This window comes from Parus major, chromosome 3 (genome assembly GCF_001522545.3).
Source record: "Parus major isolate Abel chromosome 3, Parus_major1.1, whole genome shotgun sequence".
In the NCBI taxonomy this organism is placed as follows: Eukaryota; Metazoa; Chordata; class Aves; order Passeriformes; family Paridae; genus Parus; species Parus major.
The window spans coordinates 9,163,079-9,225,323 of record NC_031770.1 but is presented as its reverse complement, the minus strand read 5'-3'; the positions used below and the strand labels follow the sequence as shown (position 1 = coordinate 9,225,323).

Below are 62,245 nucleotides of genomic sequence, written 5' to 3'. Positions count from 1 at the left end.
CCCTCCTCTTCCCCTCCTGAGGAAGTTGTAACTGCAGTGAGGTCTCCCCTCAGTCTCCTCCAGGCTGAACAAGAAGAGCATGGGAAGTTCACTTCAGAGAGCTGCCAGTCGAGGAGGTGCTTTGGGTGCCAAACCTTAAGATACTGGCACTCAAACCCTTCAAATCCCAGGAGAGAAATCCTGGCTTCACTTTACTGTATGGGTCTTTTGCCACTGACTTAAGTGGAATTAGGATTTTACCTCAGGGAACTGGAGAGCAGTCTTGTTGTTTCCTACCTGTTGCTGGAAGGAGTCCATTTATTCAAAGTCTAGAGAAGCACAAATGCAGCAAATAGCATTGCATTGGTAATGGCTGCTAGAATTATGCAATTAAATGTATGTGGTATTTTTACTACCTCTCCATCACATTGCAGCCCTTCAAATCTCTCTGCAAAGATCTTTCTGCAAAGACAGGGGTAAGTGTGAGGACTCTGCTCACCCTGCAGCCTCCTCCAGGCCTGTGGCATTTCTGGCCACATGTGGAAGTACAACTATGTCTCAGCCTTGTGGCAGAAACTGTATTTAAACTGTGGAACTGGCACTGTTGCAAAGGCTGCCTTGCTATGGCCAAATGGCTTGCCACAAACCCCTCCATTTCAGACAGATGAATGAATGCACAGGCTTTCCTGCTTGCTAAAATGCCCATGGTTTCCCCAGAGCCCAGTCAATGGCCCCTGAGAAACAGCATCACTGACCATCCAGCACATGACCCTTGAGCCACAGCAAAGCAGAAAACTCCTCTGAGCAGAATATATCTCTCCGCTTCACCCTACTGCTATTTTGCTTGCTATTTGGAAGCCTTCTCATTTCTGTGGCTGGCTCAACCACTTAATAAGCTTCTGGGGTTTTGCCCTAGATGAGGATGTTCACTGAGATCTATTCACTAAGCCAACAGAGAAATCCTGCAGCCATCCCCAAGACTTGGGGCCACTGCACAGAAAACCCCTTTCATTGTTGCCAAGCCACCAGGGTCAGCCTTACAGCTGGAGCTTTACCTGTTCATTTAGTTAAAGGGTAGCTATCACTTAGGCCTTTAGATCATGTTGGTAATTTCAGATTTCTGTTCCAAAAGGGTATGTATATACATATCTATATACACATTTCCAGTTTGACAGCCTGAGCCATGGTGTTGGTCTGAATGCTCTTCTTGGAGGCACATACCATCCACCCTTCCTGGCAGGAATACATGGGGGCATTCCAGCTTGAACATCAGGCCCCATACCCATACATCACTGTGACAATGGGAGCTTCCTTTTAGGTATCCCTCAAAAGAAAAGAAATAAAAAAAGAAGATTGTGTTTCTTCTTATGTTTCATATCTAGGCTGAACCATATTTCCCGAACCTGCATTCAGTCCTAACTTCTATTTCCTTTTTTGTTTTAGCTGTTCAGAGTTTTCAGAAACAAATTTATTGGGATTTGAATTTTGCAATGTTCAGGCTCCTGAACAAAACCAGCAGAGTACTGCTTATTTGGCTGCCCACACCAAAACACTCTCCGCTATAAGTTGTGGCCAGCACTTTTGCAAAATGTGGTTGAAAGTTATACTTTGTAACCTGGCTTTTATCATTGTTCTCAGGAAGCTGTAAAGAGTAAGCACTTTTAAAGTGAAATCATTTGTGTTCAGTTGTTCTGGAACTGGGCTTTTAAAGTTGGAAATTACCCTCTGGGGCACAAGGATGATAATGCTTCAAACTTTGGAAGTGTCTGAGCTTTTAGTTTCTGAATAAGGTCAGAGCTAAATGTAATCTGCATATTGGAAATCTCAGATTTGAAGATAGGGTACATTTGGAAACATATCAGACTTGATACTTCAAGGGTCTCACTGTATTGACAAGTTCCCTATCCCTGATCTTTTTTACAACTAAAATGCAACATCAAGAGCTCTATCAGTTAATAAGATAACACTGGCACAACACTGAAGTGGGGAAATTCAGTGTGAAAATCAGCAAAGTGCTTGCTCAAAGCAGTAAGCCTGATAGTAGTCCTGTCAGTTGCCTTAAAACAGATGTTGGCCAATTCAGTAGCTCATCGTGACATAAGCTCAGAAAATGCAAAAAACAGGAATGCCAGTTCATGCGACATTTTCTATATAATTAATAATAATTAAGTAATATAGATAAGAATTAAGTTTAAGGCTGTGTATGACTTGGCAATGTCTTATCCATCCTGAAGTATGCATTAATTCTCGCTCCCTGAGGCAGTGATACTTACTGCTAACATCAGTGAGTCCTTAGGTGATTACATGAATTATATTAAGTCTGAAAATCACTTTGTACTTTCCTTGCCACCTCGGAGAATGGAGCTGTGAAGGCTCATGTGGGCAGATGGGATGCATTACAGTCCTCACAAACCTTTCTCCTTACACCCACCCAGAGTGCTACCCTGAGATCCTGTCTCACATGACCTTAGGCAGCAGGCTTGGAATCTAACAGAGGCCAAACCAAAGCCTGTGAACTCTTCCTAAATGAATTTACAAGTGGCAAATGAGGGAATGAGATGAATGGCATGAGATGGTTGTGCATTACTGCAGAAAAGCAACTAAAAATATTTGTGGGGATCCAAGTATACGACCCCAAAAATACACACATACTTTCCACCATTTAAATATCTTGTCTCTGGGTGGGAGCCAAACATTTTTCTATTTATTTCCACATATGTCATCAAGATTCTTAGGAATTTAATTGCCTAAATAGATCCTGGAGAAGGACAAGGTGTTAGGAGGATGTTAACTCACCTAACATTGTGTGCTGAAGAAAGGGAAGCGTCTCCTCGTTGCTCTCACAGAAAAAGACTGCATTTCTTTTATTAAAAGAAGACAAGTTGTGTCTGTGGCAAGTACTGAGAACACATGCAATGATACCTCTTGTTTCCAGGCATCTCGACAGCTACTTCAAATTTGCATTCTTAAGTGGAATTAGCAGAGAAAGGAGATTTACACACCCCTTGCTGGCAGCTTGGTTTATGCTTCATGCAGCAAGGCTCCTGCAAACAAAGCCCAAACTTCCCAATTAATCTCCAGGATGAAAGGAGAAATGACCTTTGAATGAAGATGGTGGTGAACTTGTGCTCAGGATACTCCAGGCCAGACTGTGCCACAAAACCTCCATATGACTTTATGGAAGTCATTCAAACTCTTGGGACTTGTTTTCCTAACAGGGTAAGTCTGTTCTGCCCATTTAAACTATAACCTCTCCCAGCAGAGTGAGAAAAACTTCCTACCCAGTGATTAAAGGAGGCCAGATGAACTCCCCTCATGCATCCTGCCCCTGAAGGCAATGCCAGGCAGCTGCATTCCTGAGAAATGCTCATTAGCTTGGTCCCTTAGAGAAGAACAGAGATGGAGAGAGCCACACTGGTTATCCCTTGCAGTTGCCCTCCACTCACTCTTGCCATTCCTGACCTGATGCTGCTTCTATGAGGAAAGGCTTCTGCTCAGAAGCATTTGTAGGCTGAGGGAGTAGTCAAGAAAATCCTCTTCTTACCCTCTGACTCTTTAGTTTCACAGGCTAGGAGGTGAACAATTCACACAGGTGGAACTGTGTTTGTCTGAAACCAAGGATGCCTCCCCATGGGAAAAGCCTGGGTCAGCACAGTTGCTGCTTAAGTAGGGAAAAGAGGCACCTGGAGAGCCACTCTGACCCAGGCAATGGTAGCTGCACATTGTCAAGTCACACGTGTCAAGTCCCTGCTAGAAAATGCCAAGCTGCATTTGTCAGACCCTAAAACTCAGCCTGGGTGAAGATATTATTCTAAAATGTATTTTGTATTACATTTACTAGTGAACTAGATTTTTTTTTTTTAAACCATAAAATATTCAACATGTGGTTTCATATGGTTGCAAGCTTACAGTATCTGTGTCCTCTCCAATCTCAGTCTCTCTGATTGCATCCTGCCAAGAGGATGTTGTCCCAGATGGACAACAGGAGTAAATTATGCTGCAGGAAGTTGGATGACAGTACCAACCTACCTTGGTACCTCCTATCTTGATAACACATTTTCCACAGATTCAGTGCCCAAATGTAACATTTTCTGGTTCAATTTAGAAATCTCCAAGCATAAGCAACACCTTTGATTTATGGATGAAAGCAAGAGAACATTGCAGGCTGCAAGAAACATGGTTTAGCCAGGCATTTTGTGGGATGAGCTGAATCTAAATGGCCAGGGAATAGGGTTGGAGTTCTTCATTAGTTAAGAGAGCATGATGGACTGTGAGTAATACCTTGCAGCTTTGCTGTGGATGGAGCCAAACACCAACACAACCTGAATAATTTTGTGAGACCTGAACACAACACCTGACCCACAGAAAGCATTTCCCATGAGGGCTGCAAGTCATTTAAAAAAAAACATGTAACATATACATACCATTAGTTGTATAATAAATGTACACAGAAATCTTTGTTTATATGAGCGTATCATGTTTCTAGGAATATGTAAACAAATATAAATGAATAAGTGTGCTCTTTGCCTCCTCTCTTACATACTGTTTCAGGTAGCTTTGTTGTTCAGCAGCAAAACAACCAGCAGTGCATAAAAAAGGAGCAACAGTTTGGTTATTACTTACCTATGGCAAAATAAACTCAGGCTCTGCAGATGTGGTGTGTTGGCCTGACCAAGCTGTTGGAAATAATTACAAAAATTCAAATATACTCACTGGCTTCTCCCTGGTTTTCCCCGTTGATTGGTGGCAGCCTGGCTTCCATTTAAATTGGTTTATTCTCTTTCCATGCTAAACCTCTCTGAGAAGGGATGGCAGTGCTGGGCACATCTCCTTCCCAGCGGCTGCAAACCGGCTCCGTGTGCCCTCAGCAAGCAGGATGGCCCCTGCTCGGCAGCCACATCAGCGGCCTCTCCCTGCTCCCCCCTTCTCCTCAGAGCCTTGCTGAGATGAAACACAAAGTAAAATAACAACAGCCCTGCAGCATCTCTAACTGAGCCCAAAGCCCTGTGTGGGGTGAGACCTCAGGGGAGAAGAGCAGGGAGAGCAAGAGGGAGCTTTGGCCGCTGCTGCCATGGCTGCCAAGGCCTACTGGGGCCTGGTGCCAACAGGCCACGTCCTCCCGCCAAATATCTGAAAAACACCCAAAAACCACCCAACAGTCCTCATCCTCCCTTGCTGCATCTTGATGAGAATGGCCTGTGCCCAAGGCTTAGGCAGCCTTTACCACCCAAAACTAAAATAAAGCTGGTTTTTTTCCTCAGAAACCCTGAGCTCTGGAGATGCTCCCATTCTGTTTCCCCCTCACTCCCCAGCCACCTCAGCAACAATAAACAGCATAATTTTGACAATAAACGGCATCGTTTTGATATGATGTATTTGTATTTACATGGTACATTTTAAAGCAATAGCTACACTGATCATACATATTAGAAACAATAAAAAAAGAAGTTAAGAACTAAAATGTACATCATACACTTGTATATATATTTTTTTTTTACACAGAGGTAAAAAGGCTTATAAAAATCAATACAACAGGGTTTTAACTTTTAGTATATAGATACATAATGATGAGGCTTCAGGCACTTTAATTTGTTAACGTGAGCAATAGCTTGGAAAAAAACAAACATAAAACCAAAACCTTTCCACAACAGGAAAAAAAAAATTGGTTAATGTTTTTGTTACCACAGATACAAAAATAAAATCTGAATAATTTCTCTCAAATGATTGATGTCAGTATTGCAAAGCTGACTGGGAGAATGCTACACACTGTTCAGCAGCAGTGTGGAAATTAAGGAGAAATATTTACAAAAAAACCACCCATTTCTATCCTTGTGCCCTTACACCACTGCCATCACGAACCAAATAACGTACGCAGCAAAATCTACAAGTATTACAAAAACCCAAGAGAAGAGGGAGGAAAGAGGAGGGAAAGAAAACAAAATAAAAAAAGAGGGACTTTTTTTTTTTATAACTTTTATTTTCAGACATACAGAAAGGCTTGGAGTATGTCTTCCTTACTTAAATAAATAGGGGCACTTCAAGACCGGACAAAAAACTGTAAGATCTTTTTGTAGTGTTGTGCTTTAAAGAGAGAAGATCTTACAGATGTTTGTTTACATGAAACAACTTTTGAGAACAGAAATAAAAGGAAAAGGTTGTTTCATTAATTATTTTTACGAGGCTGGCTTGATGTTTACTAGACACCATTGAGAGATTTGTCAACTGCTATTAGGCACAAAATATTTGTATTCCATTCAGCAAACCCAGACACATCACCCAGAGTGTAACACTCCATCCCTTTTCCACTATCATTCAATTTTTTTTCTCCAACCGAAAAAATCCCCAGTTACTGCTATGAATTAAACCTACCCAACTCTATAGTGTATAATAAGCACATTGCATACTTAATGGTTGACTAAAAAGCTGTGATTAACTCTCAGAGGAACCGTTGGGACATTCCACCAAGAAAGAATGGCAAGCGCTCCTTTTACATTTATTTGGCAAATTAATTCTTACAAAAAAAAAAAATCCTCTTTTAAGACTGATGTCAATGTGCAATAGAGGGAGGGAAAGGACATGCGCCCACTGGCAATTTACTGCAGAAAGAAATTATGGCAGGAACAGCAGTGCCAGCTTTGACAAGCCAATCCCTAGCTGCCTCAAAGTATTCAGATTGTACTATGCTAGTTAGAGCTCACTGCGCTAAATCATTTTTTTTTATTTTTTAATAAAAATTATTTGGCTATTCCTTGTAATATATTAGAAAAATACTCTTTTTCCAAGCTAATTACAAGCCTTGTACACAAGACAACATGACATTAAAAAAAATAATTAAAAAAAAAATTTAAAGTAATATTATCCTGCTGTATGCACCTTATGCATCCACTTGATAAACCTGGGTGGTGAACTGGGGAGGGGGAAAGCCAGGCAGACGCCTCAGTCTGGCTCCTGCAAAGACTCACATGCTCCATCCCACACATGGGCTCACAGCAATGCTCTGAGACACGTGGAAGTATCTGGCGGATTGGGACCGCAGGTCACAGACTGGAAGTGGTAGTTAACATCCTGGCTTTGGATTTTTAAATACCTGCTTAGATTGCTAAATGTTGTTACTACAGTGGACGCAAATGTTCTCATGCTCATGTATACAGAAAACAAACACACACGATTTTCGATATAATCCACCACTTAATGCAGCATTTCCCCAGAATTGCCATAATAGTGCTTTTGACATTGCATTGTTAGTAATTCTTTGCATATCAACAATTTTCCTCATCTGTAACCTTAGTGTTTTATTCACAGATCTCTACGTTGCTGGCTAATGAAGAAGTTCCCTTTCTTTTTTGGGCAGAGCTCTGAAAACACATTTTTCCAATGTTATTTAGGGAAAAGAGAAAAGCCTAAAATTTAAGTTTCCCTTTCAAGTAGTGGTCTGAAATGATTACAGGTAAGGAGGACTATCAGATTCTCAACGGTTATGTGACTATGGTAACTGAACCTTACTTTCTGTTCACAGAGCTGTATGAACAGAGGAATAATTTAAGATGTTTGCTGAAGGAAATGACGATGGACCCTAGAAGAGAAACTGCAGCTTAGATGGCTATTTTAGCTTCGGAAAACAGAACAAAAAACCCAAAGAAAACCAGTGACAGAAATACTGTGTTGTGGTACAAGTTTGTTACTAGCACACCTTCTATACACGCACAATAGCTTGACGGTAAGTTAAAATATCTTCCAAGTGAGATCTCATTCACTACACCGCCCCATTTCTAGAAATGCCAAAGCTTGCTAACACGCTGATGGTACCACACAAGCAGAGGCAAGACAGACACAACCTGGAGATGTTCTACAATCCACCACCATTTAAAGCAGTTCTTCTCTCAAACTCATTTTAAATGAAAACAAAAATATAAACATGTACAAGACAGTCTGTTTTGATTACAGATTAATAATACAAAAGTCTATGCTGTAGGTTAGTTAGTTAGAACAGTTGATGAGCAAATCAATGCAGTGTGAGCCCCAGACGACCCAATGTAAAGTGATCCAAACTGGTGGTTTCCGGATGCTGTCGGGCACAGTGGCTGCATTAAAGTGAGTGACCTCAGTGCTCCAAAACCAACGTGTTCCTTGAACTACAGGAAAAACCTAACGCTTCGAATACATCTGTAGTCATCCAGCAGCTTTGTGTTTTCCACCACAGCACCTGCACATGACCCCACAGTGGTAACAAGCCCGAAGCGGCAAGTAACAACACATACATGGAGCAATGAAAGACAAGGCGATAAGGGCCATCCACCGGAGGCAAAACATTTCATCACTGGTGTCGCACGAGCAAGGATCTGTATAGTCTCCTTCTGGGTCGGACATACAGTGATAGAGCATAGTGTCTGCGCACCACATACAGCTCACTCGATGGATGCAAGTCTTGACGCGGTCTGGAGCATCCTGGCACTGACCCCGCTTGTTCTCCTCGTGGTTGAACATGTCCCTGCAGTACACGCACCGCGACCTCTCACCATCTTCCTTCCGCCTGGGCTTGAATTTGACAGGTTGAGTCTTTATCACAGCACCCTTGGTATCCTCACCCAGGTCAAAGTCCGAGTTGTCTACGTAAGGGTAAGTGTATTCGTGTTTCGAGGCCTCGCTTTTGGCAAAACGTACGTAGGAGTCCATGTCATCAGGATCAAAGTTCTTTCCTCGAGCTGGGGCATGGCGATAATCCTCATATCCAGTCATCCAAATCTTTTCCCGAGGATTGATGCGCACTATCTCCTCATCATCATCTGGAAAGTTGACGTGCCGGTAGGATCGTGGTACTGACTGTGGAAGTAGGAAGAAGATGGAGAGAGAGAAAATATAAATAAGCTCATTTTGCTACTGGTAATCACTATCTCCTTGCTTCCTGAAGAGCCATTATTTAACAACTGTGTCTCTCCTTCTTTATATGCCCTTCACCATGATCCATCAGTCTTTCAGCCTTTGGCTCAGGAGGGAGTACAACTGTCACAGTCCTACAATGGCCTGTGTGCATGTGGTACAACATAACATGCTAAACCCTAGTGCTACCTGCCCCACCCCCCTCTTTTTTTTTTTTTTTAAAGAACAGGAAGCCATTTAAAGCTAATTGAGAAGGAAATGGGGAGAGCAGAAGGAGGGAACTGTCTCTCAGGCATGTGGAGGAAAACCAAACACTGGCAAACTCTGGCAGACACAGAGGCAGCAACACTGGGAAGAAACCTTACTTGTTCTAGATGGTAGTGGTCAGAGCTGTAATGGTCGTGAAGGTGTCCACGAGTGCAAATTCTTCGATGTTCGCAGGATGCAGGAGAAGCCAGAGTTCGCACAGGCTGTTCCCTTTTCTGAGAGGAGTTGGAGGAGCTATCTGTAGCATTCTGTTTTAAATGGAAAGGGGGAAAAAAACCCGTCATACATTCAGCTGTTACCACACAGGGCATTAAGAGATGTTTTGCCACTCACTGACTTCGTGCACACCTGCAATATTGGCAACACCTGACTGCTGGAGGCTTCACGAAGTTTCACATAAAATACTTGAAAGAGGCAGATCTGTTGCCAGGCCGTAAAAGCTGTCACCACACACATGGAAAACTAATATGCCATAGACTGCCCGTGACATATTCACCAACACCACTTGTATTCGCTTGGCATGGTATTTGTTATCCTGGGCATGGCGGGATGATGAGTGTTCACCAGGAACTACCTCTGAAGAGCGAAGTTAAATGCCCAGCAAATGACGCAATCCTGTAGGTCCTGAGGGTTCAGACAGAGCATCTGTGTGCCCAGGCTGTACCCCCACCAGTTACCCAGGCTACAAAAATACTGGCAATTTTGTTAACCTTTACACATTCTCCAAACATTTACTGTACTCCAATTCATCACTAGCTACTTGAATAATCAGCTTTCCCTTAAAAACTTCAGGATTTTTTTTTCTTGTTTTGTTACTTTTTTGCCACTCACGATTACTGTGTAATGAAGGTTACTTGTGTTTTTATACACTCCTGGCTCCCTGTGAGCACTTTCTTTAGGGTAATTAGTTACATCACCATGCAGCAATGATCACAAAAGGGTGAAACATCACACAGTAACATGCTATTGCCAATACCTACTGCTTTTTAACAATCATATTTCTCTTCCTGCAGAAACACACAGTGAGGTAATAATGTCAGCCATCATCTCTCCATAGCCCTTCCTTGACTAAAACAGTTGCTATATATTATTAAGGAATTTTCCCATTCGTTCTATTTATAGGTTTTGGGCTTTTTCATATTACCATGAATATCAATGGATAGTTGTTAAATGCACCAGGAAACCAAGAGCAGGTAGAAGACATGCACAACAAACAGAACAGCTGTAGCACTGCATGTGCCTGAAACATTGGTGCCTGAAATAAAAGAAATCTCCACCCCACCCCCTCTCAACTAACAAGATATGCTGCAGCTACAAGTCCACAGAAAAGGATTGCCACTGCAGCCAGCTGAGACACAACCTCAAGAGCAGAGAAGAATCCTAATGGTAGTAGCAGAAGACTGGTTTTACCTGAAAAACCTTCTCTCCTTGTCAAGAATGCACTCTCCAAATACTTTTTTCCAATGAATCGCACCAGATGCATTTCTTGCTCCAAGAATACAAGAACCCTCATTGTGAATATTTGTTTATTCTGAAAACAACACTCTGAAAGACTCTGTCCAAAGGTGAGAACACCTTGAAGCATTACAACACAAAAATAGGTGTTGGTTCTCTTTAACTCTTACAGCACCTTAGAAGTACCGAACTCCCAACTTATTTTCTTGAAAGCAAATACACAGTTGTTTGCAGTGTGATGTAAAGCCAGGCTGGGTTATCTGAGAGGTACAACAGGGAGAATGAGTTTTGATTGGCTGACACCCATTAAGAACAGACTTTTAACACGTGTGTTTGTTTTAGTTTGTTTTTTTTTTTTTTTAACAAGTACATAGAAGCAGATCAACTCTTAACATAGTTAACAACAGCTCTAAAGTGGAACTGCACCAATATTCAGGCTCTTTCAAAAAAGAGGTTTCATCAGCCCAGTCTTCATAACTTAGTAGACAAAGGCATTTCAAATCTGGAGTTTAAACCTCTCAAAGCCAATTCTTGTGCACTTTACTTCAGGCCCTACAATATCTAGCACATTTTGGAGACATTAACAAAATGGAAAAAAAAAAATTAGCAGCTTCTACAAGTGTTTTGTAGTAACATTAAGCTTAAATCCTGTTTGAAAACCCAGAGAAGAGTCAGGATTTAGTTACAACAGTCATGTTGGTATTCACACAAGTACCTTTCCTGCACAGCTGTATGTGGTGCAGACCAAGATGTTGAGCTGTGATTTAAGCTTCTAAGGAAGTCACACAATACACCCCATAGCCCAGGCAGCCCCCAGCCTGCTCTCACAAAGCTAAACTTTGACTGGCATGAAGCAAAAAAGAGACAGGGCTTTAAAATGGTACCATGGCAGCCAGCAGGAACCTACACCTTCAGTGGATCCACAGCTGAGCCCTGCTGGGACAAGACTTTTGTGGATACACTTTGAAAACACGATGGGTGTTCATGGTCCGAACAATGCAGCCTGGGGAAACAACCCAGTGGGAGGTCACAGCACATACTGTCCTGCAACTGCCTCCCTGTCCTGGATGAAAATAAAAATCCCACCCAAACTGGATATAACTCCTTGATAATCTCAGCAGGGCAGCTGGGAGCTATAACTAGCCCTCCAAGCATTGTGCTATTTGCTGCCTCTCTGGGAAGGCAGCATTTTTGCAATAGGCAACTGGAAAAGAGCTTGTAGTGATTTTTATCTTGCCTGATTTGTATCTACCTTTGCTTTCCTCCACACCTTCTTCTCCCTTTAGACCCGTCAGGGCAACCGAGCCTCTCCTCCACATGTGTTGACATGGCTACAAAACCTGTTTGCAGCATACCAGAGTCTGCGGCGCTGCCCTCCGCTTTCACCTTATTAAAAATCGCTGTATTTCCACATTCAATGTCCTCAGATCAGACAGGCAGTTAGCCAACACAAACACTTACTCTATGCACCCAGGAAGGGGAAATCAAGCTGTCCAAGACTGGGTCTCTGCTCACTCGTCCATAGAGAAGCTCATGCTGACCCCTGGTTGGTGACACTAAAGGCAGTAGCTGGGTGACAAATGCTGTGTCTGCAGAGTTACCTTGCTGAATATCACCTGAGATAAGCACTGGTGCTTTCCACCAAGGTCCCTCACTGATTCAAACTCACTTAAGGGGAGAGAGTGCCCTTAACATACATGAAAGAGTGGTCTGAGGATTGAAGGAAACAAAAGAGGTAGAAAACTCCTGCCTCCCAAGCAGAAGGTCACCAATGAACCCCACAGGCTCCTCACCTGTGCTGGTGGGCACACATCAATGACATGAGGAGAGAAATGAACAAGACAATGACAGAGTTTCTGGATGAAACTATTCATGAGACTCAAAAGCTGACCCTGAAAACTTGCTCAAGAATCTCATAATACTGAGAGACTTTTAACATGCTGGATGTTAAAAAACCCCCAAACATAATTGAAATTAAAGAGCAACCTGACATCAACACCTTGATCTGACACAGAGAATGATGTCTTCTGAGCCACTTACTGCTGTTCAGGAAAGAGGTCCTGGGATTAAAATAGGCAGCTCTGTGACAGTGTCCACTTGGGGGCTCAGAAACAGGTTAGAAAGAACCAGTGGCAGCAAACACCAAGGCACTGCATCTATCTGCTGTGCTGCTCCAAGCTGTCTGTGGTGCTGGTCCTCCTCCACCCTGGCCCAATAAGGGTATTTCCACCATGGCAAACCCACAGAGCCATGGCCAGGACCACAGCAGACGTGAGATGGCTTCTCAACAACAGCTGTGTCCCTCCAGCCTGGGAAAGAGATCATGGAAGGGACCAAGAAGATGAGAAGTCTACTGAATTGTGAATCCCATAGGAATGTGAGCAGGAAGGGGTAATTCTTCTAGTATCCTTCAGAAAGGAAGATTACAAGGCATTCACTGGAACAGGCTGAAATAAATTCAGGCAGAATGAGGTACTTCTGATGGTGGCCATGGCTAAAATGCGGTTCAAGAAGCCAGAGGGAAACCCTCAGAAGAAAGTAAGTGACCAAGGATTAGAGGCATGATGATGGCTCAGGCCTCTGAAAGTGTGCTGCTCTCTCAATGCCCCTCCACTGGGACTGAATCTGGACTTGGTGACCGGTGAAAATCAGACATATTCTCAAAGAAAAGACACACTCATTTCAGACAAGTGCCACTAAGAACAAATGATGGCAAGATTTTGTCAGTGAAAGAAGAGGGGAACAACTTCCATCCCCCACAAGAAGACTGGGACTTGGCTGGGATTATCTACCATCAGCATAGCAGGGAAAATTTTGGTGAAGGGTGGAGACATGAGATGTTTGCTGTAAGTCTTCCAAATACAACATACTCACCTGCAAATACACATCTAGAAAGGACATGGCCTCCAGAGCCAGGCTATTTCACAGATGGAAAATCAGGTCCCAAACCACTGGTCTCTCAAAGAAGCACCATCTTCTTCTCAAACCTGTTAAAACCAAGCCAGCTCCAGCATACGGCTTTGAGGGGAAACTACTGAATACATGCCTGGTAGTCACAAAGAGAAAAGAGCCCAAAACTAAAGTTGTTGGAACAGGGAGTCTGATAACAAACTCTGTTTTAACATGCCCTCAAATGCTCAATTATGAGACATTTGTGCTGCTTGTACCAGAACCTTCTGACTGCTACAGCGGTCACAAACTCTTGTGGTTTCACTGCTTGGATAACAAAATCATTAATCACGACCATAAGGGTAATTTTATAAAACCTGTGCAACACATTTCCTGTTGCAAGAGAGCTGGATGTATCTGAGCAAGCACACGTACTGCAAGTGTGGTATGGCTGCTTAAAGAAACAGCACCAGGCTTCTACAGGCAAATGATGGCACTGTGGTAATTTAAAAAAACAGAAAAGCAGGTCCTTGTTTCCCCCTCAGACTTTCAGAAGTGACTCATTAAATTAAAAAACCCCAGTCATTAGTAAAGAAGATTATGTTAATCATTTACTGCAGTTTATTTCTCATTGAAATGGATTTGTTACACAAGAAGGCTAATCAGATACCTAAGCAATAAGCATAGATGAGCATCTGTGAAAAAAACACACGAGAAAAAGAAGTCTTCTCCTACTTCTGAACTGGACTGATCACCTTGCCTCTAATGACTTCACAGAATAGGTTCACTCTGTGTGATGCAACATGCAAGGCTGACTACAAAAAAGAAGAAAGATTCCTCTCAGAATTATGAAGCAATGCAATCTGTGGCAGCTTGTCAGAAATCGGTTGCCAGAGGGAAATTTTAAGAGTTCTGTCACTTAGAACTTCCAGAAGTGCTCTCTGCCAGATGAAGGATTTGCAAGTTTGCTGTAAAAAATAATTGTGGGTCAAGCAAGACAAGATTTTTTTTTCCTCTCTAGAATTTTAATGGTTGCATGAAGCAGGGGGGAACAGATGTATCATGATGTCGAACAATTAGCTTTGCAAGAAATGGTCCTGAGGGAATCAAAACCCCAGTGCCAGCCTGGCCTTTGCAAAGCACAAGCCAACCTGCTCTCTACTGCCCTGCTCCACTTTTCCCCATCTCCCACTGCCATGCAAGCCCACACACCACAACATCCAGATCCAAGGGGGCCTCTTGACATGCAGCACAGAAAACCAAAACTTGGTGGGGCTCGCAGTCTCATCTTTCCCAAAGGCATCCTTCTGCAACAGCCAGAGCTCCTTGCAGCAGCTCCTGGGTTCATCTGAGGAGGCCTGAACAAGTTGAAGAAGGGCCCAGCACCAGCTCATCTTTTGAGAAAGCATCCCCACCATTCCCAGGACAAGAAACTCAGCTCTTCTTGGGTTGAGGATGAGCCTAGAAAAGTGACAGTCAGAGGGCTGCATCCCAACCAGATGTTGTGCCACAGCCCAACCACCAGCAGCCAACACGTCTGCAATGGGCTCCCCACTGGCAGCCAGAGCCCTTGGTGTGCTCTGCCCAGGTGCAATCCCTTGGGAGCCCCAGCACATTTTCACTTGACCCTTTGCTTTCACTGGAATACAGGGAGGCACAGCTGTGCTATCAGCACGGAAAGGAAGAATGATAAAGCCAGCAAAACAGCGCAGCAAGTGAGTGATACCGAGCTCTGCGCCGGCCCGGGCCTTATCTACGGAGCCGCTGTTTAGGAACTTCACAAAGAGGAAGTCTGAGAGTTATTTCGAATGCATGGCAGAGAAACTTCCACCTTTCCAAAGAAATTAAGATAAAATATAGTCTCCCAGAACTCCCTCAGCTTAATCTTGCCAGACCACAACAAGTCCTTCCGTTCTCCTCCAGCTTTTTTTTTTATTTTTAAAGCCTAAAGAGATACAGCACTTCTGAGTTTCACAGATAGTAGAACAGCACAAATCCTAAATTTTGTCTCAAAACACCTTTTTCTCTCTATTCAAGAAATTTAGAAAAGGGAACAGCTGACATTTTCCATCAACCCCTAAGTGTGCCCGATATACTCAAGACAGCCCATTTCAAAGACAGCTTAGACTATCCAAGTATTAAGAAAGAGATTCAGTGTGAAAAATCTTTTAAGATTTGAGACTCCTGTCTCCTAAGCACAAGCTTTTAATTTGTCATGGCAAGACAAAGCCACAGAAGAGAATGCTTTTGTCAAATTTCTGTTTGTTTCCCATCACTGAAGACAAGATAGAAATTGTATTGAAGAAAATTGCTTCCACACATTTTTGAAATATTTTGCCACTCTCATCCAGTGGGAATGGCTGGAGCTGAATGTAGGTCTACTCTGCTGAATGTCTGACGGATAAGTTTCACGTTAGATCATATTCCAGTTCAGTTCAAAGACAAATTTGCCATACACAACCATTACAATGGTCATTACAATTACATGTCCAATACCAGAACAGGAGTAGAATTTCTCAAATGTCTGGACTGTTTTCTAGTCATCCCTGAAACAGACACCTACGTAAAGTGCAGAAGGTTAACTATTTTTTACTGCTATCTTCTCTTATTTTAAGTTTTTGTGGTTATAGCTTTTAGTGCCAGAAAGATGCTGGTGGCTGTGCTGGCTGAAGTCAGCAAAACTTAAGGAACATTTACAAGAATTCAGCGCACAAGATCCTCTCCATTAAACCCCTGCTAAACCCGACTCTGGCATCATCAGGCAGCTCTGCATGGGCCACAGATGTGGCTTAACAGCTCACTTCAAGAAGTGAAAAGAATATATGCGACCCAGACATGATTAAATGACATGACAAACACTCAGATGTGGTAAGGGGGAAACCTCAGGGAGATTTTCCTGTTTCACTACTTGCCTTGTACAAGGCATCAGACATGACTGCAAAAGCAGGCATTGAAAGAGATAGAAAGAGAAACCTTGTCTGCAAAAGTCAGAGGAGGACTGAAGTGAGTACCCCATTTTGCTCAGACTCAGACCTGGACCAGAGGCTCTGAGCAGGTCTATTCAGCATTTCCCTCCCAGGATACCCCTCCCCGTTACTCCACCACTGGGCTAGAGCACCACTTTGGTGGAAAGTCTTTGCATCAGGTACTTATAAGGGAAAACCAGAATGTTCTAAGAGGGAAAAAAACCCCAAACCACAAGCCCAGTTTCTAGGGCTGCTCCCCCAGGCAGCACAGCAATCCTGCAGTACAGTGGTGAGAGCAGGGTGGCTCTGTCTACCCACAAGGTGCTTGTGTCCTCATCCATGTGGAGAGCCTCTCCTTACCAGGACTCCCACGCTTTCTTCCTCATTCCTGCAACTCCTCCGTGCTATGGCCTGATTGGATTTCTCCATGCTGAGACAAGCTACACTGCTCCAACTGGATCTTTTTGTTTAAACCTGGGAACTGTTTAAACTAACCAACTGCTTAATATCCCTCTATCTAGGGATAGAGGCTGGCCTTGCCCTTTTGCAGAGGCTCTGGTAATCTGTTTATACCTTGAAAATGACATCCTGGTGTGGACTATAGCATTGCTGGATGCTCCAGCATCCAACATTTGCGCTTGTACAGCTCTGCAAAGATTAGCAGAGCCTCCTTCTCTAACAAAATTATTCACATTACCACAGCTGTCCTCTGCTAAGGCCAGGAGAATGGCCACCATGGTCTGAACTGCTGAGGAGAGGTGATGGCCACCACTCTTTCCCCCACCAGTTCCATCACCTGCTCTGTGGGCATGCGTGGGTGCAGGACCACAGGAATGCAGCCCAAAATCACTTTTGTATCAGTTCCCTATCCTCAGCTGATCATCCATGTGGTGGCACAGAGGTACAGAGAGCAGAGATGGGGGAGGCTGGAATGGGAGCTCCTAATTTTCAGGTGCTGACAGGAAACTTAGCATGTCCAACACTGCCAAGAAGCATTCCTTTTGTAAGATGGGTAAGGATGCTAGTAAATAAAGGAGGGAAGTTCACAAGGGGGTGTTAAACACTGGACAGCTGAGCACAGCTGGGAACAGATGGCTCCACAAAACTCACCATGAATCTCAGCTCTTCTATATAAAAACTTTCAAGGAGGGTGGAAGGAAATAATATTAAGGGGGGAAGAAAAACACTAAAGAAAATTAAATTAGCCAAGTTAAAAGAATTTATGCACCTAAACCATCATTAATGTCTTTGATGCACTTAATCCATCATTAATGTCTTTGCCATGTATGCTGCAGCCTCTAAATTCAGCCATGTTCCTCCTATATAATACAACAGGTTACAGAGGGAGAAAAAACTAAATTAAATGCAAACTTCCCACAGCACACTGATACAATATTTTAGGAAGTCAGTTAGGGGTCATTTATTCACACAGTTATGAACACCGATGATATTTTAGCTGGAATTTATCACCAAAATAGAATCCAACAATTAGCTGATGCAAACTTTTAAAATACCCTCCTCATATGCACTGCAAATATGTCAGGCTCTGATTAAAAATGTAATGGTACTTATTTACTTCTGTCTTTCCTTCTCCTTTTGCAGAAAGAGCCAGAGACCTATGAACTGCTTCCTATAATCACTTCTGATTTAATTTTCATAAAGTATTCACAAGATACAGGGCAAGCAGACCCTTAACAGAACACATTAGACAGGTGAGGGAAGGCAGCAAACCTATTTAGATGCAGTTCTTTATAATGCATTTCTGTACTGGGCAGAGGTCCCCAGACTCTTGTGTTGTTCACTCTCAGTTACTACCAGGGGGACAGAAGGAACACCACGCTACAATACTTCCTCAATCAAAAAGTTGTGGGGTTTTTTTATGGCTTTTCTTTTTTCTTTATAGGGGTGAGAGGGGGAATCTGTCAACTTAAGGAAAAATCTTGAAGCCTGATATAAAAAAAGCATGTTTCATTGCTAAGCTTTACCAAACTACTCCTTTCTTTTCCAAATTCTCCAAAAGAAGAAAGCCAGAGTAAACAAGCAAACAAAAATCCCCCCCAAATCCAATCATTTGAGAGGATCCAAAATTCAAGGACACACTCCAGGCAGGCTCAACTCTCTGTTTGTTTTGGGTTTTTCTTTTCTACCTGTTGCAGAAGACGACAGATTCAAATCACATTTGCCAGTATTTACACAGCAGGTGAGAATTACAGGCTCCTTCAGGAAGAGGAGAGCAACCTCCTTTGCCCCACAGCTCCAACTTGGCTCCCTTCCTTCCTATCACTGCCCAGAGGGATGCTCCAAGCTCAGCACCAGGAGCCAGATGCATTTCCCCCTCTCCATCGTTCGGGCCGAGCTTTGCCTGCTCGCTCCGGACCCGCATCCCTGCGGTCCCACCGGCACTCCGGGTTATGTGCCAGGCAGCCATTCCCTAATCCTTTCTGCTGCAGTACAGGAAACTGTCAATCATCACTCTGCCCCCAGCCAAGGCTGCCTGCTTCCAACAGTGGTTACACCCTGTGCTGGATCTGCTCTGCCTGTCACCTTCAAAGGCGCTGCCTGGGGCCAGCCAAGACACCCCAAATCCAGCTGTCCCTGGTGCCTGCTCCTGCCAGTGCCCTGGGACAAGGCGTTTTGTTCCAACACAGCAGCCAGTGAGACTGCAGCTTACAAATATAGCTGTCTGCTGAAAGCCATTTCCTCAGGTTGGATATGCAAGTAATAGAAAAGGCCATTTTCTGCCTTTGTCAAATTTTCAAGCACCGTGAAGCTGAAAGAAAGGCCTGTACACTTCAAAGGCTGACTGCATAACCCAGATTAAAGAGGGAATCTAATGGAAAGCTGCAGTCATATCAACCATGTATTTTCAAGGTAAAAGCATACATTTGGTCACAACACACCCCCATCAACACCGCCTCAGCTATCCTGGCATCTCCTTCTTGTCTCAACTGAGGGATGAACTTCACAGTAGGAACATGAAGGAGGAAAATGCCACAAATCCTAAACCAGACACAAGTGCAAGAACCACCCTTCTTGTATCCCCAGCACAGGAGAGGTCTTGCAGAAGGTGCTGTATCCAGGGCCAGGGGTACACAATGAATTTCAGGTGGCACCATGAACACTGGTGGGGTGGCAGAGGTTTTTTGCCTCTTGCTCAGCCCATCAGCCAGAGTTTCCCTTGAGCCAGCAGTTCTGCTTTTCCAGCCCTACAGCGAGCTGGCTCCAGGAGCTAAACCACCGGAAAAACATTCACTTTCTTTTATAGGGCTAGTTTTTGGTTCACTTCCCTGGGTTGGCTCAGCACAGAGTCAGCTGTGCTAGGAAAAGGGGGATGGAGGAGCCCGTCTCTGCTCAGGCTAAAGATGCATCAGTCAAGTTGCATCCCTCAGCTGTGGCTTCATGTAGGTGCTAAAATAACTCCTGCAACCCTAAATCCTGCTCCCCCACATCAACTTCACTCCTGGCATGACTGTGCTGCAAAAGCAAGGTGGGGGAACTGAGCTGGCTGGAAAATAACTTGCTTTTCATAGCCATCTTAACTCAAATCAGGTCCCCCTTACATAATACCAAAGAAATGCCCTGGGAACCATGGCTGAACAAAAGCAAAAGTAAAAAAAAAACAAAAAAAACCAAAAACCCCAAAAAACCCCTTTCCCCCTCTGTTTTACTGTATGTTAAGAAAGAGAAATTCACTCTTGGTTGTATTTTGCTTCTGACACATTTGTGCCTTAAATACACAAATGCACTACAGCATTCATTTCCAGATGAATTAAAAGGGAACACGCTCGTAAACAGCTTCACACTCTAACTCATCATATTACAATATGTACAGATATCATATTACTATGATATCATAGCAAGTATATTACTACACAGCCAAATTATTTTTTCAGAAGACAAGCATGCAGCGGTGAGCCTTAGAATATCTGACAGCAATGCAGATACTTTCTGTTTATTAATTTGTCCTTCTTATTTTTAATTCACTAAGAGTGAAACAGCACCAAAGCAACTGAAATTCAGTCCATTTGGGCATTGTGCTAAAAAGCCAATTCCTGATCTGTAGTAAGAAAAGCATGCTTATCTATCAGAGAGTGACACAAAAGCAAAAAAACCCTCATGATAAATACAATAAAGCAATACCATAAATCAAACAAGACCCTTACTCCCCCTCCCTTCTTTTAAAGGAAGCAAACAAACCTTCAAACTTTTTGCTATCTGCTCCCCTGAGCTCTTCACTTACATCTTATGAATCTGTTATATACACAGGAATAAACAGATTTTATGTTCTGTGTAGCTCCACACCACAGTAATTTTTACATATCCTTCTGTCCAAATGACAGGTTATGAGCAAGGGTAAACAAGGCCAATCTATAGGCTGAAGTACATAGTAATTGCCCCTACATTTTTTGAAGGACTTAAGGAAAAGAGCAGCTGCCTTTCCAGATGATACCACTTTCAGTGACAATAGTATTAAATTATCAGTGAGTACAGCCTGCTTGTATTGGCAGAAAGAGCAAGAAAATAAATGGGTTAATTTCCAGCACCACTTGAAAGAAACAAGAGATCCTGAAAGAAAAGGAGAAATACAACACTAGAAAATAAACCTGACAGCCAGAGAAAAAACTTTCCACTTGACCTTCCCTACTGAAAAATCTCTTTCAGCACTGGTATCCATTCCCCTTGAGTGATGTGAATTTGTGCGGGCAAAGTTAACCTGAAGGCAGGAAAAAACCCCAAACAGATAAGAAGCAGACAGCCTTAAAACTGGTGGATAGTCAGGACCTTTTTAGGTTTTTGAGGGAAGGATTTGAGCCTGCTGGTTTTTCTGTGTGAATTTCTCCCTTCTTGGCAAGTACTTTTTTTTTCTCCCCTTTAAAATCTGAATTAGAATAGCTGTGGTTTACAATGCAAGCCCAAAATCCAGACATCAGAGGATGTGGCTAGCAGCAATGAACCCTTTGGCTGTTCACACAGAGCACAGCTGGCTGCTGGGCAGGAAGAAGAACAGAAGTAAGGCCATCATGTCCTGTCACTGTAACAATCCCCTTGTTGGTCTGCTCAGCCCCACAGAGCAAACAAGGTGGATTCGCTTGAGGTGACAGCCCCATCGTTCCCACAGAGAGCTGTGTGCCTCCAAAATGCATTTTCCCCTTCTGCTGCTTGAGGACAGCATTAAGAAAAAGGAAATTGCAAGCTTTTGCAGCTGCTCAATCTCTGAGCACAACTTCTGACTGAAACACATCTTGCAACTCAGTGTTGTTCTACTCTCAGCAACATCATTTTCCATAGAGGGCTGGGATGAGATGATGCTCCAGCATCCCACAGAATTTACAAATATATTCCAAAGTATTTGGACTGGGTTTCTACTGTCTACTTTAAAGAAAAAAAAGACACAGTTATTCTTTAAAAGAACCATCTGAATGTGAAAACGACCAAGCCAACAAGAAAAATTAGATTTAGTGTTTCTCTAACTAATATAAATCTTATAAATTTTAATAGCAAGGCTGTAACATGCTTGAAGCTCAGATGGGAGATGAAAGTAGACAAAACATTTCAAGGAAAAGCAGGGATAAATCTGTTTATTTAATTAGGAAGGCAGGAGAGATGCAAGGGGGACTGTAATGGAAATATCTGCCCCAATATGCACCATCATTCTGGTGGAGAAGAGGTAATTGTGTCTGTCTCTGAAATGACTGTCAGCAACAAACTTCCTAACTCAAACATCCCCGAGCACAAGAATCCATGTCTCACAAGAAAAAGGCAGAAGAGGCACAGGATTGCTCCAAACACACGACTTTTTAGTGAAAACATGAGTCTGAAGACTCCAGCTGGAAGTCCAGAAAGAAAAGCAGTGGCAGCAAGATCTGTGGATCAAGTGTGTGCACCTTGAAACACAAGTTGTTGCTCAACCATGCACCTCCAGATCACACCTGCCAAACTCTGCAGGTCTCATATTGAACAAAAACTAGGATTAAAAAAAAAATTATAAAAATTATTGATTATATAAAATACCTGTGATTTTAACATGAGTATCAAACCTAGTAGGGCTTTTTTGCTGTGTTCTCACTTACATTTCCCTTAAAGCAAAAGGAGACTGCAGTCATTTTTAAGAGTCACAAACCAGAACAAACATGGGAGCTGCTGCTCCTCCTGCCAGTGGGTGTCTTTTCTTTAGCACTAAAGCAGGCACAAGGCTGAAGATTTATCTGAAAAACACATGAGTGGTGTTTCAGCTGAACTGGTCATAAGGTTTCAGAACAAACACCTCTGCTTTTTCAGATGGGATGCTAAGAGGCCATTTCAGGCACTCTGCAGACTCTGGAAGACATTGACCTTTTTTCCTTGGAATCAATTCACAATTTTCACTTCGTGGTCATGTGGGATTATTATCTGTAATTGAAAGTAGAAGTGTAGATTAGGGAAAAAAAATTTACACAAGGACTCAATTATATGGCAAATTCCGTGGCTGAGGAACTACATTCAGTCTGTATTAAGCCTTACTTCTGAAATGAATGTTAATTAAAGAAGGCTCAAGATGCAGGCTGGATGGATGAAGACAAACAGAACAATCTGAGCCCGTTGCAATGACAGTGTTTCCCCCAACGGAGACAGAACGGATGGCCAGTCTTACTCAGATTGCATCTCTTGAGAGGACGATTTATAATGTACAAGACAGAAGAAATTTATTTGCTAACATATGGAAAACATTTATGGGCTTTTCAGAGGATCTGAAACTCAAGAAACACAACTACATATTGTTAAAACTCCTAAATGGAGATTTTATTCTAGAAAGAAGCGTTTTTCAGCTCGAGGCTGTGACATTTAGTTCTATGTGCTGTTGTTTCCCGCCCTGTCAGGTATGAATTTCAGAACAGGTTGTTTGCTCTAGGTCTAAGCCACAGGAGAAGTATTAGCTGGCAAAGTCTTGTTTTTGAAGATATAACCCATGTTTCAGAAAGATGGATGGGGAGCTTTTGCCATAGTGATGGGGCAAGATGTTGCTGCCCACGTTATCATCTCGGCTCTGCAAGTTACAGTCATGGGAGGAGACAAGGCTACTGACACCAAGTGAATGCACCCACAGCCACAGCTGCAGATAATTCAAAACCCAGAAAAAAGTCCACCTTCTGATACAAGAAAATATGATACAAGTGATCCTCCACTAAGCCGTGCAAGGTCAGAGGCTGCAGGAGAGCTCTACCTCTGGGGCAAACCCTCTCTTCCCCACGGAAGTGATCTGCTGGATGCCAGGAAGGGCTGCACACTGGCTGAGGAACACACGGATGATGCACCCGTCGCACACACAAAACTACACATCCCACAGAGCTGGAGCTAACAGGATCAGGGGCTTTACAGAAGCCCTGTGTCAATCAACAACCAACAACATATCGGGGTCAGGGCTTGTATGTAATGAGGGGGGCTGGTCTAAAGCTGGGAGCATTATGTTGGGGCAAACATCTGTGCGCGATGAAGTCGGGGTGGCCGGCCACAAAGCAGCCCCAGAAATGTGAAGTTTTGGGCTGCTGTGTTTGAACAGATTGAAACATCTTCAAGAGGAGCAGGACCTCGGGCCAAATATTTGAGGCAGAAGTGCAGCAGCAATGGCTGAGATTTTCAGAGACGGGTAAATGACTGATTAAATGACTCAATCATGCAGATGCTTTTGAAAATTCTGCCGCACGCAGTTAAGTTTATTCATGCATGTGTGGGAGAGGGGGAGGACTGTGAAGATTTTAATAACTACCTTAGGAAATGAAAAAGAACAAATGTACTTTCTCTTTAAAACAGAGATAAAAACCCAACCAAACCCAAAAAATCCATTGCTGTGTCTGAATAAGAGTTTACAGAAAGTTGTAGAGAAGTTTTGTGCGGAAGGATGACCAAATGGACTATGATACACAAGTCAAAAATATGTGCAAAGAAAGAATGGAGCAGAAGGGTAAAAATAAAACATTTCACAGCCCTATCAGTTTCTTCCAGTTTTAAACTGCTCTATGCTTCAGTATGTTATTTCTGGCTTATGCAGTCTTCATATTTCACCATAACCTACCAGATAAATAGGAAGTTGAGAGCTTTGAAGAGCTTAAGGACTGCAGGAAAAGGAAAGACTTCATCCCAGAAAAACAAAGACATATTGGGGAAGGAGATGTCCCCAAAGCCCTATTTTTAGAATATGACAACACATCCGCCCTGGTGTGCCATCTTGACAAACAACACCATGAGAGGTCCCATCACCAATGAGGTCCCTCTTGCACTCTGGAAATTACAAAACCCTGCAGAAAGCACTGCCAGGCAGGACACAACTCGTTTCCCCAGGTCCCAACAAGATGTCAACACTGCTGAGGTTTCCCTCCTTGCTAATGCTATTGAGCAGCTTGTTCCTCCTCTATCAGGTATCCTACCCATAAATGTCTGCATGGGAGGGAGTCTTCTGCCACCTCTCCAGGGTCAAGTAGGTGGGAAAAACCTACTGCAGCTCTGGCTCTTCATTTTGAATGCAGGAGTTGGAGTGAATTTGATGCAGCTGGAGCAGGATTCATCCAACTTTTTCAATGTAAAACACCACCTACTTAAATGCAACAAGTTCTTCCTCCTTGTAAAAATAACTCTTTGAGTTTAAAAGTCAACACTCAGCCACAGGATTAAGCTTGTGGAGAAATTCAGGAGCACTCCCAGGTGCCTAAGCATCAGCTAGTAGGATTTTAGCAAAAATATACTCTCTTTGTCTCCACAGGCCACTCATCACTGCTTAAACATTGAGTATTCCAATGTGTAACCCAGTGAGAGCTGGCACACGCCCATCCAAGGCACATTTTGACAGTCATCCGCTTTCTGGTGAGCACAGAAGAGCCACACACACATCAAGAGTGACTGTCCATCCCCAGCAGAGCACACAGCTCGTCCAGTGAATTTGGGAACAAAGCAGCACGTACTGGTAAAAAGCTCTGGCTCCACTGGTGCCTCCCCCGTTTGTCCTGTCCCAGTGCCTATAAATCACTTCTGGCAGGTAGTTGGGAAGCAGCTGCTAATGATAGTTTTGCTGCAGAGTGCAGGAAGTCACCTTTTAACCCTGCCTGCTGTTGTTTGTCTCCCTGAGCGTGACAAAAGGACAGATGTGGACAACATGCCAGCCGCTGGGAAGATCCGGTCAAAACTCAGCAGGGAATCTGACATGGTCCCATGCCAGTGCAGCCTCACCCTCAAAAAACACCTTTTGGCTTTGCATGCTTCCTGGGACTCATTTTCAAGCAGCCTGATGCTTGTACTGATTTTTTTCTCCTTCACCCTAAAAATCCAGGGAAGTATCCCAAGGACAATTCTGAGTTTGGTGGTGCTGCACTGAGGATATTCCACCTTCCCCTTTCCTGCTATCTGGCCCCGCAGCACAAGGAGGGCACTTGTAAAACAACTAATACGTGTACATGGGGGTTGAATTAAGGTGAGCAAATAACTTTATTAAGAAAGGAGTATACAATGTGAGCAACTTGTTTCCAGCCCATGGAATAGTCCTAATCAGAGTCACATTTTCACCTAGCAACTTGTTTTTTTTTTTAACTTTTAAAGTTTATTTTTGAAGTTACTAGCTTTAGTTTCAGCAAAACTTAATACATTTTGGACAATAGAACGAATCAACCTCCAAGAGCTCACTCCTGTTTAAGTCACTGCTGTTTAGACAGATGCCACACTACTGTGTCTTCCTCCACCTGAAGAACACCTGTCTGAACTTTCTATGTTCCATGTACAGGTGAAACACCTTTAAGGCTTGCTTGTTTACAACTGTGATTCAAAATCTTATTTCCTTATTTACCTGAGTAGCAGTCCCCTTGCTAACTACCTGAGTTTGCAGGAAGCTTCTTGAGTAGGTGTGTGCACCAGCTCAGTCTAAGGCAAAAGAAACTCAAGGGTGATTATTTCCTCACTTCTAGCCCCTGACATCCCCTGCTCTGACATGCTTTTCACATGGCAACAGGAGGCTTCACATTCTATAGAGGATATACTTCCATCAAATAAAACACACCCAGTGTCCAAACATGATGGTGACTGAATGCCAACCCTGAGGCATAAAATGAAAAATCCTTTCTAACTGGACCATGTAAATCTGAACATAAGAGAAGGCCCTTGGGTGACATGAACTTACAGTGAAGACATCGTCATCGCCGACCTCAGCCTCGTTGTGAAGGGTGGACGAGGAAGTCGTAGATCCTAGACAAAAAACAAAACAACATCTTTTTAAACACATGACATTTCCATAATTTTTTTTTTTTTAGGCAGTTAAACATTTGGATTCTCACAGGTTTTTGTGTTGTAGATGCGTGGAAGAGTGGCTCAAATTAAGGAAGAACAACCCATCTGCTGGTAGCTGGGTTGGAGAGGTAAAATCTGAAAAAGTTCCTTGAAACACAACTGTGTGGCTGCCAATGCTAATTAACAATGATAAAAATAGCAGTTACCATTTCCAATTACAGAAGACTAATTTCTGAAGAATGGTAAAGCTATGTACTAATCAGTGCTCCAGGCTGATTCTTAGCTGTCAAGAAACCACGTACAAGTTTTCCTTCACTTACTCCCTAAATCTGGAGAGGGAAGGGGGTGGAGGGGAAATAACCTTTAATTTAAAATAAAATGAACCTCACTTTGATGATGAAGAGTTAGATGATGTTTTTTCCTTTTAATTCTGGAAGGGGGCCCTCACCCTTGCTGGACTTGACACCAAATTTATGCTGTACCTAAAAAGGAGTGACTCCTCTCCCAATCAAGATCCAAGACCCAATTCCTGGCTATTTATCTACCCTAAGGCTGCCAAGGGGGGTGGGTGCAGCAAGAGGATCTGTTGGGGAGGAGAACCCTCAAGCCAAAGGTCTGTTTTTCTGATGGAAGCCCACTGCTAGACTGAATTATGGCTGCATCACATCCCTGACCAACACAGCAGAACAGTTTGTACTGCCTTCATTCTGGAAATCTGTTAAAATAACCTGTTTTATATAATGCTATTGGCACCAGCCTTGGCTGCTCTCAGTTGCATCATCACGAAGATGTGCAGAGCTAAGTGTGAAAGCCCACTTAAAACACTGAGTAATGTGGAAACATTTGTGCCATTTGCTACATTAGCTTAAAAATTAAAAAAAAACCCTGAAGCTCTATGGAGCTGCATAGGGTTCTTGTACCTGTGCCCCAAACTTCTGATCCTACAGGGAACAAACTTAAAATATGCACAATAAAGCAGTGACTTCATGAAGTGAAGTTCTGAATGCACACTTAGTTGTGCTTAATATTACCTGCTGAATTTGACCAAGGATGTGAACAAAAAATGAATGATAAATGAAATCAGCTGCCCAACGCTGTGTGTGCATGAGCAAGTTATTGTTTTTCATTCAGAAAGCCTTATTTGGAAGTTAACGAGGAACACATTCATGAGGATCAGCCTGTACAGGATTATCCCATCCTGTTAATGGGATAAATATAGATTTGCTGATTTTGAATATCTGAGGTGTAGCAGAACTTGATTTTAAATACCTCCACTGTAAAATGGATCAAGAAGAGCAAAACAGGAGTTGCCAAGTATTGGCATCTGCAAAATACTACTCAATACAGCTGAGTTATTATCTCCTTGAAACTTTGCACAATCCCATACCACTTACATAAAATATCACTTTTATGACTCAAAATGCTTCACAGCTTTTTAACAAGATGAAGAAAGAAGAATGTCTACCTGTACTTTCTTGATCTTAATGGCACAGAAAAAAGAAAATTAACTGAGAACATCCTTCCTCTAACTGATGAGGTTTTTATCAGCAAGGAGCCCTGGGGGATTAATTTTCTCCCAATATCTACCATGCTCATGTTAAAGCAAGGACAGGCCATACAGAACATTAAGCTGTCTTATGGAGCTGATGTCCTCAAAAAGAATACACATCTATACATACATCTGAGGTAGTATCTTCAGAAAATGTACCATCTGTATATAAAAATATCCTGGCCACACTGGAAGAGAAGGCAAAAGGCTTTGGACTAAGTCCCTACATAAAGCAGTACAGCTAAAAAAAAAATAAAGAAAAAAAATGCATGAAGAATCAAATTTCATTAAAATAAAGTACAATTGAATTATAGCTGTATTGTGATTGCCTGATCGCAATGAAATGTGAAAAGGAAAAATTTATGACAACTTCAAAGCACAGACAATTCAAACACATTTTTTACAGAATTAAAAAAACAACACCCCAAAATACAACAAAGTCTTCAAGAACTACCATTCAACTAAGAGGATGCAGACAAAACTAATTACTGGAAAATAAAATCAAAAACAAACTCGAGTTTTATTCAACTCCAGGCAGGAATTAAATCCTATGACTTAACAAAGATTCAGTAAGATGAGATTTGACTGCAAATTAAGAGCCTGGGCTGTTTGAGTTGCCATTGCTAGTGTGAAATCCAAGCCTATCAAAAAAAGCAGTAACAACAAACTTGATGAAAAATAATAGGGAGAAGTCTGGAGAGACAGAACTGAAAAATACTTGACTGAAACACCTTATCTCCTCTAAGGGATGAGAAAACTAAATTCTTAAAAGCTGGGGCTTGCTCACTGTAGGATAAAGGCCCCAGCTGCACTTGGACACATGCACAAGAGACCTCCAAGCCCAAGAACTGATTTTAAACACATCCCTCTTCTCAGCTCCCTGACTCAAACTCCTTCCCCCCTCTTCCAAGGGTGGAAGTGTCCATCCCCACACTACCTTCAATGAGGTCCTCGATGGCTTTCCTCACTCCTCTGTCGAAGGCTCGAGCGTCAGCAGGGCTCTGAAAAGTGAGCCCAAACTTTCTGTTGTCAACTTTCCAGTGGTGGAAGGTGGGGTTTGCCTTCGTGTACACCAGATCCTTCTTCACAAAGCACTCCAGCACCACCTGGGAGGGCATGAGCCCCAAAAGAAGAGCAAAGTCACTTTCCCCACCCCAAGGACACAGCCAACACCGTCTCAGGCCGGACCCAAAAAGCAAGCCAAGTCATGCCTTGCACAGGGGAACATCCTTCCCTACCAAATTATGACTAATAAACACCAGACACTGTAATTATTCTCAAAACCATTGCACATTCATCTTTTGCTTGTGCTTTGAGGAGGTGCTCGTTCCCTACCCCAGGAGCATTTTTTGGACCCAGCACGGCACAGGTTAAGCTAGCAGGGGGCTCAGGAGGAAGGAGAACCTCTTCCCTCAATAATTTTGCTCAACAGAAACTTTATCCACCAGCAGCAGTTTTAGGAGGTGCTGCAACACTCCCCTCACTGTTTTTAAATTGTTCACCCCCAGCCAGACACTCATCTCAAGTTCTGCTGTGCCAAAAACCATCTCTAGAGTGATGCTCAGGGACAACAGGAATGGCTTGTCATGTCTTACTCCACCCCTCAAAACCATAAGCATGGTTCCCAAATAATGTCAAAAAAAGCATCCTAAGCAAAACAGCATTTCAAAAGACAAACCATAATTGAAACAGCTTTAAAACACCAGTCTTTTTGAAAGCAAGATCATTTCTGACTCAAAATAATGCATTTTTTGAGTCTGGAGGAAGTGCTGCTTTTAAGCTAGCCCATATCTTCACAGGAGTGCATTTCAGAAGAATCAAATACATAAAAACAAGATAACAAACTATAACATTTCAAGTGGCCCCTGGAAGTCAGGAAAAGGCTTTATTAATTTGATTTGTGCAGGGATAGAAGAGAGCTCCTTTTTAGATAAACAGCTACCAGGAGAAACCGAGTGTGTCAATTCATAAGAGACAACTTGTCTTCATATTCTCACTCAGCTTGTTCAAACCTTGAACAGCACACAGCATAAATAATTCATGGCCCTTTTAAAAGGCTTGCTCTGCATTACTCAGTGCAATGTGACTGGCTTCATGGGCTCTTTACACTTCAATTCACTTCTCACTTACCCCCGCACTAGGTCTAAGGAAAAAAAAAAGAAAAAACCACAGGTCCTCTTTCATTCAAAGGGGATCTTTGCACATGGATGTCAAAAATGCACCTGCTCCTTCCAGGTGGCATCACACCAGCCTAGGTAGCAAAAGAGGTCAATTCCAGATGAGAATTGGGTTTGTTTTGTCCAATCTGGTATTATTTGCACATGCCTGTTTTTTATATATTTAAAAAAAAAAAAACACCACCCAAAAAAATTGCACAAGAATACAATAGCAATAGATTTGGGATAATTCTCATTATAAGAACAGACAAAAGTTGAATTAGGGTCTATTACCAGTTTGTCTTTCTGCCTTTCACCATGGATTAGAAATCCACTTCTTCCATTGCCCTCCGGGTACGTGACCTTGCAGACGCCAACTCTACTGAGACCGCCTCCTTCTTGCGGCAACCATCCCCCACTGGAGTCATCTCGGGTCATAACCACAGCTTTGACTCGCACAATATAGCTGTCACTGCAATGGCAACAAAACAAAAACAGAACCTTTTGTGAGCATCACTCGCATGGCAGCAGTTTTTCTTGAGGGTGGCACTTAGACGGCGCTGCGCTGACCCCAACGGAGCGTTTCTGCCCGGGATGGAAGTCCACCCCTGTCATGGATGGCCTGGAAAACTCCAGCCACCATAAGAAGGAGACCTCCAAACCTCACGGAATGAACCTGCCAGGTTTCCAGATGTCAACACACAGATCAAACATCCCATGGTCCCTGACATTCTTTGCCTCTGGCAGCTAGGGACAGGGACCAAGAGAGTGGGCGACGCAGGCATCACCCCAAGGCCAACTCCCACACTGGGGCATCAGGTCTCCAGTGTGCTGGAGAAACACATGTAACTCAAAGAACCTCCAAACAAAGTGTTTCAAGGTTTCTGTGATCAAATTTGTGAAGTGGGCTTTGGAAGATGACACTCAAACTCCTCCTAAAACATTTTACTAGCATTTCATGGGGTTTTGAAAGGCAGAGCATCAAACCTCACAAGAAACTATTCTGGAAGCACCTAAGATCTGGGGATAATCCAGATGCCCACCACAAAGATTCAGAAGAGCCCCCCCAGAGACTCTGGGCCTCCTCCTGAACCCTTTCCACAAAGCAACTGTTCCATCATCTACTGGGGACATCACCAGGGTCACTTGGAAGCAGAGAAGCCCCTACAGGACGGAAGCAAAAACCACGCACCTTGAATGGAACATGCAACAGACTGCAAGCTGAAACAGGCTGTCCCCAGCACAGAACTGCTGGGCAATACCCAAATTCACTTTTCTGTCCTCGTGCTGACGCTGCATCGCCACCTCTCATCACGTGCTGGACACTGATTAACACTGGGATGCTGAGGACAGTGCCAATGGCTGTGACACCCTCACAGGGAGGTCACCATGTGGATGGCATGGATGGCAGCCACGCACAACCGTGGCGCTGTTGGCTGCAGAGCTGCTGAGGCACCCAAAGGTGCCCACAAAGCTGCTGCAGGGCACTCAAACCTGGGAACATCAACAAGGGCGAGAAAGGGGACGTGCCAAGGAAGTGCCCAGGGATTGTCCATCTCCAGGCCACCAGGTGACCTCACCAGGAGAAGGAAGATCAACACACAGAGAGCTCCAAGAGGCAGCCTTTCAAAATGACAGATATCATCCTTCATGGAAAGAAATTCCTCCCTGTATCGATATTTTACCAGCATCCTGTACAGCATGACAAGCAGTAGTAGCTTTCTTCATCCTGCACCAGGTAAAACTGCCTCATTTTCAGACTATTTTTGCAGCAGTTCAGGTGCTAACACTTAAATTCCAAGCTTCCCTTTCTCTAACATGACCAGATTTAACATCTAAGCAAGCAGCCTCATGGACCCTACCTGAAGGCAGTTTGAGGACAAACCAAGAGAAGCAGTGAGCATCTTCTGGGACCAGCTCATCTCTTCTGCAGCTACACAGATCTCACAGAACACATGCTGCCATTTTCTCTTCACAGCCTTTATTTTATGGATATGCCAACTTTTTTACCGGACCTACACAATTACAGCAGTGCACGGATGCTGGAAGTTCATCCCCTGCTGTCCTAAGTACTTTGCACTGGCTGATAAAAAGCTTTCCAATCTGATACACGGCCACAGCTGACACACACAAGGTACTCACAGAACTGAGAAACTATGTTTTTCAGAATATCTTTGCCCAAATCCTTAAAGCAGCTTCCTGGAACAGTAAACAGGGCAAGTGTGCCTATAAATGGATCCAGTTACCTTTTGATTTTTTAATGAAAACCCGTTTGTAGATTTTACAGTGGCAACTATAATCTCCTGACTTCCTGATACTCAGAAACAAGCAAAATACTTCAGCTAATTTCCTGCTGTGCAAAAATTGAGCTGCTTCCATCCAAGACAGTTTTTGTTTCCTTCTCTGTACCTTTCCCATATGGTCTATAAGGATTAGCAATTAGCAGATGAAGTAAAAAGAAAACCAACTATACATTTCTATATCTTTCTACTATTCCCCAAGGATCCTTTCTGGACTTATTTTTAGCTCTCCTCTGAAGTCAGAGCCGCTCAATACGACCTTCCCTCCTATCCTCCCACAAAAGTCATCCACAGAAACTGCTGCTTCTCCTTCCACACTTGAAAACTGCCACTGGCATTACAGCTTCCTGCAGGATTTACCATTCACTTTTATGGCAGCAGTTGGAGCCTTTGGCTGTCCCAAAAGCAATGCTGCCTTCAGTTACTTTGCAGAAGCTGTCCACTTAAAGGAAAATTAAGCAAGAAGCAGCTACTCCGTATTTTATGATTCCTGACAGTTATTTACACATTTTCATCACCTCTCAGTGAATCCTTTAGGCTCATAATTACATTTGAGTATTAATGGATAGCTATACATTAAATTTAGGCGCCACAGCTATCCCTGCCCATTATAATGACAATCTGGTGGGGCACAGAGACACATGGTTTTCCTCTTCATATCCACATCTATCCATGACCTATGGCCCTTACAAACTCTGCCACCACATACTGAGAGAACACCACTTCCACTGTGTTCTTCCCATCCTGAAGACCAACCTCCTCAAATATATTAAGCCAGAAAAATCTAGTTTCCATCCCCCTACCCCTGCAAGACGAACTCTGTTGCCCTATTAGACAAGAGCCTTGTCCAGCAGAAGGGTTCACCTTTGGCAGGGCAGGCAGAGCCCTGGCTCCATTAACATAATCCCTTGGCAGGCTTTCCTGCACGATCAAAAGTCACCAGTGACGCTGAGCTCCCTGCAGAGCCCAGTCCCCACTCCACTCTGCTCCAGCCACATTTCCCAAAGTGCAACCTGTGCCAAAGGACCTGGGAAAACAGAAAGGGAAGATAAAAGGAAATGAGGTGGTTAAGGGTTCTGAGGGCTTGACATCTTGGTTTAATCACTGGATTAGGACTCAGAAGCTGCACGTTGAATTTTCAAGGCTACACACAGCTTCCTCCAGCCTTCTATCTAAATCCTGCCTGCTGCTTCCATCCACAAGCCTAGAATAGGCAATGCTTCTTTCCCTCATGCCAGTGTTGATAAATACTTGGGAGGTACTCAAATATTTCAGTTCCATATAAGGGTTTCGTTTCCTTAGTGTAAAAGCTGTTTATTTTCTTTGCTATTTAATTTTACGCGACTGCATCGAGGCTCTGGCTGGTTCCAAGTATTCCAAATCCTGAGGAGCAAAGGAGTGATCTACAAAGCCCATGTGTGTGCCACTGATGAAACCTTGGTGCACCAGAGTAGCAGAACAACCACATTCAAGCCATCCACCTGCATTTTTATCATGGTAACTGCAATTTGACTCTTTCACAAGAGATGGTTAATGAGGTACATGGAAATATTCGGTCCATTACAATTAATGACGTACTGATAGCTAAAAATGAAACAATTAGAGAAAACCCCACAGCAGCCTTAGTTCCCCTTGTTTTATTGGATTCTTGAAACTTTTTAGACTGCTCTAACTGTTGGGTTTACAGCCTACGCTCTTTGCCTTTCATGCAAACTATTCTTAATTGTGCTCTTAAATGCTATCTTAACCCCAAAGATTTGTCTTCAACAGCCTTAAAAGCTTGGGAAGAAAGTATCTGAAGGGATTACCCAGCTGCATGGCAGCCAGCCAGCATGTTCCAGGGCTGCTCCAGGTTGTCTGCCTGCCCCACCCTGAGTGAAAAAAAAGAAACAGAATAAACTTGGGGAGTAAAGGTAGTGCCGAGAAGCACGTGTTGTTTTTATTGGAAGGAAAAGAGAACTCTATAAAAATTATAGCTCGTGGGTATGCATATATATCTATAAAAGTAAAATAGAGTGTGTGCATGTATAATTGCTCTTCCGGAGGACACAGTTTTCCTAAACAAGAAGTGACTGAATATTACCTCTGTCACCACTGAACCCTGGTTTCGGTATCTACAGTCCAGCTCACAAAGCATTGGTGTGTCTAAGAGACAGGTGACACTTGAGGCTGAGAGAAGTGCTGTCCCCTACCATGTACACATGGGGATGCCATCATCCTGTGCTCTCAGACATAAACCAAACCATCTCCAGCAACATTAATGGGGGAAAAAAACCATGAGCCCCTTGTATGGCTGCAATCCTGCATCCAGGACTAAACACCAAACAATTCACTCCTTAATTAAGGCTTTAATTTCACCACTGTCTTCATAAAAGGAGGGTCAAAGTAGACAACTCCCTTCCACCAGCTGCTCTTCTTTTCCACTTTGCTTCCAAAGCAGCAACTGCAAATACCATCTGAGATGTCTAAAAATCCCAAGGGGGGGGGAAGTAGTCCAACCCACCACATTTACTACTATTTTTTTGAGTCACATTTGGCATCTAAAACACTTCCCAGACACCACCTATAACTCAGTAATACTTTTCCCTCTAGCCAAGCTGACCAAAATACAAGCCTATAAACTTCCACACTATTGCTGCTGTAAGGCACTTTGATATTTTCCACCCTTCCCAACTCCACAGTTCACAAGGCCAGGAGAGATCCAGGTCTCAGAAAAAAAGTATCTCCATATAATGGGTTCCAACATTTTGGACTTCAACATCATGGTCTTTTAATCCATGCATTGACATTCCCAGATCCCAGGTTTCAGGGAAGAGCCAAAAGAACAGCAGGAGGCTGCTAATGCAACAGCAGCAGAGGTCAAGCTGTTCAAGCACATAAACACCATTTAAACTATTTGGATCCAAACAAATGTAACTTTATGATTACTGGGGCACAACCCGTCTCTGGCTGACCTGGATGTATTTCACAGTGCCAGGTTTTTTCCCTGCCTCAGCAGCTCCAACAGCTGGAGTGAAAGGCATCACATTCTGCCCAGGTGATGGCTGCAAGTTGTATTGTGATGCTCCTCTCTGCAGTTCCTCCCACAGCCAGAAAGCAGGGACATTTTGGTGGAAGACATTAAAAGCTGCTATTTTTGGAGTCCCACTTCCTTGATCTGTTGGTGGGTTCGTGAACCTTCTAGCAAGGGTGATGTATCTGCAGATTATAACCAGCATTTTCTTCCTCAAATCCTAACTTACCCATTTGTTTGAAACAAAACTTCTGAGTGTATGCAGCTATAGCAAATGAAGTTGGTATTTCCATACCACTTAAACTTCCAGCAGGTTTGAAACTTTTTCATTAAGTATCACCAAGAAAAAAAGATATCTGTGTCTCTCTGGCCAGATCAAATGTTAAAATGGAATCTGAAGAAAACCATGGAAAACCTTCCAAAAGTTTTTCTTGCCCTCACCTCTGCAGCATACCAGGAACAAAGAACCACTATATCTGTAACCCAACTCCTGTATAACCAATTTGCAACCTGTATTTTTCTGTTTTTCATATCAAATACCACCAGAATAAAGGGGCACCTGGGAAATTTTAGTTTCCACACAGCCAAAGTAAATACCAACAATTCAGTCTCCACTTTCCTTGCTCCAGAGATGCTGACTGAACCTAGAGCAGCCCCAAAGGCAAAATGAAGAGGGGTCAGGTCCCCACAGCCAGTGCTTGGCAAGCCTGGGTTTGCTTCCAGTGCTGCAGCACATCCAAAAATCCTCCATAGGAAAAACTAACAGCAGTTTTGTTTGGTTTTTCTTTTTTTTTTTTTTTTCCAGAAGAAAAAGGACTTCTCAAAAAACCAAGACACCTGCAACAACCCAGCCGCCCGCCTCCACATCTCCCTTAAATGCCGAGGCAGTGAGGAACAAAGGAACCCTTTCACCAAAACGTTTGTTCAACATTTAAGGCTGATTTTATTGAGTTTACAAGAAACAGCTCTATCCTAACTAGCTCAAATGGGATTTCATAATCCCGTAATTAGTTCAGATCCTTCCAGGAAGTACATGAAAATTCATTCCTGAAATACATACATACATACGTATATATATATTCTGAAAAATATACATATTATGTAGTCCTGCATGGACTAAATCTATTTTTTTTTGCCAGCATAATATCCTTTCCTATGCCAAACTTGCCCAATGATCCCCACAAAGTGCTGTACATGTGGGAAAAACCTCAAATGAACTGGGTGCAGCTTTTTAGGGAAAAAAAGCTGGCTTACAAGCATGCTGATAGGTAGGCAAGCAAAGATCCACTGATGCACCTCAAGCACATTGAATTTAAGGTCTCTTCCCAGAAATTAGCTTATTACACAAACAATATTGAATTAAAATGACATTTTAATGGTATTGGGGCAGATTAACTTGTGTCTGTATTGAAGCATTTATGTAACATTGTTGAAACTGTGTTAGAACTATCAAAAGTTACAGCAAATCTTGTTACAAAAAGACCCAAAACAATGTTTGATTTTGATTTTTTTTCCTAAAAGGCAGCCATGACATCACTGGGACACACATACTAATGACAAAACTTCTAATGAGCAACTGTTCAATGAAATTTCTTAAAAAAAAGACTTCCCTTCAAATTTGTTGTTGAATGGATCAATTTTGCAATAAATGGTTATAGGTGCACATGGTGGTAAGTCTTGAAAAGTTAAAAGGGACAGCATAATATATTTGAATAATTTGCCCTGCACCTCTCATGCAGTACTGGCAAGAGTTACAGCCTCAAGTCCTCCTACTTTTGTGCAAAAGTACAAAATATTAACAGACTACAAGGAAGATAATTAGCACTATCATTTACAGTAATGAGTAATAAATTGTTATTGCATGACGGATGTTATTTGTTTTATATTACGTGTGAGATAAGCAAAAATCACATAAAAGTTTAGCCAGCCAAACAGGTAGATTCTTAAGATCTACATCCTGAATTGATTCCCTGCACTTCAAAAAAATACCACAACCAAGTCCTACCCTATTTTTTTCCTAAAATAATCTGACCATAAGCACTCCATTACTGCTATCACTATGTTAACTAATGAACAGCAATAGTTAGCAAAAAAAAATCTCAACTGGAAACCACAGAAACTGCATTCCATAAAAATGAACATGTCTGCAGACATATACAGAGTATTCCTGTAAACTCCAAGTTTACAAAGAAAAAAAACTTTCTCCCAATGGAACTTGAATTTTCCCCCACTCTCCTCCATTTTGATCATTCGAGACTACAACTATATTTATCACTCTGTAAACATCCTCAATGACATGTATTTTATAACTGTGAAGAGTAGATAATATTTTGCAAATATTAAAAAAATAAAATAATTCTGTGACTCAGTTCCAGCTGGGTCTTTATCAGAGGAGGGGTAAGGGAGTAAGCAGGATAACTGCAGTCTAAATCTAAAGGGTTTTCATCTTTTGCCAGATAAATGAACATAAAAAAGAAGACATTCTTGGCTATATCAAAACCAGCACTCACATTGTTTTTGCCTTCAACCTTTTTTATAAATCCCCTACTCCATCATATGTCCATAGAGAGGGACATCAAGGGAAGCAGCTTCCCAGGCAGCATCTCTTTTTCCTATTGGTATTTAAAGAAAGGGTGAATGTTAAACCATTAGTTCTGAAAAAAAAAATTAGTAAAAATTACATATAACCATAAATGAAAGGCTGTGTTTCACAGAAGACTTCATACATATTCACTGATAAATTATATGCTGATTTAGACAACATTAAGAAGGGCTGTGGGGGCAGATGGGGAAGGCGGAGGAAAAAGAACCCCAAGAGTAAAAAATATGGAATTACACGCAGCCAGAGCACGCTTACCTGCTGGGGGATGCCATTTCCTCTGCATTTTAAACCTTTACTGCCCCGTTTTAGCAGCACTGGCAGCAGCAGGCTCCCTGTCTGTGCTGGTTACCCCGCGTCCCAGCGGGCGGGCAGGCGGCTTCCCCCCATGCGTGATTCAGTCTCCTTGAGGGATGTGCTGCATTGTGCGGCGTGAGTCATCCCAGAGGTATTCTGCACATTACAGCCCCAGCCGGACCATTACTCATTTGCAATATCCTCCCGGCTCGGAAGGGAACATCGACCAAAGATCCTTGTTTCCCCACCCCGGTTATAGGCTGGGGGAAAAAAAAAATGAAATAATGATGGTACAGCTGCCATAAACTCATGACGGGGGTGTTAAGCAGCAGCTGATGGGGCAAACGTGCAGCTGAGAGGCTGCCCCAGCTCGGCAGGACTGTCAGCAGGCACCCAGGGCTGCAAACAGGTCCAAAGTTGAATGCAGGTGTCATTTCCTCTGGTAGCCCGTCAGCATTTTATTTCCAAAAGCTGCCAACACAGCGCTGGGACCAAGGGTCCAACCAACACAGAAGGCTTGGAGGAAGCACTCAGCCTTCCAATGTGTCTGCCTCCATCACACCTTTTAATGGGGTTTGAAATACTTCTTTAAATACGAGTTGGTATCTCTAAGTATCAGCTGTAGCTCCTCATATACCCCATCTTTGCTGGCAGCCCACACAACTTAAGTGCCAACAGTGACATCCCTGCACAGGAGCTCTGTTTGGGAGACTGGGTCTCAAACGCTCCCTTGCTGCTCAGAAACCTTCCCAACTGCAGGAACCCCTCACTCAGCCAGGGTGTTGTGTATGTCCCCAAAAGGTCCATAATGATCCTTAACGCCCTCTCATTAAAGCAGAAATGTTGCTCAAGAAATGCCTCAGCATCGGTAACAAGAATAAAAATTGTTGACACTAGAGCTCTGAAGGCAGCTTCTAAAAATATCTGCCCAGTTTCTGAACTAATCTATGCTCATGATTAGGCAGGAGGGGAGAAGAAAGCTAACTGTTTCCAGGCTCAGCTGCTTCTGTCTGCCTTAAATCTAAAGGTTTTAACCCTGATTTGGCACAAAAATCCCTTTTTCCTCAAGGTGGAGAATGGTGACTGAAGTGATGCTGCCTGCAAGCATCCTTCAGCAGAAAGCTGCATCCCCACTTCACTTCACACACTGACAACCTAAAATCACAAGTGCTCCAGAAAACTTGGACCATGGATGTTGAGCTACGGACCAACGAGGCTTGAACCCAGCTTCAGTGAGCAGACACCAGGCTGCATGGAGGATGCTGGAACATCACAGGGGGTAGGACTAGATGGCCTTTAAAGGTCTCTTCCCATCCAAACCATTTTGATTCTATGACATTCCGACATTTGTTGACTGCCAGTGCCCACAAGTGTGGAGGTGCAGCTGAGGCACCTATTTGCAGCTTGGCTGGATTTTGTCATGACAATGGAATCAAGCTACAGCCCAAAGCCATGATGAAGACAACAGGCAGCATGCAAAGTTTGTTACAGTGGTATCAATGGGTATCTACATTTACCGAATTTCAATATATGACATAAAAAGATCTTTAGTTTAATGGCCAAGGATAGTCTGTGTTGGTAGAAGTGCATTTGCAACCAATGGGTTAAATCATTAGTCAGAGCATCATGCTATTCAAGTAATTAAAAATAGTAGGTGGGGTTTTTTTTTTAGATTTTAATTGCACATCCCCAGTCCACATCTTCTCCTATCCAGATGTGCCAGAATCTGCCACTTCACTTTCCACTTCAAGTTCTGCAGCAACACTGCTTTTACCTTGAAATGCTTAATGCAGCACCCATCAGCTCAATCCTCAGCAAGAGCTCAGAACAGAAGTCTAAAGCAACGTCAGCCAGAAAAATTCAAGGAAGCTGCCTGGCAATTTTTGCTGCAAGTCCAGTTTCTAAAGCTTTTCTCCCACGGGATGGGGAAAGATGAAATTAGCCTCCCTGTGTAAGACAAAACTATCCTTGAATAAGCTGTGTTGTAATCATGCTTTTGAAGCAACATCTTGAGCAGTTACATCTCCCCAAAGCCTTCCTGTTTTCTTGCCTTCCTACTGGTCTGCAGACCATCCTGCCACTGCTCCTCCTAAAAACTCAAGGCTCAGCACACAGAGAGACCTGGGGCCATCAGAAGGTTCTTACAGATGAGCAACATTAACAAACAGTTCCAATATAACAAATTACATTACAGAAAAGCCATCACACTGTACAGGTACCACAATCTCACAGCTGCTGTGGGGCAGCTCTCAGCTCCTGGGGCTGGGTTGAGCCACTACCTGGGTAATCTCTGCAAAGCTGCTGCTCTGCCCAGGGTCAGGAGCAGGGGGACAAACACTGCATGTGAAAATGCAAGACAGAAAAGCTCTGATACAAATGTTACAGCATGTTCAATCCATTGCGATGCAAATAATGCCCTTGCCTTTTGTCTACATCCAGAAGCTGTTGCATCAGTCAAGAAGAATCACCAACTCATTCAGCTGGCTTCAAGCCCTGCTCCCAAGGGTTTTCTCCAAAGGGAAGCAGATAGCAAGTCACTGGATCAGCATCAACTGAATCACTCACTGGTTGGGTTCTCACCTTTGCACATGTTCTTTAACCTTAAGGCTACGCTAACAAACCTCAGCTCCAAGACTAGCAATGCTGCTGCCCTTTAAAAAAAATTATTATTAAAATAACTATTATTTTCTCCCTTAAATACTGCCCAGTCCAGTAGATTGCACATCCAACCCTACAGCTTGGTTCTACAGTGAAATATCCTCTGAAGTTTTCTTGCAATTTCTAACATGGACTGGTGCGTGGCTGTGCCAACACATGAACATTTTCACTGTTTCCCAGCAAAATTCATGCTGCTACAGGGTTCTGCTGCTAGGAATCTAAAGTAAACACTGCACCTGCAGAGCCAGCAAGGTGGTGGATCTGCCTTTTGCTGCCTGCCAGCCAAATGCAAGCACAGTTCAAAGAGCTGAGACAGTGGCTGAAGCAAGAGGAGCTCATTTTCACTGCAGCTGCTGGAGCACTTATGGAGAGGAGAATGAAATTCAGTCACCTTGTTAACAGCACTCATGTCAATGGGCTGAACTTCTGCAGCAAAACATTAACAGAGCACCCAGGAGCAGGCCCTGGCAGCTGTGAACTGGGCACAGAGGTGTCTCAGCACCTGCAGTCCCAGGTCCATTTTAGAAATACTGGAACTTGTTATTCCTCGTCCTCTGGAAACACCAGGCAACCTGCCTTAAGTGTAGCATTCAAGATTGAAGACAGCAATAGTGTCTGAACACTGCTTGCTGTGCCTTGTAAGAGGTGAAGAAGGTCACTCTTCACCATTTTTGTTTAAATTAAAAAAAAAATTAAAAAACTCCACACCAATAGGACAAACAAACAAAAAACCCCAAACAATCAAACACCTTCCAAACAAACAACAAATTCTAACAAAAGAGATCACAGACAGGGCCAGTGTAGTTTTATGCCCAGCACTTGAGAGACACCCACTGCACTTACACTATCCCTGTTGTCCACAAAGCTTTCTTGAATACTGGGTTCATTAAGCTGTGTCATAGGGAAGAGCAGGAAGTATGGCAAAAATAGGAAGAAGAGCACAAAAGTAGATCCTTAGGAAGGACTTCAGACATTTTATGATATGCTTTAGGCTGCTAAACATTCCAGGAGCACAGAAATGCTCCTCCTTACATATCATTACCATGTTTTCCCTATTTTGAACGTCATTCTTATAGATGAATGGACCTTTGTACATATGTATGACAACAAAAAATGACCCCAGCACAGATGGGTATTTCCAGCCAGGATTTGGGTGGAGGCCATATGGATTTCATTTTCCTGAAGACAGATCAAAGGAAAGCGCCAAGAGCGTCTTACTCGACTCCAAATAAACATCCATGACCAGAAAAGAGGTTACACAAATGACATGCACTGAGCTCCTCTACACCGGAAAAGCCTCATGTGCTTTTCTTCTAATTAAACCCTTCCTCCATGGCTCCTAATTGATACCTGGACAAACAGCTGTAATATACTCCAGGAAATCTAACCCTGTACTTTGCCTTACTTGTGTGACACGGCCTCAGTCATCACAGGGCACACTGCAAACTTTCATTTTCTTGATAGGAAACTGCTTTTAAAAGCAAGCTACTAAAAAACCAAGGCCTTGCTCCTCCCTTTTTATTTTGCACTTTAATTCGTAGCTCAAAGTAGAGGTACTTAAGTGTGAATCTTTTAACCATTGCATCTTCGCTTTCCCTTTCTTCAGGATAAATTCTTTTTTACCATGTGAGTACTCTCAGACTGATTATGCACAGCCTAAACCAGATATATAATTTTTTGTCTTCTCCAATTTCTTCCCTCTAAATTTAGAATAATCTTTACTGCTCTGTGAAGGCTGGCATTATCTTCTGGAAAGCCCCATGCCACAACTCAGTATTCCGTGGTAAAACCACCTGCAGACCAAGAGGCACACACCAGGATAGGATAACCTTTATCCACCTACATTCCTAAAATCACTGAAAACTCCTGTAAAACTGTGCTGACCAGCTCCAGCTTCACACTCTCCCATCTGATGTTGACTGTATTTCCTGTCAGCCAGCTCCCTGTTTTGCCAGGGACTGACTTGAACTACCCAGCTTAAGTTTTCAGGATCACTCTGCCTCTCTGTCAGTGTTAGTAAAACATTATCTTGCCCTTAAAATGTACCTTGTCCAGCTCTTCTTTTCAGTGCTCTTGGGAACAAGCTGCTATTTTAAAGACTTAAAAGGAAGATGGTTAACGCTTATGATTCCACTTTCATTTTTAGCAATGTGGGAATTATTTTATTGCTCATTTACGACAGCGATTCTCACATTCTGCCTTCTTTGGAGCACAGAATAAAACACAAGGCAGGCTTCCCCTCCAGTGAGGGGTACTGCAAGTGTCACCAGGACTGCCTTGGATCCAGCTTTAAGTATTTTCATAAGGGCATGCAGTGTAGGACAAGGGGGAATGGCTTTAAGATGAAAAAAGGCAGGTTTAGGTTAAATATTAAAAATAAATTTTTTATTCACAGAGTGGTGAGGCACTGGCAAAGGCTGCCCAGAGAAGCTGTGGACGGCCCCTTCCTGAAGTGTTTAAAGTCAGCTGGATGGGGTTTTAAGCAACCTGGTCTAGTGGGAGATGTCCCCTGCCCACAGCAGGGGCTTTGGAGCAAGATGAGTTTTAAGGTCCCTTCCGACCCAAACCATTCTATGGTTCTATGATTCTATTTCTTAGCTTACTGATTTTATTATTTAAGTTCAATAGCAGGCAGAGATTTCTCACCAGTACCTTTGGTTTCCTCTGGCCAACTGTGTGCATCTCCTAACCCCTACTTTGTTCTCCCTGCAGCCAGCTTTCCTGTTTACATCTTTGCCGGCGCTTCCCTTGCACAGCCGAAGGGCTTTGGAAAAAGGACAAACAAACAAGCGTTTCCTCAAAATGCTGGCAGTTGCATGCCTCTGCCTCTCTCCCTACCACTGTCCTTTGCCTGGTCACAACACTGTCACATGCATTTAATGGCTTGTATTTCCTGTGCTCTGCTTTAACAGGCAGAATCTTTTAAATGCTGAAAGATACGGTGGTGCCAAGTGCCCGCTGAATGTGTCGCTGGCAGGAGGGATTTTGCTTGAACACAGCAGAGGAGTCAATCAGGGGAATCATCTTGGGGTCATCCTACTTTCTCATTCTGGCAGGTAAGGATGAGTTATTCAACACACTGCATGTTCATGCTCTCACATCTCAGTTCCTTCTGACAAGTTTCAGTATAGGGACAGCTGGAGTCCCCTGATACATATGAAGGGGATCAAAGACTCCCATGGTCTTTCCTTTTAGCGGCAAAGATGTTAAAGCAGCTTCTCATCCTGTATCCACCAGGGTTTTTGGTACACTCACTGTTAGCTGGGAGCTGCCATCTCAAATCTTCTGGGTTCATTGGTGAATACCACAACATCAGACCAAAAAAAGTTGCTAACAGCTTATGCCAGTCTATTAATTTAAATGTCCACAGCACTGTTTAAAAGCAACAAAAAATGGAACCTGAAGAGGTTCCTTGCATTTCCTTGCAGAAGAGCTATGGGAAGAACGCATCTACCTTTTAAGTTCAGGCAAAGCCCCATACCATGTACTTTCAATTTCCAATAAATTGTTGAAGTATCTAAATGGGAGAAAGAAGGTATACCCTGATTTTTTGTTCTAACTTCACACTGGTTCTTCTCTGTCTCAAGCTGTGTAACAACCACTCTACGCATGTTCAGCAGATGATAGTGAAACCACAAGTGTTTATCTCAATCCAAAATGGCTTCAGTTTTTTCCTCCCCTTAAACTCTGATTTAACTAGGGTTTTAATTCCAAGGACAAAAGATACATGCTTACTCTTTTATGCTCCACCTACAAATTTTTTTTTTCCCCTTAAGGCAGTTTCATCCAGCTACAAGTCTAACCTTAGGATTTATCTGTCTTTGCCACCATGTCCACTAATACCTTGGAGCAAGAGAAATTCTAGCAAGGAGAGCCTTGGTCTGAAGATGGGTCTCTGCTGTATTTGTGCAAAGGGAGGGCAGCTCTATGCCCAGCACTCTGCTGTGATGGTCTGGCTCCCAGACAAATGGCAGCAGAAGAGTGATGTGTCAAGACTGCCCTGCAAGGCCTTCTCTTCCACTAGAAATTAACAATCAGAGCAAACAGCAATGGCTTTCCAGCCTCCTAAAGAGATACTCATTGTCCAGAAGCAAGATGAGTACAAACTTTGCTGCACAGTTTTGCACCATGATGGGAAATCACAAGTTGACAAGAGGTCTGAAAAAAACCCCAAACAAAAGAAAACCCCCATGCCTGAGTGTGATAAAAGGATATTTCCAGCATTATTCTGCAAGGTGGGGCAAAGGCCTACAAGCTGCTCCTTTGTCCAGGGATGCCTTTTTATTAATGTCAGCACCATGAGGAGGCTGCTGCCCAACCTGTGCTTCCTCCAGCACAGGGACAGCCCTGGGAGCCAGCAGATGCTGTGGATATCAACACAACCCAGGGCATTCCGCCACGGAAACCCGAGGCGCTGCCAGAAGGAGCTCTGACTTACAGGCCCAGCTCCAGCGCATTCAGTGATGGAGTCAGATGACAACAGCTCCTTTCGAAATAGAAAGCTGAGGGGGAAAGTCAGTTACCCATCCAAATCCAGTGATCTCTCTTGGAAATGCATGGATGATGCACACCATCAGTTTTGAGAGGGGAGAAATCACATTTCTCCTGTCTTCACCCTGTCCAGATGTGCTTGGGCTGCAATGAGACCAGCAAGGAGTTGGGAGTTAAGACACATGCACAAATGCATGTTTTAGGAGGAATATATTTACACATGTAGTGCCTATACTTACAAACTGTGTTGAGATTAGCTAAAAGTACCAAAAGTTAGTACTGTAGTAGCAGCTGAAAAAGATTGTTTCCATCCCATTATAACAAGGCAATGCAACATCTGGATGTGGAAAACAGGCACTTCCCTGTTGACTAATGGCCAATGCTGACCTTGCTCAAAGATTAGGTGGAAATCTGTGGCTGTCTCAAGAGAAAGCCTAGGATGTAGCAGCATCCCTCCTCTGGAATTCCAGCTAACACTCAGACAGGAGTCCTCCAGATGCATTCACAACCAAGTAAATGAAGTTTAGCTGAAATAATGCTTTGCCAAAACTAACACAAGGACAGTGACCTCTGGAATCTGGTGCTACTTGCATATGTCCTAAAGGATGCCATCAACTAAGTCATAAAAAAGGTACTTTAACCCTTGGCAGTGATTAATCTAGATATTTTTTCTAGCAAAAAAGCCTTATTACTAAGGGGAGTTTCCTATTATTTAAAGGAAAATTCAGAGGAGAACAAGCAGATACTAATTTGTTAAAAAAGACAGATAAACATGTACAGGAAATACTTCTATGAAGGTCCTGATCCTCTGAAGATTAACAATCTACAGTACTGGAGACAAAACCATGACACTGAGGAAACAAGCAAACTATAAAAACAGGAAGAAGTGGAAGTTTATTTTTTTAATGTTATTTTGAGGGAATATTTGTTTTTCTGAAGCTTAAGATACCAGCAAAAACCTCCATCTGCAGGTCATACTATTCTCTATACAAAAGCAGCTGCAGTGAGTTTCCTCACCCAGGTCCCCAGAGCTGTCAGATGGGGAGGCCATCCTGCACATTACAGATCTGCTGTTTCCCTAACCAGCACTGTAGTTCAGTTTTCACCTCATCTAAAGCCATTGTGAATTGATGCATGGACAATACTCTGTAGCTGACACCAATAAATCAAGTTATTTTGAAGTTGCATTTCCCCCACAGGCACGGGACTAGGCGTTCCCTCCAGATATGTATTTTGGTATATTTACAGTACTTGTTGGAAACAAGGGCTCTGCCACAAACAGAAAAGTTGTTCTGGACTTTCCTGCCTTAAGCTTTCGTTCAAGTGAAAAATAAAACCATCACTGCTGTGAATGACAAGGATGCAGCTGGGGTGTGCTGGGGCCAGCCATCACTTCTGCAGCAACCTGGTGGCACAACCTTTTTCAGACCAGCACAAGTCCCCAAAGCTGAGCAGACCCCATCACTTTGTCTGGAGGCACCAAACTTCTGTCTCAGAAACATCTTGTGTTCTCTCATGGCAGCATCTCAAGGAGCCCTCAGACTCCTGTTACATCATACATAACTTATCTCCCATGAGTGAGTCAGGCTGAGGCACAGCACTGTCCAGGGGTCTTCTGCTGTTAGAGGAGGTGGGGAGAGTAGGAGACAGGGACCCCCACCCCCCCATCAATTTGTCTTCACTCAGGATCTTTTAGAAGCATCTTTTTCTTGCAAAAGCCTGCAAGAAATTTAGATAATTCCCACTGCACCCAATGCCATGTGCATGTACTCAATGCCAACCTAAGAGCAGAAATCCCAGAGCACAGAAAGCCATCAATGCAGAAAATAAGCTTAACTTAACCTGAAAAAAAGGTTTAAATATTTATGCTCCTAATATGTCCTCATCAATCCTCAGTACCATTTATAGTTGAATTATTTTTGTCCACTGAAAGTCATCCCTTTGAACTAGGGCATTCACTGTTTAGGAAATGCAATTAAATTTCCACGTTAGTTAGTGCATGTTAGTTAACTATCAGAGGGAAAATGATACACATTAAGAAAATGCAAGTGCAACACCATCAGTGCTTTCCACTTGGATTTGACCTCTACTATGACTGCAGTAATAATGCAGATGTCACTTGTACGGTTATTGCACACAAATATTTAAGTATCTCTACACTGGATCAGATATTAAACAGTTGCTATTTGACACATGCTACACCAAGCCACATGCCTTCTGCTTTTGTATTAAGAACAGAACTGCCTGTAACAGTACAGTCATCAGTGGGTACCTGCCTTTTACCAATTCACATTTCCTTTCCACATGACTACCTACATTCAAATCCTGCTGACCTGCTGCAAATGCAAGACCAGTTTTTACCTTTGCTACCTTCTGGGTTTGTCTGCACCACGTGTGCTCGTGTACCAGGGTTTTATGGGACCAAACGTTCTACACCACCTTGTAGCTCCTCCTGTTAAGTACTGGTATTGGTAATTAAACAACTCACATCAATTACCAACAGAAATTGGAATAATAATAACAACAATAATAGATGGAGCTCATGAGCACCAGCTTCTAGGAAATCACTATCAGAAACACTGCTGAAGTTCATGCTCTCTGGCTAATAATTAAGTACTTGAGGTGGTGGTAAGGAGCTGCACCCATACACAGTGCTTACCAAGGCTTCCTGTGCTTTCCACCCTGATATGTCACATAGAAAAGTCATTTCAACTCTGAAATGACACCCAGATATCCTGACTTCACCCCTTTGCTCCAGATAAAGGAATGAGCCATCAAAACACCCTGTGCAATGCTTCCACAAAAGCACCAAACTTTGACTCCTGCCACTGAGGCAGGTCATCAGTAGAGAGCTCACCAGCAAAATACAATAGTGTTTTACTCCATTGTCTGCCAATACCCAAGAGATACTTTCAGAAGTCACGGACTGGCTCTACAAGTCCTTTTCTTAAAAGCATATGAAAACAGTAAGAAGTAACAGCAAAGCACAATAAAATGGTGGGTGCCTCATCCAGCTTCTGAGCTCTGGCAGCTCTGGTGACAGGACACAGAGTCCAGGACAGTTATAAGCCAGATGATGCTGAAAGCATTGGACTTTTGTTCTGGGACATTTCATGGCTTCTTCATTTTGCACAGTCCTGGCTGCATGGGGCATTTCTGCCTTATCCATTAATCACCCAGTGTTAGAGGTCCATCAGTACTTGGCACACCAATGACATGAGAAATAAAATCACAACAACAGCAATAATAAAATTCAATCAGCTTTGAAAATCTTCATGGCATTTACAGACTCTGGACTCTCCTGCCAACCAAGGTAGTGATGGGGCAGGCTGAGCTCTGGTGCCAGGGACCCCAGATACCCATCATGCCTATAATGACCAGCTGTTGCCAGTATGGAGGATGGTACAGGCACTGTTTCAAAAATCCCACTCCTGGATAGTGCCTGGGACTTCCTCTGCCAAGCACATGGCATTGCAAGCTCCAAGAGGCTCCTCAGTTGCCTTCCTGAAATGCTGCTGTGGAATGGGCAGAGAGGGCTTTGATGAGCCCAGAGGTGCTCACACTGTCTCCAAACAGCTGGTTTTATTAACTTTAACCTTATTAACTTAACTTTAAGCTGCTGAAGGTGTTACATCCCATTTAGATTTGCAGGGATAATATGAAGCTTTTCCTTTGATAGGGAGCGATTTTTGTGCGGTGCCACAATGCTTGTTCGGGCAAGCTTCCTATTCACCTGGGGCAAGCATGCTTTTTCAAGCTTAATTAGATCACATCCCTAGCTAAATAAACTTAATAGTTAATTGAAACTTCATGCCAACCTATGGTCTGCTCTGCATGTCTCTCATGCCTCGTGTAATAGAAGTCCAAGGGTGGGAGAGCAGCGTGGGGTGGGGAGAAGGTTTAATTTTAGCCAAAAGGAAGAACAGAGTCAGCACACTGCCTAGCTGAAGAAACAAACAAAAAAATAAAAAACCACCCTGCCACAACCCTGCTCCATGACATGAACTGGCTAGTATTTGCATATAAGGCAGAGGAGTGCTGAATGCCAAAAAGTGCTCACAAAACTAGAGGTACAACCACAGACAACACAAGCCAGGAGTGCTGTGCTATGCAATGTGGGGGGACAGCCTGCACCAGCCTTGGAGATGCCAACAAAGCACTCTCGACAAAACCAAGGCTTATCCTGCAGAGGGGAAGTTATCACACAGAGAAGCAAGTATCTTTTTTAAGCACAGAAGAGGTTAGTATATTTAACATCTTAATTAGCTCAGGAATGACAAAGCCACAGTGCTGCAAAAGAAGTTCCTGTATTTAAAATGCTTCAAAATAAAATTAATATACAGGGACAGGATTTTAGCCTTTTAGGTGTTTCTTTCCCCCGTATTTAAAGTCTAGCTTTCAAAATAAGTTACATATAAAACAGCAAGAACATATACAAGCTGTAAACAAGCACAAACCTTTCAACCTTTCTTTATTCAATTAACTGAAGAAACTCATTCATGTTCCCTATAATGCAGCAGCTTCCAACAAATCACACTTTGCCCTCTCTCCATTCATATGTTTCTTCCTGGGATTCAAAGATTTCCCTTTGGTGTCAAGGGAGCTTCTAAATCCCCTTTATGAATTACATAGCAAGAGATGTCTGAAACAGGTGCTCAACCAAGACAATCCCATTAAAGCCATCCAAGGAAAACTCTCCTTGGTTTTCTGCCATCTCACTAACCTAGGGAGCTCTAAGGACAGCTCTGGCTGTCTGACAGGTAGGACTGCCCTGGACCTTATGTAATACATTTTTCAGAAAAAGATTATAAGCTTTCCAAGTTTTCTGCTGTCCAGAATTTGAAGCAAAACATCAAATCAGCAAAACACCCCAAAGGGGTTACTTCTTTCATTGTTCAATACTTATCAAGTGTCCTGAAATGCATGACATAATAGGAAAATTCACCCATGGATTAAAAAAAAACAACTTCAACAAGCTTTCCTGCGTTTTCTGTACTTGCTGCACAGGATCTTGAGGAGGAGTTTAGGCGCCAGACAGTTCTGTCCTAACCCAACACCAGCTCTGTAAAACACAGCACGGTTTCCCTTCGCTGTTTGCTTTGCACCGTGGACTTGCACGCCTCACGTCCCCGCTCTCCAACCAGCGCCATCCGTCATGCTCCAGCTGCTTCTCCCTGGCTATTTACCTAGGGCTGGGTACAGCCAGGAATTCCTTCATGTAACAAAATGTACAAACGTGCTTTTATGTGGGGCATTTCGATGCTGCACAGCGCTCTCAAGGAGTTTTCCCTTTCTGTCTTGAGGAGCTGGCTTTACTCTGAAGTTCGGGGAGCAGCAGAAATTTCTTGCTGACAAAAGTCACGTGCGGAAGTAAAGGAAAGGGGCTCAACATTTGTTCCACCTACCTAAGGAAACAAGAGCTTAAAAGAGTGCAGAATCCAGGATATAAGATATGATTAGGTTTAACAGGTAAGGATATTGCCAGGTGCTCGGGTAAGGAATGCACCCCTCAACAATAAACCAAGGAAGACTCACCATCTAACACTGGAAGACACCATCTGCAGACACAAAGAAAGTTCACTTCTACTGGTCTAAGAAAAATAGTCACCACCTCCTTGTGTAGCAAAGGGTGACCCAACTGGCCCAAATTCACATTGTGGCAGTTAATAAAACCATGAGCTGAAATTAATCAGTACAAAAAAATTGCTATTTTTTTTCTGCTGACCCATCACCCATTAAGGTAAATTTCTCTGCCATTCCATTCTTGCCTCTTCTCCCCACTGCTCTCGTTACACACAGGGATGTTTATATCAATATCCACTGTAAAATAAATCTAGTTCTAACCACACTCAGAAGTAACATCAGTAGCTACCTACCAAGCTTTTTTTAATACATGCTAAGATTTGAAGAGTCACTTTCATACAAAGATGAGAGAGGATGTGAAGGATCCGCCTTTGATGCTCAGTTCTCAACTGAAGGAGAGTCAGTGTTGACCATTTCAAGAGACAACCTCTTCCAAATGCAGGCATGTTCTGTGCAACCAGCAGCAGCAGCTTTTAGCTAGCTCCCTGGAGCCCATTATTGAGTTCTTTGCAGCATTATTTACAATAAATAGCTTATTGTGTCTAACTGCTCCATAGACAACTGGTCAGAGGCAACAGACACAGATGCCTCCTGCAAAGCAGTTGGGTTTTCCAAGCCTGGCTTACAGGGCAGGGGTTTCTTCACTGGACAAAGGCAGCACCTGGCTGTTTTAAACACCCACACTGTGAGCAGGTATAGCCAGGGCTCACTACTTGTGACCCCACGTGAATGACGATCTGAAGAATGCCCAACCAGGGATGCTAATTTTCAGTCCCACCTCTACCATTGGTACCCCAAGCATAGAAATCTCAGTAATTTTTTCCTTCTTAAGATATGTAGAAGCAAGCACTACATTCAGTTGACTATGTTCAGGAGGGTACCAGACTCACATAGAACCACAAAACCTGGTAAATGGTCTTGTGAGAAATTATTCCTCCCATTCCTGCAGCAGAGAGCAAGCAAAAGAGGGAACAGTCTAATAACATTTAATTGCTTTTTTTTCTTTATATGAAATTTGCACAAAAAGTATGCCTTTTAAAATCTCATCACTTAAGTGGATGGAAAAAAGGATGTATTTTCTCCTCTGTATCACCTTACCCCAAATCAACATATAACAATACAACCTTAGTTACATTCAGAATCCAAAGAGAAAGGATTAGCAAAATCACTGTGATTCTATTGCTTCAATCACTGCAGAACGTGGAGTGCATTTGGCCAACAGAGGCAAACCCAAAGCAGCAAAGTGCTCTCCTGCTCACTGCTATTCCCCTTTGGTTTTGTTTAAGTCAGCGCTGAGAAAGCAAATTAAGCTTCCAACTCTCAACTCCTATAATGGCACGAGATATGCAGCATTGACTTCAGAAGTTTATGTATTTTCTCTCTAAAACATGAATGGGAAAGTGTACACAAACATCCTTCTTTCCCCATCCCTTCCTTCCCATAAGAAGGGCTGTTTATTTTTTTATTTGACATTATGAAAGGTTGGGGAAGCTATTCCACCAATACTCTGATAAAGGTAGCCCACGTTTCCTTAAGGATATAACAAAGGGAAGGAGGAAAAAAAAACAACCCAAACAACCCACCAAAACACCCCCACCAGTAACAAAGCTGCTAAATATATTAGTTAATGACTTTTGGATTGAACAGCAAATTTTATCAACTAATTAACCCAGTCTACAGTTCACCCAGAGCTTTCCTGAATTAGAAAACACAAAGTACACAGATGTAGAAGCAGTAAGCAGGATTTCACAGCCAAACCAAGATAAAACTGCAGCAGATGGGGGCTTTTTGTGTTTCAATTTATGGATCTTCAGGACCACCATTTCTAAAATAGTCCATGTGGCTACTAACTCTAGGGAACAATCGTTTTTGCTGATTATGGGGATTTGGAATGAAGAGGGGACTTTTCCACATGGACTAGAAACTTATTTCAGGACTCTTGTTTGAAGGCACACATGCAGAACCAAACCAAATGAATGGTTGGTGGCAGACTATGTTAAGCTGTAATTTTTTTCATTCACAGGCTGTGATTTTAAAGGGCTCCTCAACTGCTCACTGGGGGAGGATCAGCACAGCTGAAGTCACTGGCACACCAACTGCTACCTCCACACCCAAAAACTAGGAGACCCTGGCTAGATCCTGGTTTCTGGGCACATAGTTACTCCTTGGACACTAAAAATTATTTTAAAATCCTGGGAGAGAAGCAAGATTTTTAATGTGCAACCACAGGAGAGAACTTGGGTAAAACATCACTGTAAGGCAAGCACATTTAACATCATTAAGCCCAGCATCATGCAAGATGGCCAAAGCAATCCCAGGACCAACAAACTCTTTTGGAGTTCAATCCAAGGCATCAAAATAAGGCTATTTCTGTCTCCCCTTTATCTGCTGAGCATTTCTATGCATACCACATTCCTATAATCACAACTTTTGATGTAGGGGAAGATCATCTTCCCCCATGGACACATCAAGTCAAAGAGAGAAAAATCCCTCACATTCCTCCTGACTCTGCCCATCCACACAACTCTGTGTTTGTAGGGATACTAACCAAAAATGGTCACTTATCCAGGCAGACTGACCTGGGAAGGCTTAGGACTTTTGGGTAGGGAGACACAGACTTTAATGACTGACAAAAACACAAAGAAACACGATAAATAGCTAAAAAAAATTTGATATTTATCATACAACTTGTTTTAGAAACTACTGTAAAAAGTCACATCACTGACCTGATAAGATCTTCCAAATCAGTGGAGTTTATGTACACATAGGCACAAGGGGAAAAGGTTTATTTGGACTTTAAGGTTCTTCCTGTAGGATGCGGTGTTTATAAAGGGTATTTCTAGAACTTCCTGACTCCATTTGTGAGATCGTGCTCTCTGTGTTCCTCCAGTTCCCTCTCCACACCAGCCTGCCCCTCTCCTATCAATACCCCTCTAATTTTTTCATTTTATTTATTGTTTTTAACCAATCTAGTTAACTCTGCATGTCACTTCCTTCAAATAACAAGCAGAAGCTCATCTCCAGCACTGCTTAGTAATTTTCCAGCCATTCAATACACTCATGATATATTACTGTAACAAAATGCTGAATACTCGCACAGAAAAAGAAGGAAATTTTTTTTCCCTTAAGCAGCTCTAATGGCTTAATTGTACTGCAGCCTTTTATTCTTGCTTTTAAACACAGAAAACAAGCTCTGCACTCTTTTTGTCCTAGTTCAACTAAACATCAAGTGCCTTTTTAAAAACACAAGGTCATTTAAGCAATGCAAGTATGAGAATTACTATTTTATAGAACTCTATACCATTTCCTAACCCTTTTTATCTTTACAGCCACCAAACTGCATACACACAGTAAAAAGTAAAGCAACTGCTTTACTTTTTAAGGCTGCAACCAGCTTAACACCTCCCATGCCAAGTTTCAAGAATGAATTACATTGGCAACATTATAAATCTCTAAAGTTTTTGCTGTAATTTCAGGAGTACTTAAAATAAAAAAAAACCACCACTGAAGTATCAGTGGCTTTTTCCGTAATTTATAAACACACCCACTTTAAATACATGGAGCATAACAAGCTCCTAAAATACAGAGATTTACACTGAGGTCTAACAGAGGTGTCTGTACCCCAGCCCTCCACTGCCACCAAGGCAAGCAGGGCTTCTAATACAACTTCAAAAATGCACATAAAAACTTTAAAAAGAAATCAGCACCTTCATTTTAGGCAATGTGATCATGTAAGGTGGCTGCATTGTTGAAATTGTGGAGAAAATTGGAAAAGGCAGGTCTAGGTCTGGCCTCCATCTTCAGCAACATCCTCTCTCTCCCATGCTGCTCCTTCACAGCCAACCTGCCCAGCAGAGGAGGGTGAATTTCTCACCTTGTTAACATCATCAAGACCCACTGCACGGGGCATCTAAGACAAAATTAGGCATTCATCACTCCACTGAACCACTGGAATTCTGACCTCAAACCCTCACCCACACAGTATAGACGCATGATGGAGAGGCGCAAAGATGTAAGCCTCACAGTAATCACACAAAAATAAATGAAACTAAAGTAAGTAATTGAACAAAAACTAACCTACTCATCTATAAACCTCCAAGCATGCATTAAATTAACCCAGGTAATACTTTCAAACCTCTACATTATTTTTAAGAATGTGACAGTTTGTAAATAATTCCAACTCCAGAGCCAGATCCACGCAGCAGCAGCCGACTGCACTCGCCGGTTCTGCCGATGCCTTCCAGCAGCCCTTTTATGGCATCCCTTGGATCACAAAAGAAATATACCTCTCCAGTATTAGAACCTGGGTACTTTTCCCCTTCACAGCCCTCAAGGTTTTACAAAGATGGATGTGGTGATGAGCTGCCCAGAACGCTGACTGCTCTACCAAGGCATGATCCCAGCTATTCACCCGCCCCTGGCCGCCTTCTGCCCCAACTTGAGGCAAAGCACATGCTTCCCTCTGTGCTGCAACTTGAAGCATTAGTTACCTTCTCTCAGCTCCGGGGCATACCTTTCCACTTGTAAAACCAGGTAAACAGCCAGCATGCCTTCCAAGCACTTGGAAGCCCAGGTGGGAGTGTTTGGACATGTCAGCAAAGAAATGCAGCGAGTGGAGGTAAGCTGAGCTCTCAGCTTTTAGTGAGGGGGGTGATCGTGATGGGTATCTGTCGTTTTGGGCAGTGTTCCCCTCGGAACAGGGACCTGCTGAAGATGCTATGGGTTAGGAGTCATTACAGCTGCAGAAAAGGAAGTGCTGCCAATATTTAAAGGGAGAAAACGAGAAAGGAGACCCTTCTTTAACCCCATGTATGTCCCCCAGAAAAACGCTTTCCACCACCAGTATGGGAATAAATAAATAAGCATAAATGGTCTAGAGACTCAAACAAAAAAGGTAAACTACACAGGTGTGCTTTAGCTCAGATACTAATTGCTGCTAGTGGCATCAACTAATCCTAAACATGAACTTAATTCCTATTAAACCACATCATTTAAGAAATGGCTTTTTTAGCAGGTGAGCGGAGGACCAGCAAAGAGCTGGTAGGCAAACTGTGGTGCTGCAACAGGCTCCAGTGTTTAGGGAAGAAGCTTTGTGATTTCCCACAGTGTTTTGAAACTGACTGCTGTACAAATGCCTTCAGTGTATTTCAAGTATTGCAATGGAAACTAATCTTGCTCTCAACTCAGCAAGCAATGTTCTACATTTTAATGCACAGGAGGGAAGCAGCCACTTCTAGCTAACAAGAAAAGTAATGGGACTATCCAAACAGGATGTATGTATAATGCAGTTAAAAAAACCAACAACCTAAGTGTTTCCAGACCTCCTTGGGACTTGAGTGCATGTGCAGAACGTGCTCCTGTCCTTGCACGGCAGCACAGGTCCCTACAAGCCGGGAGATGTGTTTCCCATACACAGGATCAAAAGACGCTATCAGGTTTTACAACACATCTCCCAGCGCCATCAGCGCCAGCCTGGCAAAGAGCAGCAGCAGAGGTGGAACAGTGACCAACTCAACCTTCCTGTTAAAAAAGAGGGGGAAGTGGTTAGTCTTAACAAGACACAAACACTTTTGTTCCTAGGGAAAGATGTACACAGGTAATGAGTCCTAATGTTACTTCTGAAAGCCCATTAATCCTTTGAGTAGTTCACTGAAGACACTAATTCTGGCTTGCATTTTTCCTCGTTACTGTAGACAAAAAGCTCTAGCTAGCAAGGAATAAGCTTCATCACTAGCTCAGTCTTCAGGTCATGGAATGCTTTTCTCCTTGCCAGACACTGCTGTCAAAGTCCAAGCACTTTGGGCAACCCTGCAATCCCACTTCTGAAAACACCACAGATGGGGAAATCAACTTCTGTTCTTAGAAAGTCCCGTAAACCCTCCTCCCCAAGCTTGCCAGTAAGAAGTTTCCTTCCTAGCTGGAATAGCCATCAGCAGTACTCAGATGATAGACTCAAGATCTCTCTGATTACACGTAGGAGTTGAGAACAAAGTGGAGGGAGAACACAACATATCCCCAAAACATAGTCCTTGAAGTGCAAGTTGCGAACAAAGGAAGTCAAAGAATGAAGTTGTTCAAGGACTGTAAGAACAAGCAGACTAGAGACAAAAACAGTAATTTGGGTTAAAACTCACTTTAGACCTACTGCAACAGGTAGAACCTGCTGGCTGTTGGCAGAAAGGTCTCCATCAGCCTTGAAAGCAGATTTTGTAATAGTGCTTTCTTATAAAAAACAACTTACTTTAAGGTGAAGCATCTACTTCTGCTGCATGGGGTAGACAGTCTTTTACTCCACTGGCTACATTGGGTGCATGTTATAGGGACCACCTTCTCCTGATGTGAGGGGAAAATACTGCCATGAGGCGTGAGTTGTAGAAGTCCTGCTTCCAGAAAGGTGTGACACATGAAGGAATAGAAATAAAATAGGCAAGAAGCAAAATAACGCCCTTGAGAGTGCAGAGAAAGGGAAATGGAGACAGAAAATGAGATGGAGCAAAGACATCTTCCTGGATTTGGAGATGATGTCCACCTGCCCACACAACACTTGTCTGACATCAAGCTGGAGCAGAAAAAAAGAGGTTGGGAGCATTTGTGGGTACCAAGACTGATGGCAATACGCCTCCCAGAACTGCTGTGCTGGTGGGCAGTACAGTAATAGTGCATTGCTTTTCTATTCTTGCTGCATCAGCAGGGCTTGCCCCTCATCCCAGCTCCATCCTGTGGGCCCATGGCATCCACTCTTCCAGCAGTGGGGGCCAGCAGATGGTTTTCCTTGCCTTGCAAGGAACCAAATCCTGAGAAATCACATGGGCAAACCCAGCCTTTGCTCCCAAGAGCTGATGCAAAACCCAAGGTGAGGGTCAGACACAGAGAGAAGGTGGCCAGCACAGCCCAGCTGCATTTCTCTGCAACTTGAGAGGGTCAGGTTTACAGCATTGAGCAAGCACCAGAAAAATAAATGATTAAAGGAAATTTGACAAGGAAAGGGGGTGGACGTGGGTAGAGAAATGGGAAGGAAGGAAAACTCAGAAGATCTTGGCAGAAAACCAATAGGTAAGAAAAGAAACCAAAAAAAAAAAAAAAAAAAAAAAAAAAAAAAAAAAAGAGAAATCATTAGAAATCATCAGCTGAGTTTACCCATGGCAAAAGTGGAAAGAAATGGCTAGTGCAAGAAAGATGCTGGGAGATGCTGCTCTGCTCTGCTTGCTGCCAGGCTTGGAGCAGACCTCTCTTTCCAGTGGTGGAATTTATGTGACAACAGCTTCTTGCTTGCTTTTGGTAGTCCACAGAAATGGGGACCTGCTGCAGTTCCTATCTCCTGTCAATCAACTCCACAGTCTATCTGTGCCTTTTTTAGTCAACTGACCTTTTCTATTTTACTTCTTTTTAAAATTCTACACTGCTTTAGAAGCCTAAGTTCTCCAAAAATCAAATGCTCCACTTAGCAAACAGGGCATATATCAAAAACACAGTCTCCAGAGCTGTACTTTTAGTTTCACTGATCTCTGTGCCCTCTCCACCCCTGCACAGCTCTTGCAAGAAAGATCACCTCGTGCTGTTAAAAAGGGGGAAAAAAAAAAGGAAAAACAAAAAAAGCCACATTTTTCAATGGATTTGTTGTAGGGAGCAGTTCCTATGTCCATTATGCTGAGGGAAGGAAATTGAATTTATCGATTCCTCAAGCATGTAAGAAAGAAAAAGGAGGGACTGAAACCAATAGTTAAGCTGTGTCTCATTCCTGAGCTCCTATTTTCCAGCCTGGTCCAGAAGAAGGAGTACAACTACCATCATCTCCCTGCAATTTGGTAGCCAACAGGAAACAATTTTGTGGTTTAAATCCGGCTAACAGCAAACCAAGCCCATGTTAAGAGTGAGCCTTGCCACACAACGCACTTTTGTTTGCAGCCTCAGGATTTAATTAAACAGGTAGATAAAACCTACCTTTTAACCCACGCTCCAGGGTGTGCCTCAGTGAGATAAAAAACAGGCTGCAAAAACAGGTCAAAGATGATTCCACTGCTGGTGCAGCATCTGTGCCGCACTCAAACACCGTCCCACCGCACTCTGCGAGGAGGGGAGCTGCACCAAAAACCCCACTTTCTGCTCCAAAGGCAGGTTGGCTTGGTTTCTCTTTTTCAGTGCTGCATGTGGGTTATCCATGGGCTGCATGGGCCCATAACATGGTCTAATGTGCTGAGAAATTTAAAATGCAGCTCCCTTCTGCTTGTGGCAATCCTCTTCCCATATGTTTCCCTTCCAGCTGTCTGACCAAACACCCTCTCCATACATCTTCCACCTACAACTTCTTTTCAAGGCATTTCCAAAACAAGCAGAAAGAGTAGAAAGGGTAAATCCCTCCTTTCTTTCCCCCTCTTCTTCATCTGACTCTTATTATTAGAGTAATTGAATAGATCTTATTAGATCTATTATTCCCTTATAAACAACAACTTCTCCCAGAGACCAAACAAAGCAGCTACTTACATGTCATATTTTAAACAGGCATGTTTTCAGGCCAAGAAATAAACAGTTATATTTTGGCAATCCTTCATTTCCTGTCCTATTTGTGAACGATAATGTCATAACACACAGTGTGTCCTATGCCTTCCTCCCTGGCTGAAACTTCCAGCAAAATTTTTTAGCTGAATGAGCTGCCTTTGATACGTACAGATAAATCATCAGAATGGGGGAAAAATGTAGTGAAAATGAGGGGGGGGGGAATAATTTTTTTCAGCACAAAGGGCAAACTGCAATAATGATGGACTCAGTATTCAGAGGAAACATCGCTGGTGTCTGCTCAGAGGTGGAGGGAAGTGAGATTTTGGGAACAGCAAAAGAACCAGCAAGTTAAGTCTAATTTTCTTTCCTTAGTCTGGAAAAATACATCGGTGTGATCTCACACCACATTTTGCTGTCCCGGACACCACCACAGCGACCATACACATATGTCACTTAACCCAGCTGGTTAAAAACCTCCGGGGGACCAGTCCCACTTGCAAACATTTGGCAGGAGCGCTCCCAGCTCGCTGGAATAAATCAGGCGTGCGCTGGAGCGGCAGGGACACTCCGGGACACAGCCCGGCCAGGGCATCGCGGCTCCATCCCAAGCAGCGAAAGGCTGAGGACCAACACTTCCTCGTTCTCTGACCTTTTCCATTTAATTACTTCCTGTGACTTTCTTGGAACCGTGCATCGGAACGAGCAGGCGGCAGCCTCCGGGCAGAACCGAATGGCTTCAAGGCTTCAGCTCCATCCTCCTCCTCCTCCTCACAGGCGGAAAAGCCACGGGCAGGATGGTTTTGGAGAGGCTCGCCCATCTTCTGGGTGTAGCGCTGCCTGAAATCCCCGCACGGCTCAGGTCCAGCGCCACAGCTTCCAGGCTGATTTATTACCTGGCATCCCCGTTCTGCCCCCACCGTGCGACGTGCGAGGCAGCACGGGCTGGGCGAGGGGCAAGGAGGGAAGCAGAAATAAAGGCAGAGATGCAGAGAGAGGCGCTCGCTTGGCAATGACAAACTGACCTCTAAGTATCGATCTGAAATGGTGCAGTTCTGAAGGGACCGACGAGTTTCCAGCATCCTAAGCCCTGTTTTGTTTCCCTCCTCGGTTTTATAAATTTACCTCAAGACTCAAAGTCTAATTAAGCCATTCTTAAGAAACTACCAAAAAAAAAAAAAAGGAAGAAAAAGGAAAAAAACCCCCTTGTTATTTAAGTGAAGAGGGTTATTTTAAAAGGCATCCTGACAGTGGTCTTTTTTTTTTTTTTTTTTGTAATCTGGCTGTTAACATTTGCTCACAGTGCACTCAGTGAAACAAGAATAGCTATGCAAATTAAAGCCAGATATCTAGGGCAAATAGCGCGCTATACTACCATTGTTCTGACAGCTTGAGAAAACTTATCAGGAGAGCCTGTCCTTATTTCTTTTAACACCATATATATTGGAGAAAAAAAAAAAAAATCAAATCACTTCACCCACCACTGAAATGAAAAAACAACCCATGAGTCACCGACTTCAGCAACGCTATCAATCAATGCAAGGCTGGAAGTGAGGAGCTTACAGAGGAAACCATGGCTTACCTAAAACACCTCTCCGTGCCCTACAAAGCCAAGGCCTGCACTCAACTCTGACAAGCCCAACACGGCCTTCAGGAGAGCCACTTGGGATGTGCACTGAGGTAAGGACCACGAGGCATCGCTGACCCTGAAAGTCAACACACCCAGACCCCAACATAAAAGCTTTCAGTGGCCCAGGAATGGGTTGGGTATCAGCTCCCTGTGGTCACCAGCACTCCCCACCTCCAAGGGACCAAAGCACAGCGCTGCCTGCTTGACAGGTGACCCCAGGAGAAGTGGCATGACCCAAGAGCTTCCACACACATGAAAACCATTAGCTGAAGCCTCTGTCATTATGGCAGTGCAGCAGCACGTGGAAGAATTCACTGCAAAACAAACTGCAGCCTACAGTTAGGGAAAAAAAAAAATTCCTCAGCTAACCATCAGAGCCAAGTGCTTGGTGTTCTACACCAACACTCACCTCAGCACCGAGCCCTGCAGGAAAACACCTTTGGAGCAGTACCTTGCCTCAAGATGAAGGCTGGCGAGCGCCAGATTTTTGTCCACTGAATTGGACAAAATCCCGTGTTCCCAAACTCAGAGACAAGGACACACTTATCTTTCTCTTCTTCAATTTACAAAGTTAAAAAAACCAAACCAAACCAAGCGAAGAACCAGGTTTTCATTGGAAATGAGTTGGTCACGTTTTTCCAGCCTGTTATGTCATTGCAATCTGCACGCAACTACTTTTTTTTGGTTTTTTTTTTTTTTTTTGTTTTTTTTTTTTTGGGTTGCTTTGTTTTCTCGATTTTTTGCAAGAACCTTACCAACTTCAAAATAACCACGATTTTAGAAGCTACATATAAACAC

The 62,245-nt window shown here is 43.1% G+C and overlaps 1 protein-coding gene across 1 annotated transcript; it reads right to left on the bottom strand.

Annotated features, from left to right (window-relative positions):
* Positions 1-5,336: 5,336 nt before the first annotated feature.
* Positions 5,337-38,632, bottom strand: SPRED2 (sprouty related EVH1 domain containing 2). The gene is made up of 6 exons (XM_015622617.3): positions 38,554-38,632; positions 30,678-30,855; positions 29,165-29,333; positions 26,572-26,636; positions 9,222-9,371; positions 5,337-8,799 (listed from the first exon to the last, which is right to left on the bottom strand). Exons 1-6 carry the CDS (start codon positions 38,568-38,570, stop codon positions 8,149-8,151), a joined length of 1,230 nt encoding a protein of 409 aa, XP_015478103.1. The 5' UTR covers positions 38,571-38,632; the 3' UTR covers positions 5,337-8,148.
* Between the last annotated feature and the right edge of the window lie 23,613 nt (positions 38,633-62,245).

Excerpts from the sequence above, each read along its gene's own strand:
- SPRED2 (XM_015622617.3), bottom strand. Across the intron at positions 29,334-30,677 it reads AAAGGCAGAAAGACAAACTG|GTGGTGCTGGAGTGCTTTGT; the intron begins GTAATAGACCCT and ends ATGCCCTCCCAG. Across the intron at positions 8,800-9,221 it reads ACCACTACCATCTAGAACAA|TCAGTACCACGATCCTACCG; the intron begins GTAAGGTTTCTT and ends CTACTTCCACAG.